The sequence below is a fragment of the Phytophthora infestans genome, genomic scaffold (genome assembly GCF_000142945.1).
Source record: "Phytophthora infestans T30-4 supercont1.14 genomic scaffold, whole genome shotgun sequence".
Taxonomy (NCBI): domain Eukaryota; phylum Oomycota; class Peronosporomycetes; order Peronosporales; family Peronosporaceae; genus Phytophthora; species Phytophthora infestans.
This window is the reverse complement of record NW_003303745.1, coordinates 1,079,636-1,133,401: the sequence shown is the minus strand read 5'-3', so window position 1 is coordinate 1,133,401 and position 53,766 is coordinate 1,079,636. Positions and strand designations below refer to the sequence as shown.

Here is a 53,766-nt window from a genome sequence, read left to right as displayed (position 1 = left end):
AAAACTGGGATGCGCCAAGGACTCGGCCTTCGTCGATCTCTCGCAAGGCTTCCTATAGGCTCGTGAGATTCTGGGACGATGGAAGGTTGGGATCCTCCAAAGTTGGGCTTGACGGGATACGGATCCCGGAAACCAAGCTACCTTATCCCCGCGTCGGGGAAGATGCAAGAAGGATGGATCCAGCAAAATATCCACGTCACACCAACCGTCCTGGATTGCTAACACGAGGATCACAAAGACTCTCTTCCAAGCTCGGCCCGCATGGCTACGCCGGTTACCACGCTGCTTGTTGAAGTTGGACAACCAGGTCGAACCCTGCAATTGATTCCGAGAGATGGGGAACCGGTGAGTGCCCTCCCATATAGCAACCCGGTGCTTGGAGGCGAAATCCCGGAACGCCCGAACGAATACCCCGAGTCGCCCACGCACATCACCCCTGAAGCTAACCGGATCCACCGGTGTGGTGACCAGTGTATCCCACGGGGCAGCACTTGTCAGTTCCTCCACGAGGGGTCTAATGATGAGCGAATCCACGTACCCGGCCCTCGGGATGGCGTCCGCTGTCCGAGGGAATATCCACTCAGCCCGAAAAGGCAACTCCGGAAACAGAACCGTGATCTTCATGGAGATGATCGCAACTCGGTTCAATTTCTTGGCTGACCAAGGCTCGATGTCTCTGGCAGCGAAGGCCACAGGAGCACGTCTACCAGGAATGAAAGCAGCATCCGGACCGAACGGAGCCACGGGGAGCATCCCTGGCAGTGACGAGTTAGGGGGGGCGGGGATCAAGACAGATCCAGGGGATCCGCCACCGTGAGGCGATCCCGGGGATCCGCCACCATGAGGCGATCCTGGGAACCCGCCACCATGGGGCGATCCTGGAGATCCACCACCATGAGGCGACCCCCCTCCACCAGATCCGGGAGATCTGCCACCAGGCGCCCCCCCCTCCGCCAGATCCAAGGAGTCCGCCACCACGAGGCGACCCCCTCCCACCATCACTGCCCGATCCACCGTCACTGTCGACGTGTATCGCAGATCCTGCAGTGTCGCTCTCCGGAATCGGCTGTGCCAGCGACTTGTATAGGCGGCGTCGAGAGGGATCTCCGCGCGGGCTTCCGAATCGGGATTGGGATAGAGCCCGCCGCGTGTCTTCCTCCAAGGCCTCCTCAGCGGTTCGAGCCTCCTCTGAATCCTCTGGACTCTCGTCGTCATCGTGGTGGTGGTTCATGTTCCCTCTTCGTTAAGAGTGAAAGAGATAACGGGCCGGGCAGACGGGCGTACGCTTTGACGACGATCGGTTAGGAGGCCCTGAGCTCTCGGACCAGTCAGATTCCTCATCCTCATCGTCCTCCGAACTACCCAGTCCACACCCAGGGGGAATGACGCGTTTAGCTTTCCCCTTCCCGGGTCCAGTACGGGCCGGCGGAGGGTTGGTGGAAGCGGACTGAGGAACGGCGGGCGTCGTCATCGAAGGACCAGCGGTGGATCCAGTCTTGGACGTCGTAGACCCAGTCTTGGGTCCGGATCCAGATTTTGACGCAGCAGCGGCGGATCCCGTCTTGGACGTCGATCCCGGTTTGGATACGGCCGTAGATCCCGTTTTTGCCGTCGATCCGGACTTGGACACCGTCGATCCCGTTTTGGACGTAGCAACGGGTCCAGTCTTGGACGCCGTAGACCCAGTCTGGGGTCCGGAGACAGACTTGGACGTAGTGGTAGATCCAGTCTTGGACGCCGAGGTAGACTTGGATCTAGCGGTGGATCCAGGCTTGGATCCGGCACCTGACTTCGAGGGAGAAACGGAAGTCTTGGGCGCGGGTGTAGATCCTGCCTTGGACGCAGAAGTGGATCCCGCTTGCGGAGCAGATTTAGAAACCGGAGTCGTTTTGGGCTTGGCTTTCGGGGAAGCTCGGGCCTGCTTATGGGGACGGGAGGATCCGGTGCTAGGAGCGGGAGATGTACTACGCGGGCGTTTCGCAGTCGACGAATCCGCCCCACTTACCGTCGGAAGAGGAGCAGAAACGCTAGCAGCCTGAGAGGGCCCCGACAAGGGAGGAAGTGGATCCGAGACGGCAGCTGTCACCAGCGCCAGTCGTCGACGTGCCAAATCGCGCTCCGACAGGCCGCGATCGCGCTCCAGGATCAGCTGTTGCTGCTGAGTTTGGGCTGCGGAAAGTTGATCCTGGAGTTTCGCGGTGGTCGCTCCTGCTTTCTTCAATTTGTCACCTAGATTGACAATAACAAGTGAATATGGAGTTACTAGCAAGGGCTAAAAGAGGATCCACGTACTCGTGCGGCGAAGCTTGGATTCCAGCTCCGTTAGCGCACGCTCGGCATCCGCCCACTCGGTAGTCGCCTTGTCCCGCTGGAGCTCGCTGTCTGCCAGTTTCGTTTGGATCTCGTCCCGCAATCGAGTCATACGCACGAATTCTTCAAGCGCGTAATCTCGTCCGGCAGACGCCCTCTCGAGCGACTCCTTGGTGTCTTGCAACTCCTCAGAGAGTTGAGCCAGGGCTACATCCGGCGACGAGGGAGGTGGATTTGGCGCGGGGGACCCTCCACGCGCCGACCCTAAGGCGGATCCGTCATGGGCGGATCCCACATAGTCGTTGGTCACCACCTCCTCCTGGGTCAAACGCAACTCGTCACGGAGGCGGTCCAAGCTCACATCCGCAGCTGCCCTAGCAGTCTGGGAATCCTCCAGATCCCGCTCGAGGTCGTGGATCCGGGATTGGAGTTGGTGGATCTCAGATCCGGCGAGTGCCATCTCCCTAAGGAGATGGTCGTTGTCATCTCGCATAACGTCTCGTTGACGGGAGGCGCGATCCAGCCGTCCGGTCAGGTCGCGGATCTCGACCGCCTGATCAGCCAACAGGAGTCGCAGGTCCTGCGACCGAGAGGCCGCACGGTGCTCCCACCCCTGGATCTCCATCGCTTGGTCATGGATTTGGGCCCGCAAAGTCTGAAGTTGGGTAGTGTGTAGAGACGCAGCTTGGTCTTGGGCATCTTGAGCTGTCTGGAGCTCCGCCGTCAGGGTTTGCACCTGATCGGAAAGAGCCTGGGCTAGAACCCGCAGATCGGTGGGCGACATGGAAGACGGACTGACCGGAGGTGTGGTGGATGGGACCTTGCCCGACGATTTGCCGGTACGCTTGGCGGGAGACATGTGTCGCGAAGGGGAGAAAGCGGCTGTGGATGCTGGTGATGCACGTCGTGGACGCTGTTGTGCAGCGCCGACCACGTACAGGAGGCGATTGTGGTGAAGTGCTTTCTCAGAAATAAGAGAATGGTCCTGACGCGGGGTCACTATCCCGAATCAGTGACAATTTCAAGTGATTATAGAGGATTTGGGTTGTTTGGCACGGGTGCAAGTTGCCTGTGGTGGATTAGCCATGGCGAGCAGCACCCCGTATGGAATGACGATGGATCTGATATGAGCGATGTACGAGAAGGCAAGATCCACCAAGACTTACCTCGGATCCACCCTTACCTGGATTCACTAAGATGGATATGGGATATACTATACAAGAGTGGATCGAGTGTGGATCCTATGAAGGAAGGATGGTCGGTGCCCTCTGAAGGTGGATCTAGTAGCCACGGCTAATGAAGAGTCAAGATCCACCGCGAGGTACCCCGGATCCCATACTTCCGAGTTCGGATCCAAGGAGGGAGGATCCCGCCTGGAGGGACCTGGATCCAGGGTATAGGGATGATGGATACAGGGGATCTCGAACTTTCGTGGGACCAAGGAGATCACAGAAGGTTGCAAGATGATGTTGGATGATTGGTGAGCTCGGATCCACGGCGAGTGTACCATTACAGCGAGGTGGATCCAAGCGACCTAGATCCGGATGAGTGTACCCATAACAGGGTGACCATGATGATTACGTCATATATCCGGTGGATCTGAAGATAACACAGCTGGGATGATGGGTCAAGGGAAGAAGGGACATGCAGCCGAGCCTGGTAAGGGATTTAGCAGATGAAAGACATAGAAGGTAGAAACCCAGGCAGGTATAGGCTTAAATATCAATACAGACTCCAATTTGCACAGTGACACGCAAGTGCCTTCCTGCCCTCAAGAACCGGAACTACATTGGCCGTACGAGCTCCGAGAAGGTTGGGAATTGCGAATCTAGTGTTGGTAGTGATAACTGGATAATACATTGGCCAGATCCTACAACCTAGTGAGCTTTTCCTTTACTTGTGCAGATCCGACAGGTTAACCGAATTTACTACTTGGTCGGTTACACCCTAGGGGCTCTCAACTCTCAAGATCCCGTCACAGGAGGCGGCAAGTACGACTTAAAGGACAACACAAAGGCAAGGGAACACACCCGCAAGGCAACCCTACGGCCAGATCCACGATCTAGGCCCCGGATCCATAAGCTCGAATATTCGCTTAGGATACGGAACCATCCACGGACGCAGAGTGAAGATTTTCCACTGCTGCTCCACCCCATCCCCACGTCTCGCCAAGACACTCAAGCTTCACCACTTGAACTCTTCGGAAGTTACCGAGAGAGCAGATCCCGCCCTACCGACGGGTACACAAGGTGAGGAAAGTTCAGCAGAACACGGATCATCGGGGGACCCCCTCTGTTAGTCGGTGTCTGGGCGCAGTTGGTAAGTTGGATCTGGCAATCTCGCAGATTTTGCTGATCCCGCTACACCACATAACGGTTGAGCGACTTCAACATGCACATAGCAAACGACGGTTAATAATCAGAACGTGACGACATAGGGGGGGGGGCTCAAAAAGCAGCAAAGTACTCGCAAGGGCTACTTGGCTGCAAGTCGATCCGAAGACGCGGTTAGCAAGCGATGGGGGTCTTGGTTAGCGCGGCGGTATGCTCGGCCTGGTTCGTCGAGTTTTCTGGCGTCGTCGGGGTGTCGACAACAGGTGCGTTTGTGGCAGGCGAGTCCGGGCTGGGAGCCGACGTCGATGGGCAGTTGGACGGCACGTAGACTACCAGGTCGGCCTTCAGGTTGGAACCGACACCGACCGGCAGTTGGCACTCCTCCAGGTTCATGGCCTTCACGTCAGCGAGCAGGGTGTTGCAGGCAGTCGAGGCGCACATCTTGTCAATGGTGGCCTGGTCCGGGATCTCAGTGGTCCGTGCCGCACTGTTGAATGTTCGCGCTCGTGAGCAGAGCGGACAAGACACTGCTTTCGCAGGTGGCAGCAGAGGCCAGATAGGCGAGCGCCCTAGCTGCAGAAGGAGTAGCCGCAATGGTCCATGATGCTTGGCTGCAGTAGTGGAGATTCAGAAATGGTTGGTGTGCCCCAGGACAATAAGTAAAGCCAATGTGAGTTATAAGTAACTCTTACGTAAATTTACGTAGATAGTCCGGAAAAAGTTAATATTTGAGGTTTAGGACAATCTGGAGGACACAAATTATAATATTCTGTAACGAAGGATTAGTCGCTTTTTAGGACACATCTCCAAAATCTCCCTGTAAAATTTAGGACAAATAGGACAGTTTAGGACGTGTCTTAGGACGCATTATCCTACACCCAGTCGATCTATAAAGAGCTACATCCATGCGCTGCTGCCGTTAGTTGAGGCCGTCATAACCAATGTTTTACCAGTGAAATTTGCGATCATGTTCGACGGTTGGAAGAATGGATCTACACACTACATCGCCTTGATTGCAGTGTTTGTAGTGGAAGGAGATTGCAAGGAAGTGCTACAGGGATTTTACCCACCATTCGACGAGCAACCGTACGCTGCCGATGCCCACAGAGACCTGTTGGTGTTCGTGCTGAGTGTCTTCCACAAGTCTCTCGACAACATCTCCGTCTTGACTGGTGATAATTGCTCTATGCAGCACCTGCTTAAAGGCGACAAACCTCAAGGCCGCCGCTGCACTGCGAGAGCTAACAGAGCTCGTGGTTATTCGCAACAATGACACTAGATGGTCATCTTCATACAACATGATTCACCGCTTCTTCGAGATCGGGAACCAGCTCCGACAAGTCCGCGAAATCGAACTTCCTCGAGCCAGCGATATCCAAGTGCTCAGAAGCATTTACCCTACTCTTGCGAAGTTCAATTCAATAATGGTTGGACTTCAAGGTAAGGATGTCGCCGTAGCTTCAGCTCGGGGAGCCTTTGATGAGTTACTAGAAGATTATCCAGAACTAAGCTACTACTTAGCCCAAGATGCGCCTATTGTTCACAAACCCGTGTTCGAGGCAGCGGTCACCAAAGTTCAAAACAGCAAGATAGGGGACTTGTCAAGCCGTGAAAGGGAAGTCGTCAAACAATTCGAAATCCGAGGAGAGCATGAACCGAGACACATTGAATGGGGAGATAGTGTAAGTTACTATCAACAACTAGAATATCGCAAGCGGCGGAAGTTGCATCAAGTCGTCGCGTACCAAGATCTTCAATTCATGCGTGGAGCGTCAGCATCGGTGGAGGGCTTGTTTATTTCGGCAAAACACGTGATGACAGAACACAGAAACCGGATGACCCCCGTCATGCTCGAAGCCATCATATTCTTAAAGACTAACCGCGCTTATTGGGATTCTAGACTTGTGGCCAAGGCAATCAAGAGCGTTCACAATGTCCTGTGGAGTTAGCATAGTATTAAAATGTATACAGTTGGAAATTGTAGGTAGTGTTGCAATTTGGTATTGCAGTTTCGGTTAGCCATGCATTGAGTTTTGCAATTACGGGTCGCTGTGCAATTAAGTATTTTTATTTCGGGGATGCCGCAGTTACTCATTTTTCTTGCAATAATTTTCCGGCGGATAGACCAATTTATTTTTTTCAATCACTGGGTCCCACGATACTTCGATCCAGTCGAGGGTCCATTGCACCATCTTATCGTAGCTCGGAACATTAAGGCTGCCAGCCTTTGTTTAATAGAGAGATTCACGAAGTGTCATACTACTGTACGCGTCGTACTGCGTGAGATTGAATGCCTGATAGCTCCTATTCACAGCGGCATGCAGTGGCTGCAGCAGGTTGGTCAGGTTAGGTGGGACGACAAGGACGAACACATTGTAGCGCTCTCTTCGTTTTGAGTCGGCTAGCTTGACGTGGCAACCGTAGCATCTACGATATATAGGAGGTGCTCTCGGTAAAACTGTGTTTTGTTTCCGGAACACACCACCTTCTCGGCATGCGCGAGTAGTATGACGCTCCACACACCGGTGCAATTGACATACACTAAGACACCAGTGGTGCACTTCGGCTTGTATTCAGTTTAGAAAAGGGGATGCGCAATGTCAGTATCTCTCCCTCGGCCAAATTTGTGAGCGCTGCTGTGCAACGCTTGTGTGTCGACTCACCTTTTCCCAGCACTTCACGTGCGCCTCTAGTAGTAACGGTTGATGGCTCGCTACTACAAGTGCAAACGACGCCTGTGTGGCGTGGTCGCCCAAGCGGTGTTTAATATGGAAGACCTGCACGTCCCACTAAAGGAGCTATTAAGCGCCTTGCTTGACATGAATCAGTGGCACGCATCATACAAGCATCTTATTGACGCGGCTTCGCAAAGGGAGCAGCTACGACTATCACCGCTGGACTAGTACATCCCAGACAAGGAGAGGTGAAGTCTGTTCTACTGTCTCTCGTACGATCTTGACACGACTATGCGTCCTTACTCACCAACTACACATCAACGTTGGAGTACCGTATTCCTTATGTGATTGGCGACAGTCAAATTCTTGAGGTGGTCCAGCCTTTCTGCCAGCATAAAAGATACCTGCATAAAAAAAACTATATGACATGCTCAAAATTATATTGGTCGCCAAGCACATAAAGCGCGACGACACGAAATTTGAATCAATTTGATTGGCTGCTGGATTTGTCGCTAATGACCGAGCGTCGCCAATCACATACGGAATACGGTACTAGAACGGGCCGCTCGATCAGGGGCTAATGGTAACCAAATATCATATGATATTTTTGATAGTAATAGTACTATTTTCGATATTAAATATTAATAGTAACTCATTTTTGCAAAAGCTAACATAATATTTTTATATTAGCTCGGAGAACTGACAAATATTAGATACTACATGATATTTTATGATATTTTCCCACTTAAGTACGTTTCTTGCCAGCTTACCTCTGTGAACCGAGCGGAGCCAAATAACTTTTTCGATCAGGTTCTAGAAAAGCAGTAGGCTTTAAGACTGACGAGTATTTGCTCTAGTATTTCACTGTGACACAGACAAAGGCGATCGAGATGGAAAACTGCAAACGCTTGCAGCTGTTTAACGTTGATAGAGCGAAATCAAGACATTTGTTCTTGTTCTCTTCCGATCTCCTCGTCGACATCGTGCGTCTAATAAACCTGCTGCCTGTGGCGCTAGATTAATGCGCTCAGCAGTGCCAACACACAACGCCAACCTTGCCGTCACTCACAATTGTCCCGGTACTCACGGTTGATTAGTAATACTTCAGCTAGTCGAGCGTTAACGACATCTGATTAGTTAATGTAGCCCGATTACGCAATCATTGAAAAATATAATATCGTATTAACTAATATTAAGTTGATATTTAATAATATCATATTGTCTCAAAAGAAAATATTAGGTGATATTTTTTAAATTAACTGGTCTACAGGTGATATTTTCACAATATTAACTTCACCGATTTTGGAGTTACCATTAACCCCTGCGCTCGATGTTGTCTATCTTGCCGACATAAGAGACGGAAACTGCGACTCTGCTGAACTTGAAGCTACGCTGCGTCGACAAAGAATGTTGGCTTATTTCCAGCTTCACGCATTAACGAAAATGCATAGAAATATGTCTACCTGGTTAGAAGTGAGTGCTACTTTGCTGTAAAGGTGAACGGCTATCTAGTGTGGAGCCGTTTTGCTAAAACAAACATGTTAGTTTGTGATCATTTCTCTTCCCACTGATGGGTCAATTGACATGAACAGGATCGAGCCATGGATCAGCAGCTGCCAATTCATGCTATAACCGGTTGAGCCGTCAACACATGACATGCTCTGTTGTAAGCCAAGATTGCTGTGCACTCCTCTTAAAACATCAAATTTGCACCACAGCTCATTATTTAAATGTCCTTTGCCTTCTCGTGAGGCTGGATAAAACGTACCTAAAACTGTTCTGAAATGCACTAATTGATCTAATAAATAACTTTGATATTCTTTACTGCAATTTGAAGAGCCAACTAAATGCCGTAGCAGCGGCCTTCCAACGGAAGCGATCGGGTGTGATGTCGCGTAGCTGCAGCAAATCTGCGCGGTATTAGATAAGCGGACAAAACGCGAATACTCCAACTATATATACTTGCTCGTGCTGAGTTCTACTCCAACGTTTACACCCCGGATAAGACCATGGATCAATGGTTGCGTGAAATGGAGTCGCTGCGTCGTCAGTTTCTGCGTTTTGGCAAGCGCGTGACTGATGACGATTATGCAAAGACGCTGCTTGGTCACGTCGCTCGCACGCATCGTGATGTTGTACGACAATTCTCTAAGCATTACGCGGTTGGATGGTAGAGTAGACCGACCGGTTTCGACGGCTAGCCAAGTGATGAATGCTTTGCGTGCCGAGTCAGCTCTCGATGAAAAAATTGGCATTGAGGAGCAAAAGCCGGCTAGTGTTGCTGCGTGTGGGAAGCAGTCTGCCCAACCCAACCAGCAGAAGCCGCCTGGCAAAGGCAAGCGCAAATGTAGTGGGCGAGGAGGAAGGAAAATTCCAAGCAAGGGAACAAGCCGGGGAAGAAGTCTGGTGGAGGTACGAATCAAGACAAGCAGTAGACTCGAACTTGCTATCACTGCGGTGAAGTGGGGCATTTGAAACTTAATTGTCCTCACAGAGATGATTCGTCTGATGATGGAATTGCGGGTGCTTGTTCTGCAATGTCTGAGCAGAAGCGCTGGCAGAATAAAGCTGGACATCAAGATAAATCAAAGAGGAAGAAAGTCAATGCAGTGAGTTGTATTCCTCGTGGGGCTTTGCTTGTTGGTTCGGTTTCAGACCCGCGTGGAGGTGAAGTCGAGTTTACTTTAGACTCTGCAAGTGATGTGCACGTCTGCAATCGACAAGACTTGCTGTCGCAGTTGTAGCTAGATACTGCGCACGTATTTCAAGGATACGACGGCAAGGTGTCTGACAATGAGCAAGTTGGACATATGCAGCTTCGTGTGCGGAATAGTAAGCAGCCACACCAAAATGTGACTCTTAATTTGAGTAGTGTGCTGTTCAAGCCTTCGACACCTGATAATTTGCTTAGTCTGGATACACTGGAGAATGTTGGGTGGACGTTGAAGTGTGGTCTCCGTGATTCGGATCGCGTGGCTTGGCTTGGCTGTTCAAAGGACATTTGCAAGTAATGCTGATGAAGTCTCGCGGCAGGTACCACTTGAAGACTACAGCAACCTCGGTGTACCATGTCCCGTCGGTATCGTTGGTGCAGTAACGTAGTGATAGCAACATCGTTGACGCTCTGGCATCTCCGATTCGCTCATTTGAATATTCCTACACTAAAGCAAATGGCGCGTCAGCAAGTTGCAGCTGGAATAGGTTCGGAGCTGACGGATGACAGTGAAATTCCATGCTAAAGCTGTAAGTTGGCGAAGATGAACCGAATGGCTTACAAGAAGACGAGGACTCGCCGTGCAACAAGACCTTTCCAGAAGCTCATGAGATATGTGCTACATGGGTATTGTTACGTGCGATGGGTACTCATATTTCCAGCTTGTACAAGATGTAGCATACCGGTACTTGTGGGGCTTCCTGATGAGAAGAAAGGAAGATGCCTTGGGCGTCGTGATAGCGCATGTGAAATGGTTTTTGGCCCAAGGAAATAAAATCGAGGTCCTCAACTCTGACCAAGGCCGTGAACTTCCCAATAAACAATTGGTTATCTTTCTCACTGCTCACGGAGTTGAGCATACCTGGACAAACGGGTACAGTCTTGAGGAGAATAGGCTGGTAGAGAGGATGAACAGTATTGTTGCGGCTCAGCTGCGCTGCATCATGACGACTGCAAACATGCCGGACCTTCTGTGGGGAGAGGCCTTTGGATTTGTTGTCGAGGTCAGGAATATTTCTGCAAAGAAGCCTTTGAACGGCGAGACGTTCTACTTCAGGCGCTTTGGTGAGCGGCCTGATGTCTCCCAGCTGCGGACTTGGGGCTGTGTGGTGATGGTGTTCACGCCGAAGAAGCTTCGCAAAAACAAGCTGGAGAACCCAGGCGAGCCTGGTTTGTTTATGGACTTTGCTAAACATTCTGAGAGTTTTCGAGTGCTAAGTTTGCACACCGGCAACGTCCAAGAAGTACGCTCTGTGGAGTTTCAGGAAGCCTGGACTGTGGATCGCAGCTACGTGGAGCGTCTACTCAATAATCCTAGGACGACCTCGTACTTTGCCTACATTGATTCCGTTTGTCCATTTGCCTGTGACGTCTACAATGAGTGCTGATCGGGATGTCTCCTCTGATGGTCCTATTTCCAAGTGCCGATATTGCGACGGTGATACTACTACCACTACGTTTCACACAGAAACTCCTCCGGTTTGTTCAGGTGCGCCTGGTACATTTCCGTTGAGTGATGACGAGGTGGCTCCTGCTGCGGTGGGAAGCGAGCACTTGTCAATGAGGCTTAACACACATCGTGGCAAATGGGCCCAAAAGCATATCGGGCAAGGTGGGTACGACCTGCGGGCTATATCTGACGGCAATTCTGCGGTTGGTCTGCTACCTACGATAGCACCTTCAGTGGGGGAAGTAGAGGTTGGCGGTGATGGTCAACAGGAAGTTGATCTCGTAGCAGCTGATCAAATAGATAGCCTCGAAGAGAAAAGGCCGATTGGATCTGGCGATCCAGCTATTCCGATGAGGGACGTGACTAGAGCTCTCAGTGATCTTATGCGGGACAACACGTGGGAGCTGGTGAAAAGCCCAAGAATAAGAAGGTGCTGACAAGCAAGTGGATGTTTCTGAGGAAGCGTGATGCACATTGATTTTTAGTGCGTCATCGCACTCGATTCACTATCAAAGGGTGTCAGCATAGCTATGGAGTTGACTTCTGGGAGACGTACTCTCCAGTGGTGGCTCAGGAGGCAGTGAAGTTTGTCTTGCTGCTAGCGCTAAAATGGGACTTGCGGCTTGCCATGTGGACTTCGTGACTGCATTCTTGAACGGATCGATCGGTGAGGCTGAGATTTAAATGGAAATGCCTGAATACTTTGACGGCGGTTCTGGTCGAGTTTGTAAGTTATTGCGGAGTTTGTATGGGCTAGAACAAGCGCCATTGATATGGGACCAGACGCTTGATAAGCACTTGAGGTCAAGTGGCTTTTGCCGGACGAAGATGGTCGGAGGTGTTTACACTCGTTCAGTGGGAGGAATTCACATATTTGTGACTGTGTACATCGATGATTTGATCATTGTGGGAACTCATGAAAACATTGAGCTGGTTCTGAGTGAGAATCCAAGCTAAGTTTAAGATCAAGGACTTAGGGCTGTGAAGGATCTATTGCACATGGAAATTTCCTATGTTCCAGGTCATGTTATGTGGATGTCACAAAGTGGATACATCGACAAAATTCTGAAACGCTTCGGAATGGAAGACTGTAGGCCTGTAGCTACACCGCAAGTTACAGGCAACTTGCCTGATCCGGTAGAAGACGGTCAACCCGGTGTAAATGACCCAAGTATACCGTACCGAGAATTGGTGGGTAGTCTTCTTCAATATTTGGTGCAAGGCGCACGTCCTAAGATCGCGAACGCTGTGCGGACCCTTGGAGAGTACATGAGCAAGTACACGCATTGGCATTTCGTGATGGCAAAGAGAGTTCTACGCTATTTGAAAGGCACTCGTGACTATGGACTTTCGTAGAGAAAGCCTGCTAGTCCGGATTTGCATTTCATTGCCTATGCTGATACATGTCTCGGTAGTGAAAAGGATGATCGGAGATCGATCACTGGCTTTGTGCTTCAGATGAATGGGTGCACATACGCCTACAAAAGCCACAAGCAGTCGATTACCCAGGACGATACTTGCAGCGCGGAGCTCATTGCTGCTTGCTGAGTTTTCGGTCATGATTGTTTGGACTCACAATCTTTGCGAAGAGTTGAATCTCTGCCGTCGTTGCCCAAATGTACTATATCAAGATAATCAGTCTACGATCAAGGTGATCAAGGCAACGAAAGGCAACTACAAGACCAAAAGTGTGGACTTGAAGTATTACAAAGTGAGGGACTTGTACGAAGCGCGGTGACTTTGATGTCAAGTACTGTGCCACAACGGATATGCTCGCGGACATTTTTACGAAGCCGCTAGGATCAACGCAATTTGCGAAGCTGCGTGAGCGACTTAATGCAGAGCCGAACCCACTTGTGAAGAGCAGAGCTGAGGTTTAACCAAACCGCTACAACGTAGACCTCGAAGTGGGAGTGTCGGAGCATGGATTAGTAGGAGATCTCTGTTGTGAAGTGCGTGTGGTGCACACTATCTGCGATATGCTCAAGGCGTAAGACAAAAAGGACCTCGCAGAGAATTCTGGTTCAGTCGAGAATGTAACTTCTGTCCGAGAGGTGCCTTTTGCTGCCCAGTGTGGGTGGACGAGTCCTTTGATTCCTGCTCTGCGTGTGGTGCTGGCGGTGTCAATCCCCTCACATCCAGTCTTTAAATCGCGAGCGAAGCGAGCCGTATGGGCGCTGAAGGGGCGACCAGCCGAGCGAAGCGCGGTTGGTCATTACTATCGCTAGCTGATAATGCAAGCGGGCTTCATATCTGGAGGTTCGCTCTGGCGATGAAAAGTAGGTAGAGCCAATGTACTGTCAGCATGACTAACAGGATATAAAAACAAACTTATTTATTGGGACAATTTGTGCTTTTTAGAGCGGTTAATGTATTTTTTTTTACCAGCGCCGTGTTCGCGTCGGCGGAATGAACGAATACAGCGCTCAATGAGCGAGGTATTTTATTTGAGCGCCTATACGTTCTATCCGGGTTAAGACAACAGCACAGCGTTATATCAGCTTACATGTTGATGGCGATAATAATATTTTAGAACAAGGGTGGTCACAGGGAGGAATACATTGACCCTGGTGACTTCGCTCCATTTGACGACAGAGAGGTGGATGGCTAGACTTTAAAAGTCAAATCCTGTCAGGCGCCGCCGTACTGTTGGTAGTGATATTGCTGGGACTCCCAGCGCCAAGCTCACCAGCGAGCCGAGGATTGCACTCTCCAGTACATCCAATCTTTAAATCGCGAGCGAAGCGAACCGCGGGGGCGCCGAAGGAGCTCCCAGCCACGGAAAGCTCTGCTGGTCATTGCTATCGTTAGTTGCAAGCGGGCTTCATATTCTTTTCGCTCACTCCGGCGAAGGCAAGTCTCGACAATGTACTGTCGGAATAATTTACATTAAAAAGCAAAGCTATATTTTTAGAACAATTAGGACGTTTACATATTAGAACACATTTAGGTACGTTTTTGCCAGCGCCGAACATTGAGTTCCGCAACAAAAACGCACAGTGTAGCCCCGATGGACATCGCAATGCTAGAAAGGAGTGGTATACAATCGAGCTCTGATTACATTGATTACCAACACCTGTGCACAGGAATGATTGGTCCAATCGGGGGCTATCCGCAAAATGAAACCGTATCATACGGTGGATAAGAATGCACCACTGCGGTCGAGGATCCGTCTCCCTTTATCGTATAAGCCGCAACATTCCTCATTTCCCAATTATCCTAACAACGGCCAACCACCATACGCATACAACGCCGAAATCCACCTCACTACCATCATGACATTCCTTCGCCCCCTCCTCGCTCTTCTCGCCGCCACGATCCTTGTGACCACGTCCGCCCAAATGGACGGCGGATACTCGAAGAAGGAAGTCACTTCAGAGGCCATGGAGCTGCTCCAGAAGGCGCGGAGCAATGTGAGTGCATATAATAGCGACGTCACCTCGCGCATCTGCTACCTGAAGGTCGACAGTCTCGAGACTCAAGTCGTCTCGGGCGAGAACTATAAGTTCCACGTTACTGGTTGCAGCGTCAACTCGGACAACGAGCTTGGTGGCTGTACCTATTGGAACTCCGTTCCGTTTGGCAGCACTTTGGACTTGTGAAAGTAAAATGGAGACTGAATTATTTAAGTGCTAGCTCACGCTCCTCCAGAGCTCCTACCAACACTAACGGATTCAACCCGTTCCCATACAATGACCTGGCCCAACTGATTCTCATCCCGAATGTCCTGGCCCACCTGATTCTCATCCAGTGTGTCCATGTCTCGTTGTGCCTGGTCTCCGATGTGAATTCCAACACGCCTCCCTCGAAGTGCAGCTTCGACTACTTGGCCTAATTCACGCCAGCCAGCTCCAACATCGCCTTCAAGCGAATCTTGTTGAGCGGCTTGGTAAACGTGTCCGCAGGATTCACTTCGCCTTTCACCTTGTGCAGATCAATGGTGCCCTTCACCACTTGTTCCCGCACATAGTGCCATCGGAGTTCAATGTGTCGCGTGCGTCTGCTGTAGGTAGGATTAGTCGCCATCACATGAGCTGCTTGGTTGTCAATACCAATTCGTAACTTGACCTCATGATCTGGTAATATCTCCTGCAGAATGTTCCCCTCTACTACAGCTTCCAAAGTAGCCTCGCAGGCCGCCACATACTCCGCCTCAGCCGTCGATAACGCAATAATCGACTGCCGCCGTAACATCCAGGCAATAGCTCCTCCAGACAACATGAACACAAACCCCGTTATGCTCTTCCGCTGCTCTGGATCATTCGCCCAGTCGCTGTCACAATACCCTTCAAGTACAACTTCCCTAGTTGCTCCTTGAGTTCTTGTGTACGTGATTCCATAGTCAAGAGTTCCTGCCACGTACCGCAGTACTCTCTTCAGACTTCCAACATGTTTCGCAGACGGTTTGCCCACAAACCGACTCAGTTGACCCACCACGAACGCCAAATCAGGTCTGGTGCTCGTTGCCAAGTACATCAGCATTCCAATAGCCTCTCGATAGGGAAAACTCGTATCTCCTGTCTCCTCATCGCTCATTGGTGCCAACCGCAAGTTCACTTCCATCGGATTTCCAACCGCATGGGCATTCTGGTACCCGAACTTGCTCAGGATCTCTCGTGCATATTTCCGTTGGTGAATTGTGATTCTCTCAGTCGTTTGCTCCACTTTCACACCCAGGTACTCATTCAACAGGCCTTGATCCTTAATCCCGTACTCCTTGTCCAGCTGCGCGAACAAGTCCTTCTTGCTCTGCTCGTCATTCGTTGCACCAGTATGTCATCAACATACACTCGCACATACATGATCGTATCTCCGTCAAAACGATAGTACAGACACGGTTCCACCAACGACCGCATGTATCCGTGCTTCATCAACCAGTTGTTCAGCTCCGAGTTCCACTCTCGACCTGACTGATGCAAACCATATAGCGCCTTCAACACGATATAAACATATCCGTTGATCTTGCATGGGTATCCTTCAATGGATCTCAAGTACTGCTGGATCTCCAACTGGGCATTCGAGTATGCGGTGTTAATATCTCCGCCATACACCATTAATCCCAGCTGCGCTGCTAATGCCAACAGCAATCTGAACGACGACATCCTCGCTACCGGTGCAAACGTCTCCTTAAAGTCAATCCCGGGTCTTTAATAGTTACCCAGCGCCACTATGCGCGACTTGAAACGAATCACATATCCTTGATGGTCGGTCTTGATGTCATATACCCACATCGTGTTCACGGGTGATGTTTCCTCCGGCATTTCATCCGCAGGAATCTCGGCAATCACTCCTTTCTTCGTCAAAGCTGCAAGCTCTTCCATCTCGGCCATCATGAAGAAGTTACACCACTTCGACCGTATCATATCACGACGATTACGTGGAGCTTTGATCTCACTTGCACGAATGGGTCTTCCATTCTTATCCAGTACACGTGAGGAATTCATCGTCACGTTCACCATGTAGTCATCGAGATACGCCGGACGTCGACGCTCGTGAACTTCTCGTAGTCCAGTCCGTGTCTTCTTCACGTTTGTCTTATCCGCATCCAGCTCTGCACGAACCTCCCCTGAAGGAGTCTCATTTCGATGCATACGCTTGCCAGTCACTGTTACATCAGGACCTATCCCCACCACATCTCTGTCTGGCTCAGCTTCAGGTAGTGTGTCCTCACCAGTGTCACTCTCTAGCTCCGCATCATTGCTACTCTGGTCCTCAGCAAAGACACTCGCTACTGTGGTCTCTTCATTACCATCTTGCTCTTCGGATTCATGCAGCTTATGGTCAACTACTTCCGATCCACAGGTTTCAGCCACCGATATAGCGTCCGCATCTGCTATGTCAACACCCTCAGCCGCTTCATGGACATTCTCGCCCTCAGCTGCTTGACCAGTGTCGACACTAACACCTTTGCTAGCCTCACTCGGCTGACTGCCTTCATGTTGTACACTTTCAGTAACAACATCACCATGTCCATCGTTCTCAACGGCGTCACTGCCTACTTGAACAGTCTCAGTACCGTCCTCAGTAGCCTTGAGTTGAACATCACCATTCAAATGAACATCTCCATCCGCTTCGCTATCGGCATGGTGGACAGGTTGGTCATACACTTGGTGCATTTCTCGTCCAACCTGCGTATGTACGTCAGTACGCTCGCCTTCCTGTGTCTGCACAGCATCCACGCAAGCATCCACACTCTCGCCTTCCTCGAGCTCAAAAGATGGTACATCACTCAGCGCGCTCAAAACGGTCTGGTCCTCATCTTCTCGATGAGTAAAGTGAAGTAAAGAGAGATCGTCGTCTTCCACTTCCGTTGTGTATCGGTCCCGATACATAACATCTTCTGCAACACGCAGATCTGACACAAACTTTGCTGTGTGCTCATCAGGAAAGTACACTTTGCAGCCAACTACATTCTCAGCATACCCCAATACAAACCCAATCTTCGCATGAACACTCAGTTTCTTGCGTCCAGGAGTCACTGGTACGTGCACGTACGCCAGTGCTCCAAACTTCCGGATGTGGTGTACATTCGGCTTGACTCCGAACAGCATCTCGTACGGAATGCCATTAGTCCCCTTGTTGTACACACGATTTTTGACATACACTGCATTTCTCAGTGCCTCAGGCCACAGGCTCCTCGGTAGCCCCGAGTGTGCCATCGTAGACCTAGTCATGTCCTCCAACGATTGGTGCGTTCGTTCACACAAATTGAGCTGCGAGCTCTTCGGCCCGACTTTCACATGCCCAATTCCTCTTGAACGATACCATGCATCAATTCCTTCATTGAAGAATTCACCGCCCTTGTCACTCCAAATCTGCTGCACTCTGTATGTTTTCCCGTTGGCATTTCGGCCTGCCTGCCGTTCCGCCCACAACACATACTCTTGCATGTACTTGTTCACCACCTTGCTGTCCTTGTTCCTCAGCAGGTGCGCAGTGACAAACCGCGAATAGCCATCCATGATCACCAACACGGCCTCATATTGAGTCGCATTATTCTTCCCTGGAATCAGAAGATCCGCATACACTACTTGGTTGGGTCTCTTCAGTCCACGGTCCAGCATCTTCCCGTGTGATTTCATCTTTTGTTTTCCAAGATGCCAGGCATCACACGTATCTTGCTGTCTCTGTGTCACCATCATTTCCTCCACCAGCTCCTTGTCGACCATAGTCTTCAAATACTGTGGACAGATATGACACAGTATCTCATGCCAAAGCTGCAGCGAACCAACACCTTCTGCCATAGCGTGATTACATCTTGCTGCTGCTTCTGGTAGCACTCGAGACTCGCTACTTGGAGCCCCCAAGTGGCCTCCTGCTGCGTTGCTACAGCCACAGTCCTTCCATCTCTCATGACGTGAAAATTCCTCGTTTCTCTGTCATATTCCAGAGTATAGCCCTGCTCGTAGGCTAATCCAGGAGAAAACAAACCATACTCGGCATCCGGAATGTACAACACTCCGTCGAGATAGCTCACTACTTGTTCTCCATTAACCTCTGTCGTAAACGCCACTGTTTCCATTCCAGCAACACGGGAAGCAATCGTAGGCGTAACCCCTCGGATCTGCTGTAGCTGCTCCGAGTCTGCCGTGTACGACATGAACTCAGCGAAATTCCCCGTGACGTGCGAGTTGGAGGCCGTATCCAGATACCACCACCCGCCATTGAGACCTTGTGTTACTTGATCACTGTCCTCCAGATGTGATTCACCACTATCTGACTCATGATCGTTCACCGGGTTTCCATCACTTGCTGCTTCATCGTCGCTCACGATTTCAATGCCACGTACATCATCAGTGTGTACGTCATCCACTCCATGTGTTTCATCAAGCTCCCGAGGAATCCCGTATATTTCACGAGAACTTGTGACTCTTGCCACAACACCCTCATCCCGCTCGCGGTTCATCTGCACTGGTCCAGTGGTTTCTTGTCGTAGGGTACAGCAACTGCGCGGCTTACGCTTCTTCTCTGCGTCGTCAGCTTTCTCTTTCCCCTTCGACTTCTCAGGACAATCGACACGTAGGTGATCTTCACGGCCACAAGTAAAGCATCTTCTAACTCTCTTGGGGTCACCAGTCTTGTCCTCGTGAAAGCCTTTTCTGCTCTCACTGCCTTTGCCATGTCTTCCTCGCGGGCTACCCTTCTTCTCACTGCGCTTAGCTCGAAACCCTTTCTGCCGAGCCGTCGCCGCAAGAATCAGCTCTTGAACCTTCTTAGGTGTGTAGACACTCGGGTCTGCGCCGTAGTATATCGAAGACTTCAGATGCTCAAACTACAGTTGATCAGGCAAACTCTCCAGTAGCATATCCACCATCGTGGTATCTGCAACCGTATGATTCAAGTCGGCCAACACAGTCTTGAGATTGAACATTTTGCAAAGATGGAGGTTGGCGTCTCCTCCAGGTGCGAGCTTCATACTCCAAAGCTCATTCTCCACGCGACGGATCGTGTACGCCTTGATGGCTTCGTTCTGCTTTCCTTTGTAAAGGCTGCAGAGCTCACTCCACATCTCCGGTCTCCTTGTCACGTAGTTGATGCAGCACGTCTGCCGGTACCGATGTACCAATCAAGCGCATGATCTTCAACTGCTTCTTCTTGAACTCCTCTTGCTTCTCTGCACGTGCAGTAGCAAGCATCGCTAAGGTCAAATCTCCGACTACGATGTCCTTGAGGTCTTGTTCCTTGAAGACGTTCATCAGCGCCCACTTGTACGTCTGCCAATCCTTACCATCCCAGTTCTTAGGGACTCCTTCACTCGAGTACTTCAGGGGCTTCGTCATTTGGGCTCAGAACCCTATTGGAACTCCGTTCCGTTTGGCAGCACTCTGGACTTGTGAAAGTAAAATGAAGACTGAATTATTTAAGTGGTAGCTCACGCTCCTCCAGAGCTCCTACCAACACTAACGGATTCAACCCGTTCCCATACAATGACCTGGCCCAGCTGATTCTCATCCCGAATGTTTGGCCCACCTGATTCTCATCCAGTGTGTCCATGTCTCGTTGTGCCTGGTCTCCAATGTGAAAAATTCCAACAGTGCCAACCAGAATTGCGAGTCGTCCAAGTACGACATCGTCATCTACTCGCAGTCTTGGACCAACACGCTGGAGGTGACGTCGATTATCCCAGTTAAGTAGAGGAAGTACTGTAGTTAGATTTGATCGGCGATCCAGCCGTTTAACAAAGGGGCTAGGACTCTAATCCTTCATTCAATTGCCAGCACACACTACGTCTCGTTTTGTATTTGTTATATTCACGTTCCCCCAAACTGCATCCTACAAAGTTGGCTAAGATGTGAAGCCAAACGAGCAGTTTGATCGTAAACGTCTCTTTGCAGGCCCATTTATCAAATTTAAGCTCGTCTGCGTGGTATGGGATTGGTAGATAGCGCTCCACACAGCCAACCCCTGAGTCAAGCCCGGTATCTTCGAGGGCCTGGCTCCCAAAATCAACTTCTGACCACGAAGAAAGAGCAAAGTGTACTATAAGCATACAGGGAGGACTGCTGGACAGCCTAACAAATGATATTACATTGGCGGTCTGCCCCCCCCCCTTGTTTAATTGCGCGATTGTTACTTGTATCGATAGTTCCCAAGGGGTACAAAATATTTAGCGTACGTTCTACGATAAGTGTTGCGTGAATGTTGTTAGGAAGCCCAATGCGATAAGTCGCTCATTATTTAAGACAAAGGCACCGGGGTTGGCATTCGCAGCAGTGTTAATAAGCTAACGCAAGATTCGGATGCTTCGTATAATTATCACAGGGTCGTCAGCTGGTCACTCGTCTACGCCACCTTATCCAGAATCATCTCAGCAAGTTGGCGATTCTTGTCGCTTTCGTTGAAGCCCACTTGTATTGGTGCAGCAGCTCGTGACTTCTTTTCTCGATGTGCATGACGCCGTCATCGTCTCTCTCGGCCGCACTTTGGGTCGTTTGTTGTATGTCCCAACAGCAATGTTAAATATTACTTCCATTATATTTCTAAAATTCAAAATTTGTTTTACTATTTAGCACTGTCTACGGTAATTAGTATGTGTGCAAAAATAGTCTAAGTAAAAAAAAGTCTAAGTCAGACCATTTTGTGCTCAGGCAAAACACTATTATTCCTAATTAGTCTGACCTGTAAAGGCGCTTCGATCTAATCTCCTATTACGCTTTTGTTTTTAAATCAGTTGGTTTTGCTGGTCGTGGTTCTCGAAGTGCCAACCAGCTGCAAGCATTTATAGAGCCACTATTACTGCGCTGATAGAGTGTCTGATGGTACTTCCGCTTCGGTGGTAGGGGTGAAGGACTGGACGGTGGAAGGCTTGCAGAACGCATTCATCTATTTCTACATCGTCACTTTCGTTTTACAAGCCCATACATCATGTCTACCACCAAGTCTACTGCGCCGTATGGGGGCTGCGGCCACCCTGTTGGCCCAGTTTATTGTTGTCCAAACTGTTCCCGCCACATGCACCCATTCTGTGGACGTCCCACAGGAAGTGAAGGCTTCGGACAATGTGTGGTTTGTCCCAAATGTAACCACGTTGACCAAGCGACCCAAGGTGCATCAGATAACACATCAGCACTAATGTCATGGCAGATGCCGTGGTTTTGTTCGACAGCGACTCCGACGTTGAACTTGACTCGTCTCAACAGAAACCTTCACAGTCAAGTCAATCTTTGCGCCACGCACAATCCGTAAGCAGTATTGATCACCGTCGAAACGTTGTACGCTGAATGAAATTGTACGAGGCGACCAGCGGAGTTAAAGGCATGTATACAGGCTGTAGAGAAATATCCTGCTATTTTCAACTCCGCTAGCCGTGCGGCTAGCTTAGTCAGAGCTTTAAACTGGTCGAAGAAACAAGAGCGCATATTGAAGGTAGAGCGCGGCTCGGTCGCGATTTCAGCGTGTCGATGTGGCGGAAGGCGGCGTATAAACGCAAAAGCTGTTGGGGGACGCGGGAGGCCAAGGCGTGCGTGGGTGGAGTAGCTATACCCGATCCCGTTAGACGAATTTGACAGACTCTGCAAACTTGGCGTTAGATTTGAGCCGGCATTGTTACGAAGGATATCATCCGAAGCAGCACTGGACCATTTCATTCCAGGAGTGTCGACTCAAAAGGTGCGCTGATCAATGACAAAATAACATTACAGTGGGGCTCAAAGCTTTATGGAGCCTTATCAGATCGTTATCAGATCTCAGACTGGGAAGAAATAGCTCAGCAAAGCAGAGATTTGGCACATAGCGAAAGAAGTGGTGTTCAATCTGGGTGAACTACAGCGAGGTTTTGAAGACGTCTTGCTCGATGAAAATGCAATCGAGAATATCGACGAAACTCACTGTGTCGTGGATTTCGACAACGGTAAGACACTCGGATTTTGCGGCGACCAGACTGTCCAATATGCCGACGTAGTGTCAGGAGGAGAAGGAATGGCGATGGTCGCCAGGCTGCCTGGCGGACCGAGTGCGCGGATACACCCACCAATGATGATTTTTATGAACTCAAGTGGCAATTACCTATCCACGGACTTCCAGACAAAACCCGCGGGGTATGTTATCGCTCGAGCAAGAAGGGATGGATGACGCAAAAGTTGTGTGAGAATACCTCAAAGAAAGACGAGCGATGCTTGCAGACGTGGGTGGACGAAAGAAAATTATCTTCCTTGATAACTGCTCTGGCCACCTGGAAGCTAGGGAATGTCGTGCCGAACTCGATGCTATCAAATCTGGTCTCAATTTCTCCCCTCCAAACGCGATAGACCTCTGTCAAGCGAGCGCATTCGTAATCTCTAAGATAAAGGACGCATGGAAGGCCAAGTGGAACGAGAAGAAAATGCAATTGATTGAGAAAAGCTATTAAACAAGATACGGAAGGATGGTTCGTGGTCCGGGAAGCATCAAAATCCAGGCAATAAGTTTTTTCTGCAAGCTGCTCAGAGCCGGGGAAATCAGTCAGCCTAATAAAAGACAAGAACGGTATGTCCTACGCGCGTAAGGCGATGATACGTTGTGGTTTGTCGCTTGGATTAGCCGGTGTGTGGTCAGTTAAGCAGCTTTATCCCTATCTCCTGGATATCATAAAGAAACATCTTGAGCACTTTTAAGGTGAGCCTGTAAATGCGCATCACACATGACATGTTAGTGTCACAGTTAAGACTTGTTGAACGGCTTAGTAGCTGATACCAAATCAGCCGAGTCGTCCGTGCCTCCTCGTGTTAAAGTGGGAGTGGAGGGTTCGAGTCCCTGCTCAAACAATGTTTTTGACTAAGACTATTTTAGAGTTCATAAATAGTATTAGTCAATAAATAGTCTAAGTCAGACTAATTATGGCGACTAAGCATGCAGTCTTAACACATAAAATAGTCTCAGTAAGACTAATTTCCGTAGACAGTGTAGTAGTATTTCCCTCTTTTTTTCAAAACGAACGCAAAAAATCAAATGCTTTCCCTCGCCGAAGCAACGCCTCTAGTTAGTTTTATTTTTTGCGGTTAAAGTGGTAGATTAACCAACCATTATCGTTCGGCGAATAGAAAGAGTCTGTAATAATTAATGGCATCGTTTGCAAGGATGATATAAAGGCCATCGCGATGTCATGGTATAATAGGGTGCCAAGTAATTATGGTGCAGGTTTACAGTAAGTTCTCTGGATTTTGTATCTAGAGCTATAGGAGGCGAGTCATTCGGACCAAAAACTACTCTAACTTCTTATTATCATATCCCAAACTAACGTTTTCAACACAAACCTTAAACAAATTTACTTCAGCACTTGATACGCCTGTTTTATAAGATCTACACTGGATTGTTGTACCCAATATGATGGGGCTCTTCCCTAAACGTGAAAAACCTGCCATTCAATCTTGTATCAGAAAAAGCATGTATACTTTAATTAAGAAAAATGGTAATGCATAATTGGATATCATCTGTACTAGTGATGTCACCCAGGTGTGGCCGCCAACGGTAACATCACTGTAAATTCTCTATCTTATATATCGACTAACCGAATTAGTTGAATTCGCTTGAATGTTGTTCGAATAGAAATCAGCAGATGATGAGGCTGCGTTCGACATACCATCCAGTGTTGCATCTTGTTTTCGCGTGGGTGAACCGAATAGGACTTGTATATAAATCATGCTGTATCAGTCGTTCGGGGGACACACCTATGGCCGCCAAAAGACATCTGAGCGACGCCATTAAGCACGCGGGGTCTGACATCCCCGAGAACGTGCTCTGTGGTCACGTGGCCTGCACTACGGACAAGTTGCCAATGTCGTGGAAGGTGACATCGCGCTTTCGTGGAAGTGACACCTGACATCTACGCAGTGGAGGGGCCTGCAGACTCCAAGGATGGAAGCGCTGCTGGAGCGCTGGGACTACAGGGTGGCCTGGATTGAGGCGGACACCCACATAGGTCACATGATGTCTTTCGGGTAGCTAAGTGACAACCATTTTCCTCTAAAATAATAAAAAGGACCTTAACCTACTCAAAGTACCGGAAAGGGGTACATTGAAAAGTACCTCGCCACTTGGAGTGGTCAGCACAAATTTTACAAGGATATTAGCTTGCATGGGCTTCCTATTGACGCGCTACTGTAATGTAGTCCGGTTTACCAAAGTAAATACGCGATCACGCTGCGCGAGTCGCACTACGATCACAAGAGAGTAATTGGCGGGACAGTTATGCGCCCCATTTTCACGACCTTGGCCTTTTGATTAAACGCCGGATGTAATGATCCTGAATCCAATGAAGCGACGATGGGTAGCACGGGCGTTGCCAGCATGCCACGCGTACCCCTCCCGGCCGCCCAGTGGCGGGACTTCCCGTCTTGAAGGGTGGACTGGATCTACGCGTGGTCTTGGTCACCTGTGGAGTCGAGCTTTTTGGGAAGTGGTCAAGGTCCTTACTGATAATGTACATGTAAAACTCATCGTGAAACAACCACCCTACACACAGTAGTCTAATCCAGAGCTTGTCCGTGAAAACGGCTTCGTATTGAATAATGGTTATTGTGACTTGAATCGGTTGGTCACGTAGCTTTTAGCTAGGTAGTAGTAGTTGGTGGACACGAACGACATAGTCCTGGGCACTGACTGTGACTAGGTATGCATAGCGGCTATTCGTGGTTTCACTCAAGACGATCGACAAGTTGATGTCCTTCCCTTGGAAGAAGTGCACCGCCACGCGATCTATCGTGAGGAATTCATTCTGGGTTTCTGCCACGGTGCACCTGGTGCTGCGTAGCTGCTTAGAACTTATCCACGGAGTAGCTGTTGAGCACGTACAAACTCAATCCGAGAACAGAGCAAGGATAAATAGGCTCACATGGTGTCCTAACAAGCTGTTATACTCCTGCTTCTGGGCCCCATTTTTAAGTTATATTCTGGAAGCGTCTCCCACAAGCTCCCGAAATTAATACCAAGCCTACAAAATAGGACAACCGTGGTAGAGAGCGGTCGCTCTGATAAATTACGTACCAACATGTCTTTAACATTGGATCTGGCCACACTATCTAAAGGTTCTGCAGGGCGAAAAATAGTGAATGTCTCCATGGTCTCTTTGTTCGCGCCAAGCGATCTTTATCAAGAATCCATGAGTGCCTACAAGCATGCTAGTGTCTCGTAAACGTTGCTAAAATGTCGAAGGAGATGGGTTAGTTCGTCCCTCCCACACCAATATTTTTTTATAAATGCCCGTATCTACCCGCGCGATCATCCGCCGCACCTGAAAAAACTAATCGCTCGCATTTACACGCGATTCACACAGATACAAGTTTCTGTGAGTTGTTCGTTCAATATTCAATCATAATAAATGTTTAAAATGGCGAGGGCGAGGACGCAGATAACATTTGTATGGTTAAAAATCAAGCACAGGATTTGGTGTTTCAATTACATATTTATTTTAGAGAACAAGCAGCATATTGAATAATATGATTGGTCAATATATATTGAAACATATTCTTTTTAAACTTGGTCAAAACAGCATATTTTTACACAGCGATTTCTCTGGAAATAGAGTAAAAATTGCAGTACCAGTACTTATTCTTCACCAGGGCCCACTGCCATATCACATGTTTCCCCCAGTATAACGAACAGTGGATTTTACCATTTTACTTATTTGTCCTTCGACTGACGTATAACTAAAAACACTCCCAGATAGAGCTAAGCGTGCGCTTAGCCTGTTATCATTAAATGATAACACTACTACTAGCCTATGTTCAAAAAGGAGAAGTGTTAGATTTGAGATGGAACCGAGTGGTAGGCTGTTTACACTCCTTATCGTTTAGGGATTCAAATGCTTAACTGTTCTATGTGCCACTTTCACATGTTTCATTTTCATTTTTGCCGGATATAACTAAATCAGTTACGCAGTCTCTTTTTTGGTATGTTGTAGTACAAATTTTGGGAGAGCGCCCGAGCAAACAAAAAGCTCAGTACAGTTCGTTTGTGCCAAAAAATAGTTCATTTCCGTACGGTACATGTATAAGAGAGCTTGCAGAACAGCTCGCCCCGAGAATGATCGAGCAACAAGAGCTCTCCCGTAAGCGAAAAGAAATTACCAACTTCTTCATTACCCAGTTGAAAGTACTGTGTGGTGATTTTGCTTGTGAAATATGTGCTAGAATTTTTTTTAAAATTTACAACGCGAAAATACGCAGTCCTACGCCTCCCATTCGCCGGCTCACTATTAATAACGTGATTTCCATACATTAATATATGCCTCATCTCCTTCAAATTCACACTTTACGTCGGGCGAGCTACAGTCTTAATGCACTTTAAGTCGCCCGGAGCTATAGTCAATTAGTTTTTAAGTCGCGCGAGTTTTAGTGAATTAGTCCGCTATTCACTTTAAGTCGTGCGGGTTAAAGTGAATCGGTTCTCAATGCACAATAAGTGGCGCGAGCTATAGTGAATCCGTAATGGTAAATAATGGTAAATTCACTACAAGACAAGCAGCTCTCTATTCCGGAATGCTCTCATCGTTGCGTACCGGTCTCCGGTGTCTTAGAGATCGAAAATGCTGACATTGATGACAATGCTGACAACGTAATCACTAAAATGGACCACCACAACACACCAGTGATCCAATTCGTGATTGGTCGGCGCCTTTATTTCTCTTCCGGTCCGAGCCCACAACTTGATCTAATTTGTTCCGATACATTTTCTCCAAACTTCTAAGTGTAGGTTCTTTCACTTTCAGCTCACGCGAAGCGTCTTCGATGGTCCAAACGGGATGGGCTTTCCACCGCTTCAGTAGTTCTACGTTTTCTATCTCTGGCATCGACATACACTGCGTTTGGCCATCGTGGAGTTGATTCTAAAGTGGTAGTCGCCTCCAACGACAAGTTTAGAGCCTAAAAATAGAATCAGAATAATTAATTTTAACTCGCTCGAGCTAAACTGAATTGGACTCGGATTTAAGTTAGCTCGCGCGAGTAAGAGTAAGTTGGACTAGGATTTAAGTTAGCTCGCACGAATATAAATGAATGGCTTCTAAGATGCGGAGCAATCTGGGTTGCATATTAACTCGGGCGAGTTATTGTCGGCTTCATTTATTTTGCGCGCTCTATTCGCTGCCTAAGTCGTTGTTGCTATTTATAGAAATCACTTTCCATAAAACGGCCACATTCGTTGTTTTATCTTCAGACGAAAATGTTTACAATCGAGAGCAACTTGAGAATAGAGGCTGCTCTACACGAGCTTCGCTACGAGTGCGATACATAGGTGACTATTAAGATTGAAGTTCTCTAACCGACTGTAGAGCGGTTCACGGATCGCGACGTGCTATGACTTTTTTCGGTTGAAGAAGGGTACGCAGTACTTAAGGAGTAGCTGCGACGCTTGGTGAAGGACGACTCGGGTGTGACTTGGACAGCGGATGCTAGCGTCTACAGTACAGCCGCCCGACAGAGTGACTACCAGTCTACCTGAGGACGCAGAAGAGTTCTTACAGCTATGTGGGGTAGAAGAAAGGTTCCAAGCCAGCGGCTAGCCCTGTTCATGTACGTCAACCGGGTAAAGAAATTAAACCCAATCCTATAATGCAATGGCTGCCCGTATGGCCCAGGCCTCTCGCAATATAGCGGAGACGTTGAGGAGTGAAAACCGAGAGGCCCCAGGGACAGCATCGCTCGAGTTCTGGGCAAATGTACAAGCGCGGCAACATGACGATGCTCCAGTTGCTCAACCGAACAACGAGACCTTCCGTCAGCTAAACTACATTGACGCTCGCGCTTGCCAACACCAACACGAAGCTGCGGCGGGGACAAGCGCAGCAAATGCGGAGGATCATCGTATCCATATCATGATTAACGGCGAGCTAGTACCTATCGACCGACACATCCAAGAGGTTCGGGCAGCTTTGGGTCTACCAGGATATGATATCCGGCCGCCGCTCGAGCGCGAAACGAGCAGTACGTACAGCTGCCGTATCTGAAGATGCATCTGATTTAGATCATGCAGACGTAAGAGATGATAGAGCGGACGACTTCGACGAATACGTAGAAGCAGACTGAGTAAACGATGATGGAAGACAAGCTGTAGTTTAATTTAGTTAGTACTGTCATCTCTATTGTCAAATACATACCTAACTAAATCTGTTGAATATCCGCATTTTCGATACAATTTTGTTTACCTAAACAACCGCTAAAACGAGTGCAATCTCGTAATGCAACCTCCAATACGGCTTCGAAGTTAGTTTGGAATGCCATGTTGGCGTGGTTGATGATCCACTGCTTGAGTGGAGGGAATAAAACCTCTTTAGGATTTAATTGTGGGCAATACGGAGGAAGGAAGAAGCGTAGAGAACCCGTGGATTGTACTAATATCTCCAGCTCACGATACATGTGTATCTTTGCGTTTTCAAGAGCCACAATACTTTTAAGAAGAGGCCACCGATTTAGCAGCGGTGCAATCTTTTCACCAAAAGCCTTGTGGAACTCTCTGCACCCCCCCCCCCCTCATCATTTCCCAAGCAAACAAACCTGTTGTATCCATTGCAGCGATCACGGAGACCATGGATTAGTAGTAGCGTAAAATAAAACGGTAGTAGTATTACCGGGAATATCGGGACCGCACGGATGGAGACATATTGATACTAGTAGATCTTCTACAAAGTGGTAGTAGTAGTAGTCATATTAGTATAGTATTTCAACTACTATTTCTGTCTTTTCGAATCGTTCAACTTGCCAGTGTCCTGCTTTTTCTTCATGATTAAGTCCCTGTTGTGCCGGAGCAGAAGCTGCTCTCCGCTCGTCTGCTATCCGTCCTTGTCTTTAGAGGTCCCCTAAACTATCTCTCCAGTTGAAATTACCCTATCTTGAAACGCTGATGACGATATTTTGCCAAGCTGGATACGCGCTAGTAGCGCGATAGAGGGGAACGGAACTTCGTCTTCATCTCGGTATTTAGCCAACGAATGGTTAGAGAATCCTACTATTCTAATTGGTTGAAGATAATGAAAATCAACCAACATGTCCTTGAACAGCTTTCAAATCTTGATGTTGGGGCTCTGGCGTTGGGCGATCTCCAGCCGCTCTGGCTCTAAATCAAGCCACTCTTTCATAAGAGCATCGGCTCTCATCGCTTGTCTTTGTAGCTCGAATGGATGCCCCCCGTAGCAATTCGCCAGCGTCATCCCAGCCCGTTGATTAGGGCGAGGAAAAAGGTGCCAAATCTTGGCTCAATAGGCTACTCTGAAACAGCGACTGCTGAGGGATATATATATTTTCCCCTCCTTCGTCATCTGGGCCAATACCTTTCGGTGCTCGTCCCGTAGATAGTCAACTCCATTCCTGTACATTGTCTTTTCCTCCTTGCGTGGAATATCACCGACGGCTGCAATCTGCTTGGCACTGGAGTTGGTCCTAAGATCGAGTAGGACACACGCCACAGAATCGGTGGTGATATTGAAAAAAACGGACCTGCAGCTGCAGGAGCGTTCTTCGTAGACATGTTAATTCAGCGTCCGAAAACCGGTCCCGCGTCCTCGTGACCCGACGATGACTCGCCTCATTTGCATCCTTGGCGTCGGGAACCTCAACAACCATGAACTCAAAACTAAAAGCCTTTAATTTGTTCTCTGCAAGTCGACGGAGCACTACCATGTACGACGACACAAGGCTCTCGCTTTGCATCTCCACCAGAGCAAGATTATTTAATCTTTTGCGCTCAGAGCACTCCATGCAGTAGTGGAATTTTTCGTAGATTGAAAATATGCATCGAAAGCGGCGTAGTTGACAGCAGATCTTCGGATAAGTTTGCATGTGTAGGCAGCTCGGACATCCTAGTCAGTCATCGGTCCCACCTCTGGATACGAGAGGGCCTCCTGGATTTGCTTCAGCACATTGCGCTGTGTGGGGCTTTTGAAGTGGTTGTTCAGGCTGCGAAGCTTGTGGATCACGTCGCCTCTTTCATCTAGAGCGTCGCCGGGGGTTACCGCAGTGATGATTTTGGCCCACGAGCTTGTAGATTCGTTCCAGACAGTCGTAGTCTAAATATTGGCTTTGGGTCCAATACCGTAGCCTATCGACAGGCACAATAGATGCATAGAGCAGCTTTCTTGATCAGTGGTAAATGTGATCAGCCACGTTCTTCACTAATGAAGTAGTGTCGGGCGCTGTATATTGCGTCATTGACCGAATTTAATGGGTGCACCGTGCTTAAAAAAAACTGTCGATGACCTTGGCGACTCCCACAGCGTTGGGGCCGTCATTTTCACGCAAGCGAGGACCGCAATAAACCGAAATCATCACAAACTATCATTTTAGGCGACAGAAGCACCTACGATGCTATTCTTTCCGCAGCTTGTCCAGATGCCGTGAATTGGATTAAAAAACTTGAGGTTACAAGCTTTCTCTTACTCACTAGGAATCAATACACCCACCAACGCGGAAAGTGCCCATTCAGTAGACGGTCCTGTCTGTCGCGGCCAAGAACTTGGAATGCTAGGTTTCCAGTAGCAGCGTGAATGAGGTCGTGATAAGCGGCAGAGGCGTGCAACGTGTACGGTAGTCCCTGCGAGGTCAAGCGATTCGAAATGAGAGCGTTTAAAGTATTCTCGCTCCCTCGGAAGAATGGCTTAAAGGAAACTTCTCCTGGTACCACCCTCACCATGTCAGAAGAAGTCGCACTGGTTTCTTGTTGCATGAGCTCTCGTGTAAGGTCCAATACGGATGCGTATAACGCTTCGGCGGCCTTGAGATCTCTCTTTGACCTATCCGTACCACTCTGCTCGGCTAGAATCGCAAGGGGATGGTCAGAGTGCTTCGACGCTATGTTATCCTTCGCATTACTTGCGTTCATGGTGCTCCGCAGAGCCTCCTCCCAGCCGTAGGGTCTCGTTCTGGAGCGGGGCTTGATAGTCTGATAGCACAACAGGCAAATATTGTGATACAGCTGTCAGAACGGCTTTCAATGATTTTACGTTTTGTACGGACACGTCGAGAGTGTGAATGAGGTCCCAGACATCGTACGTAGTGCCCGCATTCCTCGCGTGCTTAACCGTCGGTGGCACACCAAGATCTGACATCGGAGGTAAAGGCTGCAGCATCGGTGCGATTGTGAGAATATTTGTCGTCAGGTCCTGAGGAAGAAACGACTTTCTTCTTCCCAGCCTTGATTTGAGCTGACGGAGACGTCTTCTACTTTGAGGTCCTTACCTCAGTTTGTGCCACTGATTTTTGGCGCTTCACCACGCGGTCGACATCGCTACGACCAGGCAGATCTGGTGATGGGGTGAAGTAAGAGTCGCAACCCTCCTAAACCTCTCTCAATCTGCCAGATTTGAGCGGCTCGTTTCCAGTGGCGGTGGTCATGGCAGGTGGAGCGACCCCCAGATGCACGATACGCACAGCGCAAAACTTAGTTATAGCTTTCAATCAATACACGACCGGTGAAAATAGGACAAAAATGACTGTTATAGCTTTCATTGAGTGCCGAATCATTGCCTTAATAGACGTCAATAACACACATGTGATGGATTAGCTTTTCATACACAGTACACGGGTCTCTTTTAAGCTCGTCGGCTTCCTGGCAACCTTCCACAGCACACCCCATTCTTAGCTGCGGAGTGGGTCGTTTATATCACTGACAGCCATCCTCGGTTCCTTAGAAATGGCGATCTCGCTGTCGATCGAGAGCCACTCAATCAAAAGCTGTCAAATGAGGACTGACCTAGGCTCCTAGGAAAATACATCTTTGAGAGTACTATATACTGACTTTTGAGAGTGATACTACTACCCATAGTGAATAGGTATTCATATGACTACTATGTAAATTGTAGTAGTATTAGTATAACTCAAGAATCATATTTCCGAAACGACTACCAATCACACGCACACCGCGTCTGAACGACAGGTCCACCACGGCAGGGGTATCCCTCGGCGACCACGCATACAGTCACGACCGGCTGTCGCTGTCTCGACGAAGAAGACGAGCTGTTCTGGTCCGTTGTAAAATGGAAGTAGCTTGTTGTAGCTCACCGCAATTCCCACCGGAGCAGCCTTCCTTGCCTGTTTGCTGAGCACCTTGCGCGTGAGGTGCAGATCAAAGCGGAGGGCTCTACAAATAGTAGCTTCGGATGTATTTCCCAGAGTAGGGAAGCGAGCTCTCAGTGCTGACCGCAGCTCGTCGATGAAGAAACACGGGTGAGACTAAGCATATTAACGAACAAATTGGCACACGTTTTGCGACCATCTTGACGTGCGTTGGTTTCGACCCTTTCCTTCGATATGACCTCGATTGAGAAGCCACCCATACCACCTCTTGAATGGACCTTTTCGATACACCGAGAATACTTGCAGCATGTGCGATTTCACATCGAAATACACATCAATGATACCGCCTGCCAACGAAGATCACTTGACTTGGTCATGCTTGTCCTTGAACAGCTGAATCTCAGTGACTTAAATGAGTTTAGACAACGAATGGCGGTTTGAATGTCTGCCCTCGCTTTTATCTAATCCTAACTCGTCCTTGAAGTCGTTAACCCTCTCAAATATGTTACTCGTCGAGTGACTAAATCGTTGTTCTAACCTATTTCCGCCAAAATGCACGAAACGTACAATAATGTGCGTCATACAGAAGCACATATCTGCTCTTCTAGATGTAAGCACAGACCTACTCTTCTTTAGACGTCAATGTCTTATTTCTTGCTTAAACGTTCTGTACATTTTGAGTTATTTTTTGCACGGGTGGGCGCTCCGCGCTCCTTAGATTCTACCCAAATTTTGGGTCACCAGCTTGACCAGATCAGCAGGTGAAAATTTTATCAGCCAGTGCTGTGGCATGACGCCAATGCGACATGTAAGATCTGCCAGGAAGATGGTCTGCTAGCTTACGATGGTGATGAAGGGTCGAGCATTAATAAGACCAACGGTCCGTTACGGACGGGAGGAATGTGCGGTTAGCGTGCAATAAACCAACTGATGAGGTGTTGCAGGCGGCATGAACGAGAGGAGCGTGAGGGTGAGGTGAACGAAGACGAATTCTTATTCTTGAGTCGGCCGGGCCAAGTGCAAGGGCAGATCTTGTGATAACCAAGGACAGAGCTGGCATCCCAACTCTGATGGGCGGAGGCACTGGAGGACGGAGTGTAAGCTCTTCGCGATCATGGCCATTAATTTAAGGGCTCAAAATGTGATTGTAGCACGATAACCGTAATACAACGCGTGACTAAACATTCTGACGTGATCTTATGACTCGTGCAAAACCTTTTATAAATAACCATATGACACATAGAGCTACAGCTGATTAACTGAAATCAGTGATGGCGTGAAAGAATACGACGGAACTTGTGCCGTATTCAGGTCATTCGTAAAGCCTCCTGGTGCAGCAAACATGGCGACAGATCTAGATTTCCTCGACGAGGTGACCGCGTTCTCAGAAACGTCAACTCCAGCAGTGGGATCCACACCACGTACGTCATTCGGGGGGCAGATTCCAGCTATGCCATCGCACTGACCCAGTGCAGACCTGGGCAGCCATCTCCCCATCCAGAATCGTTGCAAAGCACGATAAAAGCGACGCTAGCGAGGGCGAGAAATCTCCAACCACACCGGGCAAACGCCGGAGCGAAGCTCTTGATGCTCGGCGGAAGAAATACCGTCAGAAGTCGAAGAACGAACACGACGAGCTGCGCCGAACTGCTGACGATTTGGCCAGAAAAATACAAGAGATGATTGATGCACGAGAAGGGAGAAACACCACTGCGCGGAGCGATCTCGTGCTATGCAAAGCGTTCTGGAGAAAAGTTGCAATGGAGCAGAAACAGCACCGTCTTCGGTCCGAAGCAGAGCGGAAGGTGCTGTTGAAGATTGTCAACTCGCAGAGCGTCTACATCGAGAGTATGAAGACCGCATCCCAATGCCCCGTACCTTCTCGAACGCTTTCTATCAATGACTTGGGGGCTTCTCACGACCCAATCAACGACCATAAGTGGCTTCGATTGAAGTCGTCCGTATCATCGCTCTATTCGACGTATCTCCAGGAGGTGGACGGCGGCTACACCCGAATCGACCAGACGTTGAGAGAGGCTGAGGTCGGGTCTTTGTCCCTTGGAATCTTCGACTCCTCGTACAGATACAAACCCTCCGGAGAGCTCCAATTCTTCCAGCACCGATACCGAGTGCTACAACCGTTTGCGTTAGCGGAGACGAGTCGCGCCATGTGGAATCTAGCGACCATCACGAATCGACAAACCGATCGACAAGGCTACAACGCCATAACCGACCCGGATAACACCGACGCCGTCCGGTTCCGCGTACAGAAGACGCTTGCCAGTGGGTCGACCGTGTCCATCATGAGGCACGTCGTGTCTCGTCGATTCGTTGAACAGGATCGCGTCGTGATTGTATGGAAGATTTTCTCGGAGGGCGAAGGCGTCTACAGCGGGATGGACATGGACGAGACGGCGATGATCTCAATTCGCCCGGTAACTAGCGGAGCAAGGAGTGGGACGTTGCTGGACGGAGAATTCCATCTCGGAAGACACACTGGACATCACCCACAAGCTGGGAAAGCGTCTTCAAACGGACTTCGCAGCGATGTCTTCTCTTGACGTTCTAGCACCCTCCTTGTACAATTAAGTCTATTCCGACTCTACGAACGACCCCCCCCCCTCCCCCTTCAATCTGCTGCAACTTTCTCCTTTTGTAGGATGGCACTATAGGGCTGGTCGATACCAAAAACGGTAATTAATTTGATTCAAGCTACAATTCCAACGATTCCGCAAAATTCTCTACCTCACGAGTGATTTTTACCTTGGGAACTTTATCCGAGGTCGTCCTGCTTCATATTTTTGGTGTACCCACCGTGCTTAACTAAGAGAACTTAAACTGCATACAGTAGAAGTACTGGGAGCAATCAGAGAGCTTGGCTAGTTTTGAAAAACAGTGCAGACAAATCGGAATCTCCAACGGTAATAAGATGGATGTGTGCAGAATCATATTGATACGACGGTACTTTAATCTCTACGAGGTTTCTTTGCTGAAGTGCAGTACGCTTTTAAAAATTAGAGCAATAATGCGCTTCTTTTCCCAAGGATAACTACATGTACAGTCTACAGGATCTCATCCGAGTACAGTCCGGAGGAAAAACTGGGACACAGCGAGCTTTATCTCTCCCAACTGATGACTGTTCTCCAACAATGAGGCATTTAGTTGGCGGGCGTAATCGACGTCACCTCCAGCGTGTTGGTCCACGACTGCGAGTAGATGACGATGTCGTACTTGGACGACTCGCAATTCTGATTGGCACAGCCGCCCAGCTCCTTGTCCGAGTTGACGCCGCAACCTGAAACGTGGAACTTGTAGCTCTCGCCCGAGACGACTTGTGTCTCGAGACTGTCAACCTTCAGGTAGCAGATGCGGGAGGTGACGTCGCGGTTGTATGCGCTCACATTGCTCTGCGCCTTCTGGAGCAGCTCCATGTCCTCTGGGGTGACTTCCTTCTTCGTGTATCCGTTCATTTGGGCGGACGTGGTCACAAGGGCCGTGACGGCAAGGAGAGCGAGGGTGGGACGAAGGAATGACATGATGGTCGTGTGACTGCGTGGTCCTTTTTGATTGCTGGTCTTCAGCAGGAAGTGAGGTGCATGTTTTGTGAATTCCTTTGCCGTTCGAGCAAATACCGCATAGCCCCTGTCGTAACTTACGACTCAAAAAAAAACCGTGGTAAATGGAAAAACCAGGTTGTCAATCATCTAACACGATAATATGATTCTGCTAGGACTTAAAAAAAACATATTTCGTACCTAAAATACCTTTAGTGAGTTTAAGTAATTACGGTTTTTGTCGATTTCGAGTCGGGAAAGTTCGAATTAATAATAGTAGTTTCCTATTACATAGTGGAGGACTCAAGTGGGACTTTCCACCGAAACGGCAGGCCATTGATGGTGAATTAGCAATTCTTTGTTTTTCGCGCTGTGATGAATACGTCGCTACATTGTGAAGTCGTTGGTCATTTCTTTTCCAAAGCTTCTTGTTGGAGCCTCCCTGTTGCAGCTGCACCGGCTCTGCACGGTTAGGCGTGACCGTTGGAGCGGTTACCGAGCAGTTCCACTATTGGCTGGAACTGCTTCTGGAACGCATTTGGGTAATCACATGTTAGAGGGCTATGATTGGATGAAGGCACATGACATTTGTGATTACGCCACACTTACGAGAAGACAACAAGAGGAACAACAGGGAGATAGTGTTTAGAGAGATATGATAGACAGTTTTAGCTAGCACTAATTTACTCACTTCGGTATTTGCCTCTTACTCAACAAGCCCCAAACCAATAGGTTAACAGCCGCAGCTACGACTCTACCTGGAGCGTCGAACCTGCAACGCCTGATCTGGAACGCCCACGAATGATGACTTCGAAGAGTCTGAAGTCCTCCTAGGGAGTGGGAACTATTTTCACTGGGAGTACAACATGCGCATGACCTTGGCGAGGAAGGGGCTTCTGGCGCATGTTCAAGTGGTCAAGCCCGAGAGCGAGATAACCGAAGCGTGGTTTGTGAACGACGCGAAAGCTCTCGGCATTATTGCTCAAGGCGTGGAACTCCAGCACCAGACCAAGATTCGGAGCGCCTCGCGTGCCATGGAGGCTTGGGTAACGCTTCGAGAATTCTACAGCCGGACGACGCTACACAATCGTGTCACGATGACACGTCGCCTTCATGAGTTCAAGATGGGGAGTAGAACGCCTATAATCAAGCATCTGAACGCATTCGACGAGTTGATTGTGTGGTGTAGTGATTCTCCGTAGGTGCGGATTATCACCCGTCGACAAAGACGTGACACCGCCCACGATGTTCAAGCGACGAACCCTCGGTCAGGTGATGTACGGAGACGCCAAGGTGCCAGGGACTCGATGGCGTCACCCCGAGCTTTCAACGAGCATTGGATACGACCATATGTCACTGATTCCAGGCTGTCCTTATTAATAATAATGGACTGGCCGGATTCGCATTCAGCGGACCATCTACGGTACGAACCCTCAGTGGCGGTTGGGATGAGTTCGCGGAAGACTCAGCGACCCTTGGAAGGCACGTTCACCGTCTGGGACAGGGCGCGGACCGTTAAAGATGCTCATGCGACGGTGCAGACGACGCTTGGCATGCAAGAAGATCCATAACGGATCACTGTTCACTTGATATTTGTATACTTGATTAGGACTTCTTATTAGGAATAGACCCGAAAGGGTAAGCTTAAATACAGAACAGAATTTCTACTCAAGCACACAGAGCGACGTCCGGCTTCAAGGTAAGCGTCAGCTCAAGCTTGTTTGAGTGTGTTATGCCTGTCGGTGAGCTCGAAGCTCTGTAGCGAAGGTTCATCCGGCAAGGCCAAGAGACTTTGTGTATTGGCCGATTATTATCGGGAGGTTTTACGTGACGGCTTATTGTTGCCTATTTGCACGACTGGGAGTGCTTTAATTGCCTCTCTTTTATTTCTTCCAGCCGAGTGTTGAACACTCGGTGATCTCGTAAAAGGCTTACCCGTGTCTGGTACCCTTCCGCTGTTGGGACCACGAGGATTCAAAACACCTGCTAGCTTTGCTCGTGCTAGTAGCGTGTTCTTATTTTTACTGGTTGGCCTATATAAGTAGTTTACAAGGTCCAGTTTGTCCCGGTCCAAGGGCAGAACTGGGGTCTTCAGGTCCGCCCGAACGATCGTTTACTATCCTAGTAGACGTATTGTTGTGGGAACATCCTAACTACATTTGTAGCTAGAGTTCACGTGGGATTTCCAACACCACAACTGGTGCCGCGACCCGGGAACAGATTGTGACCATTTTGAACTGTTTGTATGGCCTTCCAGTTTACGAGCTACCAAGAGAAGAAGAACAAGAAAAAGACAAGAAACATGGCGAAAGGACAACCGACGGTACCAGTTACGCCTGCCAAGTCTGGCGGGGCTCGCAACGAGAGTTCAAGCCCGGCTGCGCGCTTTGCAGCCGCCACCGTGCTTTCAGTGAGCTTCGACGACGAAGCGGACATCGGTCCTGACGTCCACTATTATGAAGATCACGAAGACAAGACGCCGGCTCCAGAGCCAGGCGCAGCGACGCCGGAGACGGCCACGCTATCATCGGGGATGAGCGGGGCGACCAGGTCCCTTTCGAGGAACCTCGCCGACGAGCTGGATGATGTTGCGGGACCGGAACCCGCCTACGAAGATTATGACGATGGGACCGAGGGTTCTAAACCTTCGGTGGCGAGTGCAAAGCATTCAGCACTGCTGAAGGCACCTCGCCCATCTATCAACGGTGATACACCAGCCCCCAAGCGCGTTTTCGACCGCGTACAAGCGCTGATGCCGAATGATGAGTGGATGCAGCTGTTCAAGCCCATCCCCAAGAAAAAAGCCGACTGGCCTGCGCTTGCGCAGGAACTTCAATACCCAGTCAACTCGGTTTCGACTAGCCAAGTCGCCGAGGATTCAGCTTCGCTACTGTTATCGCTGGGGTTCGAGAACGAGACGTACCCATCGACGATGTCGCTCCAGGATTGGAGTCCACATGAAGCCGGAGCTGCTCTCCAGAAATGGAAGAAGAAGCTTCGGAAGGCGTTTGGCGCTGTTGGCATCAATGCCGGAAAGCAGCCTGTGAGTCGACCGATGATTCAAGATGAAGATCCGTCCAAGATTCCACTGCCGCCGACGCCCCAACGACTCGTTCGTACTCCTCCGACCAAGCGTGGAGCTGAGCGTGGTGCCTTTGGCACTACCGAAGCTTCACCGTACTTTCAAGACTCGCACATGGTTACGCCACGTTCGGAGCGCCGTATGCAACGTATTTACGCAAGTAATGAGGGTTCGTTCGGTCGCCGAGGCGGTGCGCGAGCTCCCAACGGTGGTACCGGACGTCGTCAAGTCGACAGCGATGGTTCGTCCAGTGACGATGACATTTTGGTGCGTACATTCGACGAGGAAGATCCTCAACTCGAGTTGATGCGTCAGATGAATGAGCTAGCGACGCTGAACGACGTGGACCCAGCACCGAGGATTGAAATGGCTTCGCACCGACCGCTGGATCGCATCACGCCGTTCTCAGGCTCTCGCAACAAGAGCGAGAACTGTATGCAGTGGCTCCGTGGGTTCGTCTATGAAAAGACTGGAACCCACACAGAGGCCGACAAATGGTGCATTTCATTTGAGCTAAGTCTCCGGGACGGAGCCATTCATTGGTTCCGTCAACTTCCGAAGAAGACGAAGCGCAAGTGGACGCTGCTGAGCGATGCGTTCATCCGCTACTACTGCTCACAATTCACTCAGACGGCACTGTCGCGTTACTACTCCGCCAAGCGGGAACGAAATGAACATCCGTGCGACTACATAAACAGGCTGAATGGCTACGCTCGGACCGCCCGTCTACACTTTGAGAAGAGTGGTCGCGACGCGAAAGAACACGTACAGCAGTTCCTGGCAACATGCGACGATGACAAGCTAGCGGAGAGTCTCTACCACGCTCGAGTCGCCGACGTTCACGAGCTCGAGGAGATCATCGAAGATGTTCTCAAGGGCAAGGAGAGGATGGCCAAGCGTGACAGTGAGTACCGATACTCCAAGAGTCGTGATACGCGACGCGACGATGGATACGCCCGCAACAATCGGCGTGATGACCGTCGCCGCGATGACAACCGAAACAAACCAAGAGTGACACTCATTGAAGCCACGGTGGACGACCTACTAGCTGAATTAGAAGGTCGTGAAGCTGCTCAAGGGGGCAACGAGTATTCAAACGAAGATCCGAACGCTTACGACGATGTCCAAGATGAGTACAACGACTTTCAGCCCGATAATGCGGATGGTGATTTCTCATTGGATGATAACGACCGATACCTCGCCGCAGCTAACGAAAATGAGCGCCGTGCAGCTGCTGAAGGCACCTACGCACATTCAGACAACCGTCAACCGCGTGGGAACATGCCTGATCGCGAGAATGGCTTCAATAAAGATCGCCGAGGTGGTGACCGTGGATTCAATCAGGACCAACGCGGTCGACGTGACTTCAACCGCGACAACCGACGCCCACAGTACGGACCATGCGCGGTGTGCGGTGGCATGAGTCACTCCGCCCACTACTGTAACAAGCGATGCAAGTTCTGCAAGCAGCTCTACGATGCTGGACAATGCGACCTTTTCCGCAACTTCCAATACCTTGCCAAATTCGTGCGCACTAAAGGCACGAAGGAGGAACTCCCGCCAGAGCTCAAGGCCGTCGTTCAAGAACGTCTTTTAAACTAGGCAGCCCGCCAACTACAACTGGGTTGGTCCCTATCGGGCTGCCACAGTTAACCGAGCCTTCAATGGAAGCAGAGTGCATCTTTGCTTTCATGGGGCAGAGTGAATGGCCTGATAATTACGTAACAAGTGTGAACGCGACGGAAAATGAAAAGGAGAGGAGTAAGAATCCTCGGTGGAGGTGTTGGAGAGAGAGTGGAGTGTGCTGATGAGGGCACCAGCGGGGGTTCGTTCGGCTTGGTTTCGAGTGCAGCGCGAGACGAGCTCAAGGGTCACTCCAAGATGATGAAGCTGAACCCTGGCGAGAGACAGGGGTGGTGGTCGGCCAAGAAATTCGACCGACGGATCAGAATGAGAGATCTGGTGCAAGGCGCTGTGAACGACCAGCGAACGAGGATTCTCCTCGACACGGGAGCGAAGGTTAGTGTGATCACTGACGCCTTTGCCAAGAAATTGCGACTCCGAGATGTACCCGATCACGGACGCCGCATTGACATCCAAGGAAGTGACGAAGGCAAGGTGCCTACGACGCGACGAGCGTGCGTCAAGATTACGCTCGGATGGGAGATGGTGTACGAGTTTGAGATGTGGGTAATGGCGCATAGTGCGGGCGTCGACGTGGTACTCGGGACCGACTTTATGATCCCAGCTGGGATCCGGTTGGACCTGTTTCACGGCGCGGCGCAATTACCGCACGAAGTTCAAATCCCGCTGATCAAGACCAAGAAATGATCGACAGCGAAGAATACGGCTCCCATGTTAACGCCGGGCCACCCGAGCGTTTGGACATTCAAGCGCACGAGTGGCGAGAATATCGACTAGCGAAGCGTCAAGTCGGGCTGGAAGAACACGTACTATGGGTTCGTCGAACGAACAAGCTAATCCCGTCAGTGACGAGGTTTCGACGTGGACGGCCTCAGAGCATTCGACTGACCAACGTGTCTGATCGAACTGTGTACCTACCAGCACACGACTCGATCGCAATGTGGATTCCAGATGAGGATTTGCCACGAGGTGACGGCTATGTGCGTCTGGAGTCCAAGAAGTACCAAGACTGGCAAGTGTTGGCCTACGAAGGTTGCAGAGACCGCGAGCTCTTCCAGCGTGAATGCGAAATCTACGAACAATGGTTTGCAACTCAGCCTTCGGCAGTTGATCGACCAGATTACCCAGAGCCCAGTGGAGTGCTAGCACGACCTCTAGAAGACTCGCTAGTGGATTCTAGCGATCGTCTGACGTGTGCAGAACGGTGGGCACTAATCCTGGAAGAACGTGAACGAGCGGAAGCCTGTCTGGCGTCTGGGGTGACAGCCGGAGATTCGGCCGACGGTCAGCCTTCCGCAGAACCTTTGGACAAGTACACGACAACCCATGGCGGAAGCAATAACGCGAACGAAGCCTCGGTAGTGCGTACACACGAACTACTGAGGCCGGTAAACGTGGCACATACGCCAACGAGTGTTAGAGTCCAGTCAGGGGTGACCACGGAAGCGACAGGTAACGGCACTGGATTAAATGGAGTCACCTGTTTTGACGAAGCTGTCCCGGCCTTGTGTGCCACCTAATCTGCGAATGAGACATCGGAGGTTGATCCAGAGGATGCAGGCATCGCGCTGAAGGTGTTGAGTGCGGCACCGAGTATTCATTGCAAGATTGGTGCGAATGCCGAGCTGTCAAGACAGCGGCAGAACGAGGAGCTGAACAAAAGTCAACAACCCAATTTGTCGGCGGCCCGCGCATTCAATATTGCGAACGACGACTCGGCAGATGGCCCAGAGATGGAAAACCAGGATGAGAAGGAGATGGACCAAGTACCGACTGTCGAAATCAAAGCGGATGCCAATGTTGAGTCAAGGGAAGAATCCGTAGCGACGTTGGACGGAACATACATCTCGGTTGCTCGAGTGTTAACGACCGAAGGAAATGAAGCAACGGACGATACGAGAAATGATTTCTACGAACACCCAGCTAACAACATTGGCTTGGACGACTACGCGAAGGAGCTGGCATTCCTGCCGGATCTGACCGAAGAGATCAACACAACAATTGACTACACTGCGCCTAATGTTGCTGATCCTGAGCTGTCGACTGAACGCCAAGAACGTCTGGTCGCGACGCTAAAGAACCACGAGCACATCCTGATTGCTAGTAGTAACGCACTGCCGCCGCCAGCCTACGGTGCGGTATGCGATATCGACACACAGGGGCACGCCCCAATTAAACAGCGTGCCCGGCGCGTGCCGCTACGATTTCTCGGCAAGCTGTACGAGCTGCTTCGCGCTTTGCTGCGAGCAGGAATGATCGTCTTTTCAGACAGTCTATGGGCATCGCCGATCGTGATTGTGATGAAAAAGAACGGGCTGGACATCCGGCTCTGCATTGATTACAAGATGGTGAATGCTATCACCGCGATCATGGAGTATGCAATGCCGCTAGCCGACGACCTGTTAACAGATCTCGAGCGCTACCTATGGTTCTGCTCGCTGGATGCAGCAAGCGGCTTCTGGGCGGTCATGATGACCTTGCGAGCGCGTAAAGTGTCGGCGTTCGTCTGCGCACTCGGACATTTCGAGTGGTTACGCATGCCCTTCGGGTTAAAAAACGCGCCGATGATCTACCAGCGTATGATTGACAGCGCACTCTGGAGGTTCGTTTATCCTAAAGGAGGTTGGTTTGAATACTCGGAGAAGATGCGTTTAGCTGAAGAACAGGCCAAGGAACGTCGTGGACCAAGCGCCGAGGGTTCGTTTTAAACAAAGTTCGCGGCAGACCGCGAAGCACCGGTAGAGACCGACCCTGTACTACAACTCGTCAACAGCCCCGTCGCTGACATGTTTACGAACGGGGAACCAGACGAATCATCGCTGGTACCTGTATTTGGTCGACGGTCGTTTGTGAGTGACATTTGCTTCGGTGGCGAGGATTTCGACAGCTGCCTGGCGACGCTGGACCGATTGTTGGCAAGATTTGCACAGTGCCGGATCAGCATTAGCTTCACCAAGGGCATCTTCTGCTAACCCAAGGTGGACTTTCTGTCGCATAAAATTCGCCAGAAGGCATCAGGGCTGACCCCAAGAGGCTTGCGGCCATCACCGAGCTTTCGTTTCCAACGAGCAAGAAGGGCATGCAGTCGTTTCTTGGAGCGGTTAATTACTACAGCCGCTTCATTCAAGACTTCGCGGTCTACGGTGCGGCGCTGTACCAGCTCAAGGATGAAGACTTTGTCGTTGAAGGTGGCCTTTCTGTGGCACGTCGTTCCTTCGAAAAATTGAAGACGAGTGTTTCACATTCACCCATCCTCAGGCACTTCGATCGGTCGAAAGAAGTTGACGTCATGCTCTTTGCGAATGAATGGGCGTTGAGCACTACGCTAATGCAAGAACATGAAGGCAAGTTACACCCCGTACGGTTCCTCGGTCGGGTGCTCAAGGAAGCCGAGATGAACTACCATCCTGCTGAGAAGTAAGTTTTGGCGTTACTTCTGCTGTTGAAGATCTGTTACGTCCAGCTGGCAGGAAAGACGCTACATGTCTATACACGATTCTCGACGTTAGAGTGGGTGCATAAGTCGAAGTCACTCTTCGGACGCGCGGTCCAGTTCGCAGTGCTGCTATCGTAGTGGCACCTGAAGGTGCAGCGCGTGAAGGAGAAGGATGTCGCCTTCGCCCAGCTACTGCAGTCAAGCATCACGAGCTTCGTCGACCTGGAAGACTCGCTCGCGCCGGTGACACCTCCAAACAAAGGGTTTCCCGACTATTCGAATGGACCCCGCGTTGCTGTACGCCAAGCTTTCCCGTAATTACAGCGGATTCGTCATGTCTTTTGACGGATCAGCGAAGACAGAGAAGTACGGTGGCTACGGGAGTTGTTCATGGGTGCTGTGGAGCCTTCCTGAGTGGAAGGTAGTGATTGCTGCAAACGCTTACCTCTCGGCCACCACTGTGAATGAGGCAGAGTACACAGAGATGATTAACGGTGTCAAGGCTGCAATTGCGCACGGTGCCGAGGATTTAGTCATCGTTGGCGACTCAAGGCTCGCGATTCAACAATCACTAGGGGTGATCGCATACAGGAAGGAAACTTTGCTAGCGCTGCTGAATACTCACAAGGAACTTACGGCCAAGCTTCGATCAGTTAAATATCTTCACGTTGTACGAGAATACAACGCTGCCGCGGATTCGTTAGCCACTGAAGCGCTGGAATCGAAGGTCAGTCGGGTCATCTTGGCTGAAACTCGCAAGTCGGAATTGGCATCGCTGAATCGCATCCAGGAAATGATCTACGAACCGGATGAAGACTCGGTAGATGTTTCGTCACGTGGAGCAGAGCGTCAAGTACATGTACTGTCAGGCAGCGAATCTTCAAAGTGGAAAACTTTCGAAAATTTTGTGGTTGATTACAGCTCACCAAAGTGCGATTATGGTAATATGGCAGTGATGACTCGGCGACAGACGAAAGCCAAGAAACGCGTCAGGTTTGCAGATGAGCACTCGGAATGGATCTGGCCGTAGGGTTGCCTTGCGGGTGTGTTCCCTTGCCTTTGTTTTCCTTTGTGTCGTACTTGCCGCCTCATGTAGCGGGATCTTAAGAGTTGAGAGCCGCTAGGGTGGATGTCTCAAAAGCTCAAGAACAGCATGAAGAACGACGAGAGACGTCCACCCAAGATTCATTCGGCGAAGATTTGCCAGACCATCCTCACAAGACTGTACCAGCGGCATTTCCCGATGCGGAAGATGTTGACCCGGTAGCGATACAGCGGGAACGACGCAGACGGATACAGGTGGCACAAGACGAGGAGCAGAAGTGGTTTAACATCAAGAAGGTGCTTCAGGGCCAAGCACAAGAGCTGAGTTACAAAGCAGCTCGAGATGCCTGGAAATACGCTGACCGGTTCGTGTTATCAGAAGACGGCGTGCTTCACTATCTTGGATTGAATCGTTGGTACGACCACGGTTGGCAAGAGGAGACCAAGCTGCGGCTTGTGGTACCGACAACGATGGTTCAAGAGGTCTTGCAGAACTGTCACGACTCGCTGGAAGGAGGACATCAAGGTGTGCTGGGAACGTTCCATCGCGTTAAGTCCGATTATTATTGGATCGGCTTGTACGCTGACGTGGAGAAGCACGTGAAGTCATGTCCAGATTGCAGCTCGAGTAAAAGCCGTCCGCAGCTTCGTGGATACTCACCTGGCAACGTACTAGCCGAACGACCTTTCCAGATCGTCTCGATGGATTTTGTGATCCCATTACCGAAATCTCGCAGGGGCAACACGGCGTTGCTCTTATTTCAGTGCTCGTTCACGGGATTCGTTATTGCCAAGGCTATGTCAGATACGACTGCACTGAGCGTTGCCCAAGTGTTCGAAGAATGTGTGTACCGACGGTTCGGAGCCCCATCATTAATAAGGCATGACCGCGACCCACGCTTCATGAGCGAGGTGTTCCAAGCGTTCGCAGAAATGATGCAGTCAAGATCACGGGCGACTTTGAGCTATCGGGCACAGGCTAATGGACAGCAGGAACGCTCGGTGAAGTCGGTGATGGGTTCTGTACGGCTGTACGGCGGAAGATCCTCTACAGCAAGATTGGGACGAAATCGCGGAGAAAGCTGGGTATTTGCTATTTATACTTCTTAAGACCACTACGAGGAGAGAGGACGCAGTTCTACCTTCGTTCATGGGTTGGGATGCGCCGTCGACCTTTGCGTGCAATGTCGTCATCTCTCAAACGAGGACTCGGCAAGCAGTCTGACGCACTAGCGTGGCGGCGGTGAGATCCAATCGTCAACATGAGGTTGCCCTCACTATGACTAAATATTATCAGGCTGTAGAAAAGGAGCGAAAGAGCTAAAAAGCATAATGATGCTCTGAGTCGACTGAAAAAAAGCCGCTGTACCTCAACCAAGTGGAAATGAACACTCGGCGGACCCTCCAGAAGCTTCGGAAGAGATGGAAGATCCTGCAAGAGCCCCACCGAGATCTCTTTTTGAGATTGGGAGCCGGGCGTGGTTGTACATGGAACGCGTCAAACCGGGCTTGACGAAGAAATTAGCTCACCGGTGGCATGGACCTTTTCGGATCAAGCGCAAGATGGAAGAGTTTGCGTACGAGCTGGAACTGCCTGACCGAAGTGGGTATCGCTTTTACCCAGTAGTGCATGTGTCGAGACTCAAGGCTGTCAACGAATTCAACAGTCGACCGAACACTCGGTTGGTACTAGACGCGACTAATGAAGCAAGACTCGACTTCGATGAGGAACTATTACCTGAAGACAGCTGGGAACCAGATCAAGTTGCCGGTGAATATGAAGTCGAGGCCATCCTCGACGACAGAACACCACTAACGACGAGCACGGAGCGTGCTGTACGCGAGTTCAAAGTCAAGTGGGTGGGCTATGAAGATCCAACTTGGGAACCATCATCCAACTTGTCATGTGGAGGTCTGCTGTACGACTATTTGCGAGCCAAGTAGAGCGAGAATCGGCTGCAGATGGCGCAAGTGGCGGACGAAGACTAGCGTGACTGGATCACGTGTGAACTGTCCACAGGGCGATGCAGCCTGTGGTAACAGACGAAAAACGTTACTGCAACAACAAATTGTATATGCATTTGAAGAACAACAGGAACATGATTACGCTGTGGAAGACCCCGGTTCTCGGGCTTCTTACGACAAGTCGTAAAGTCCGTAAGGGAGATGCGGTGTGGCACTAGAAGCACACACCGAGCAGCCTCCAAGTTGTCAGCGAACAGCTGTTCTTTCTGAACAAGAGTACGCTCGTAAATACCCTTAGCGGTGTGGCCGCCCACAAGGCCACGGGGAGCGACGAGAAGCTCTAGGAAGAGGTCAGCGCCAGAGCTCTACTCGGGAGGCCAATACCCTCTTGAGTTGATGGCAGCTCCCTGCCTGACGGGCGCCACCATCGAACCCCCCACGCACACGTTGGGCAGCTTGGAAGTCCTCCTGCTGCTGGTCGAGGTCATTCGTGACCTCCCGGGACTCAGAGATAGCACCCTTATCCTCTTCTTCCTCCTTCTCTTCCTCTTCATCCGAGGGGTCGAAGAGGCCCCGATGGGAGTGCCGAGTCTCCTTCTCTTCGCGGAGTGGGGACTTAAGAGGCCGTACGCTTCTTTGAGGGCTTGGCGACTTCGGCTTTAGAGGCCTTAGCACGCGCAAGATCCTCGGCAAGCGAGAGACGTTTGCGAGGATTCTCTTCCTCATCGCCACCAGCTTTGGGAGTGCCCTTAGCCTTGACGGCCGGACTACATACGTCCGGGGACTGTGATCACCTTGATCACTAGCAAGCGAATGCATGATGTCGTCCTTGTGCTCGCTGGGCACTGGGCTGTGCCCTCCCGCAGAGCCCGCAGGAGCATCGTGCGTGCTCTCGGACTCGGCTTCGTCCTCACTACCAGAGTCGAACTCACGTTCTATGAACCGAGGGCTCGGACGGTTGTCTGGAGAGGCCGAGGGAGCCGGCTGCGGCGCTTGCTTGGTCGCTTGCCCACAGTCTTGTCGCCCGATGAAGCGATCGCCTCGGAGGTCACCTGAGTAGCCTCCTTAAGTGCCGAGCCTTTGCCGTGAGGCTTAGCGCTCTTGACTTGCGCCTTTCCGGCAGCAGCCTTGGAGCGTGTCTTCCACCGCTCTTAGCAGTGCCACGACACATGATTAGCGGTCGAAGTGGAAGACCTCGTAGAAGAGAGCACAGACTGCTGCTCGAGGCTCTAACTGTTATGTGAGCCTCCGCCGCGCTCGCGCGGCCAAGTCGATGGGTTTCGACTTTGAGAAAAAAAGTTTGTGACGAACACCTCTTCATTCTGATTGGTCGGTAAACCGAACCTAAGGGGGGGGAGGATACGTAGCCCTAAGTGTTATCTGGTTACATGAAGTCTGACACGTCATACTTCGGGATATTTGGTACAAAGTACCAAGGTCGTCCAAAGCCAACCATTGGTTGATGACATTGCATTTCTATAGGTGCCTTATAGTTTGTATTAAATCCAAGCTTTATCTACCTAGAAATATTATCAGCTTACATTCTACCTTAAACAGGTCACTTCGCTCTCTTTTGATAAAGAGGGGACCTATAAACTGCCGTTCGCGGAGACTTTGTATACTCTCGGAAGCTAAATGCCTCTAGCGCAAGGTGCTGTGTGACCCCATCACATTTTCTGTGGCTGTGAATCAGTTCCAAATCCCCCTTTAGCGCGTACGCAAAATGAAACGCAGTACAGACAGACAGAATCGCGGGCCCAACGTTGCATCTGGGGAATCCACATACGACGACGTGGACGACGATGACGCTGTCGTTGCCGAATCAAACACAAGCGCACACTAGCCTCCATCTTCGCCACGTGCACTTCATGTCACGTGCCTAAGTCTTCTGGATAAAACGTTTGCATCGGTCACCGAATTTGATTCATATTTTGCTACGTATTGCGAGAGGACATTTCAGGTACAAAACCTGGTTAACGTAGGCAGTAGAGAGCATATCAATTGACAATTTGTGCTTCTGTTATTACAAATGAGCATACACAGCTCGAGATAGAAGAAATAAAACAGCTCAAGAACAATACGCGCACCAAGGGAAGGCTGCGTCTGACTGGGAGCTACTTCAAAACGCGGGGTTTCTTCACTATGTCGTCTACTACCTGTGCACTCAAGCCGGGAATCCACGAAAAAGAAACCCAGTGAAGCGGCCTCGTCAAAACGCTAGGTCTCTTGGCTGTAAAGCAAAGGTAATTTGATTGTGTCAAATGTTTTTAGTATTTTAAGTGCTCACGTTTAAATTGTTTTGAAATAAAAGTTGTCGCTCCTCCCGAAGCGCGACGGAGATCGCTACTACCTCGTAGTTTCTCTGCACACACAGAACCACAGGGTTGATAAAGCAGAATACGAGCAAATTCGGAGTAATCGAATACGCCTCAACTCGGGGGGCCTGGATGAAGTAAACAAGCTACGCAAAATTAGAGTTCCGAGAAAGAAAATCCGTAAGTACATCCGGGACAACACTGATTCCGAGAGCCAATCATGGTCGATGTTCACAATCTCCTGGCCAAGCTGAAACGTGAAGACGATGCGGGAAGTACTGTCACGGATAGGGTGTGCGAGACCCTTAATCGTTTTTGTGATGATGAGAATTACGGAGTTGTTCATGTGGATTTCGATCGGTTTCACGCCAACGTGGGTGTTTCTTTCCCTTTTAACGTCCTCAATTAGAGATATTCTAACTTTGGTTTTCGGGTTGTTGCGCGCTGTACTATCTTTCAGACAGACCACATGCGTGCTCTCTTCTCCAGTTTTCCCGAGGCTCGGCTTGTCGAGGCAACGCACGATACCAAGTCCGACCAATACAGTTTTTTTTCTTTCATGGTCCACGCCACTTTGGACAGGTACAGCACATCCAGGTTAGCTGTCGGAGAACTCAATGCTTTCCGTGCTCTGCATGTTAAGCGGGGGACTTAAATTTCGTGGTAGTTTGTATCAGTTTGCGATAGACTGTATACGGATTGTGGCATTTTGTATCAATTTGTGGTACTTTGTTGCATTTTGTATCAGATTTTATATAGTGTTCTGTAGGTATTTATGTTATTTTTAAATTATTCCTAATTTGAATTGCTTTACTATGATACTAGAGTGCACAGAAACCTAACGACTCGCTATAAAGCAGTTTAAACGAAGCAACCCGTCCTGGCCGGAGATCAAGTACGTAGTTGTGGACAAATATTTTTTTTTGATCAGCGTATTTTTATCTGAGCTACCAGAAGCATGAATACTCCTGTGCCAGTCCCACGCTGTGAAGTACCTACAGGAACAGGTTTCGAAGAGCGAGTACGGACTGGAATCGGTGCAGAGAAGTAGATTGAAGCCTCTCATGGACCTACTCGTAAGGGCTAAGACTGAGAATGACTACAAAATGCTAATCGTATTCATGAAAGATGAACTACAAATACGCGTGACGATGGAAATGATGCGGAAACTCCGAAGTTTTGGAGCTATTTTGTGGCTAATTGGCACAATTGCCTAAAATATATGGGCTTTTTCTGTCGTGACAACACTGTACATCTCGGTAATAACACCAACAATCGTCTCGAATCATCGTAGCAAAAGATAAAGACATTAGTGGATCATAACGTCGAAATCGATGAGACGATAACTAGCTTCATATGGTGAGCGAAGGTGAAACAGAAGGCTTTAGCAGCGGATGTAGCTCGACGTAAGACACCACAGACGTGCCGAAAGATTTTGCCACGTGATTGGGTTAAGTTGTGTCTCTGTCGTATCAGCAACAACAAAAAGGCCTACTTCGAAATCACAAATATCCCTCTGCGAAATGATAAAATAGTCTTTAAGTTTGAAATCGGTCGGAAAAGTTTGTATTCATCACTGGCGGCGAACTACATACGTAGTATGGAGACGTGGGTTCAGTTGCGAAGTACTTTTAGCTGGCTAGAGAAAGCTATAGTGTGGGCTTAGTGCGTAGATTTGTATCCCGAAGACTGTGGCCTGCTTTTCGCTAGTGTCACTGAATATCCAGTAGAGGACGTATGCACTTTCATACGGTATGCCAATCTACAAGATGACGAAGAACTAGTCCTACTACGCTTTGCAATGGACAGAGAGTTGAAGATGTGTGCATTTTATCCGCTGTGGCTGCAATTTGCGCGAATATGGAGCATTGTCTTGGCTCGCATGAAGTTATGTCTTTCATGCCGCAGCTAATGGCAATGAAATACGACATGGAGAGGATTACGTGGCTTCAGGGGATCAACTTGGCGAGGCTAACGGAAAGATCGTGGACGCGGTGATGATAGATGGAAATCACTGGTGCGCACTAAATATCCAGACGCAAAGTATTGGGGGAGCCGCTGCACATTTGCTACTTAATAGGAGACGCTGACGCGGCCCAGTACAACGCCGCTGCTGCAGATTTTGGAAGTGATAGCAAGTATGTCCATCTCATGTGCTTTTACCACGTACTTGCCAAGGTGATCGATCGGCTTAAGGGTCTGTCGTATGGGGTAAGCGACTCGGTCCTTCGCGACATCTATGATCTGCACTACAGCAGAAGCGCTGACGACTTTGCCACTGTGTCCAAAGCTACAGAGGTTCGCTGGCTCAAACTTCCAATGCTGGAGACATTCCACCGGTATTTCCAACGAGTCTGGTTAAGTGATCGATTTTGCCACTGGCAATGCTACCGTGCGCCTTTGCCACCATCAACAACCCTGTTGAGTAATTCAACCGGGCCTTGAAACGCGATTACACCGCACATCGTCTCCTGAAAATGGGCGAGCTGTTACAGCAACTCGCTGCGTGCTGCCGCCAGCGCGCAATTGATCGCCGTCCGTTCGCGCTTACACCAGTCGCATCGAAAGAGCTGCTTGCTCGTGTGAAGCCCATTCGGAGCCAGCAGCTTCTACGAGAGTACGTAGGACCACGGATGAGCCTCGACTTCCTCATGGTGGATTCTAGCACAGATATTCTCTACGTCATGTACACGGCACCAGAGAGAGCCTACAACCCTGCCACGAACTCCTTGCATGAAGCGCTTCAAATCTCTGCTCAGGTTGGTGTCAACACTGCACGGAAGGAAGCCGAAGACCAGCCCAAGACAAGGTGGCCAGTCAATTTGCTTACCCAGACATGCCCTTGCTTCTACCACTTCAAGTATGGTAACTGCGTGCATCGCCTCTTCGCGATGCAGGAGCGTGATCGCGTTATCTGCAACGGCGAGGAGGTGCTTGTCAACCGTCGTGCCCACAAGCGCAAGCGAGATACAGTGAGCACCGCCCCTACTACAGCAGGCCGTCCTTCCCGTGCCGGTCACGCCCTCCAGCGGGAGTAACGCGAGCGATTTCGCTGCAGCAGCTGAGCCGATCGTCAGCCGCTGATGTGGCCGAATGTCGGCTGAGCTACTGCATCACCGTAGTCTTGGAGCCTGATTGATGCTAGATGAACAATGCATATGTCTAAATACAGACAATGATAAAACATTAGTGATATTCAGTAGCAGCGTTAGCGATAACACGTACACGTCATGTGCGAGAGACACGTCTGGCGGTCGCTCTGCCCAGCGACTGGCGTCTCTCCAATTGGCAGCGTTGATGATGGTAAGCGTCGACTAACCAGCCGCGTCACGCGTCACACTACGCATAACTAATCTGCTTAAACAATCCTCTATTCGCACACCAAACCAGCAGCCTGCCGGCTGCCCTTTCGGGTACGATATCTCATCAACTTGACCGTTTGGCTTGAACAGGCTTGCAGAGCACCGAGCTGTGATCGCTGTCCAGCTGTTTCAGGCGGTCTAATGCACCAGGACGCCATGGGAACTTAGGAACACCGTGCGATCCATCGCCGTCGCGTACTGCACGTGGTAGGAAGAAGAAATTTTGTGTTGCGACAAAACTGATGTGTGCCACAGGGACCATATGGTCTATAGCCGGGTTGTACCTCTGTTGAAACTCTAATTTTGTACATGTGCTACATGTATTCACACCAATGTGGTGATACACAAGTGATATTTATATTTTCCCATAAATCAACCTGAAGTACTGTATAAAAAAAACATGA

At 49.8% G+C, this 53,766-nt stretch overlaps 2 protein-coding genes and 1 pseudogene across 2 annotated transcripts; 1 reads left to right on the top strand and 2 right to left on the bottom strand.

The window, feature by feature from the left end:
- Positions 1 to 4,823: 4,823 nt before the first annotated feature.
- PITG_22882 lies at positions 4,824 to 5,181 on the bottom strand (annotated as a pseudogene; the record flags this gene model as incomplete).
- A 9,575-nt stretch (positions 5,182 to 14,756) lies between these two features.
- PITG_22881 (protease inhibitor EpiC) lies at positions 14,757 to 15,083 on the top strand (the record flags this gene model as incomplete). The annotated part of the gene is made up of 1 exon (XM_002903438.1): positions 14,757 to 15,083. One exon carries the CDS (start codon positions 14,757 to 14,759, stop codon positions 15,081 to 15,083), a length of 327 nt encoding a protein of 108 aa, XP_002903484.1.
- A 21,035-nt stretch (positions 15,084 to 36,118) lies between these two features.
- On the bottom strand, positions 36,119 to 36,496 carry PITG_09175 (protease inhibitor EpiC2A; the record flags this gene model as incomplete). Its single annotated transcript, XM_002903437.1, has 1 exon — positions 36,119 to 36,496. The coding sequence occupies one exon, from the start codon at positions 36,494 to 36,496 to the stop codon at positions 36,119 to 36,121; it is 378 nt and encodes a 125-aa protein (XP_002903483.1).
- Between the last annotated feature and the right edge of the window lie 17,270 nt (positions 36,497 to 53,766).